This window comes from Amphiura filiformis, chromosome 4 (assembly GCF_039555335.1).
Source record: "Amphiura filiformis chromosome 4, Afil_fr2py, whole genome shotgun sequence".
Classification (NCBI taxonomy): domain Eukaryota; kingdom Metazoa; phylum Echinodermata; class Ophiuroidea; order Amphilepidida; family Amphiuridae; genus Amphiura; species Amphiura filiformis.
In genome coordinates this window covers 30,028,946-30,080,198 of record NC_092631.1, presented here as the reverse complement: position 1 = coordinate 30,080,198, position 51,253 = coordinate 30,028,946, and the positions used below count along the sequence as shown (strand labels likewise).

At 36.5% G+C, this 51,253-nt stretch overlaps 1 protein-coding gene across 2 annotated transcripts; it reads right to left on the bottom strand.

Annotated features, from left to right (window-relative positions):
- Positions 1-27,895: 27,895 nt before the first annotated feature.
- Positions 27,896-50,844, bottom strand: LOC140150787 (filamin-A-like). 2 transcript variants are annotated; one of them, XM_072172905.1, is made up of 6 exons: positions 50,406-50,844; positions 42,773-43,053; positions 38,222-38,446; positions 34,432-34,529; positions 31,685-31,777; positions 27,896-28,950 (listed from the first exon to the last, which is right to left on the bottom strand). In XM_072172905.1, exons 1-6 carry the CDS (start codon positions 50,420-50,422, stop codon positions 28,891-28,893), a joined length of 774 nt encoding a protein of 257 aa, XP_072029006.1. In that variant the 5' UTR covers positions 50,423-50,844; the 3' UTR covers positions 27,896-28,890. The 2 variants fall into 2 exon arrangements, with proteins under 2 accessions (XP_072029006.1, XP_072029007.1); XM_072172906.1 differs by lacking the exon at positions 50,406-50,844 and adding an exon at positions 44,331-44,491.
- Positions 50,845-51,253: the final 409 nt, after the last annotated feature.

Here is a 51,253-nt window from a genome sequence, read left to right as displayed (position 1 = left end):
TGACTCTGGTTCATTGGGCTCTACTACTGCTATGGGTGTTGTTGCTTGTTGTGGCCAATCATCATCTAAAACAACAATACATTTTGTTTAATGACAAGTGTTAAATAAGATGAAAAATGATGAATACACATGGTGTATATGTGCAGCATTTTCTGCGGAGGAGAAAGTATGGCCAAAAGAGTCCCTAATGTACAGAGGTCAAAGGTCATGTTGAGGTCCACTAGTAAAACAGGCTGAATATTGAAAATACTGTCATATATATATGAACAATTCAAATTAAATTGCAACCAAACTTGGGTCATATTTGTACTGTGTACTTTGATACACCTACGAGCACACAAAGTTCTGAACAGAAACAATAAATCCAATCTTACCATTGACCACACAGTGTTCAAACCTATAATGTCCCCTATCCTACAATTCATTATAAGTATAATAAAGCACATCCATTTACACAATGCCTTCACTCCTATCAAGGCTTATAATATTTACAACCTGCACAGTGCGAGAACCCTTTTAAGAACACTTCAAAAACAGAGTTGTTGTTGATAGGTGTCTACATATTCTATCATCACTTAAATCCACCCTGGGCTCAGACTAGCTATATAGTGCATCTCTGTGAAGTGGTCCTGAAACACATGGAAAATGGATGATATCAAATGTATTTGAGTTGAGAGTTCATAAGCTATAAGCGTTATAAACAAGGTGCCAGTTGTAAATAATTGTGGAATGTAAAGGACCTAAATAATCTATTGTGTTTGAACATGATGCTCACCTTTAAGACGCCATTTATCCTCTAAAATTTCTTTAGCCTCATTCAAATCACATGTCTGTAAAGCATTAAGGATGGCTTTCCTATTTGCCTTATGCCCATTAGTTTTCCGCCAATGCTGCAATACTCTGATTGCCTGCAGTTTAAAATCTTGTGTATTATCAACTCTCTTAGCATTGTCGATATCAGGAATCTTTATTTCGAGTTCTATGTAGAGTTTTTCTAGATCTTTATATGCAAGGTCAGCTTCATAAGCTACATCAGTGATGTCTTTGTCGGTTACCATATCCATTGCTGCAAAAATAATGATAATAATAATAATTGAATGGGAACAAGTTAGGGCATTTCTCTAACCACAATGCTGGAACCTGGGGCTTGAACATGGTTCGTAAAAAAATAGCTACTTAATCAGCATATTTTGTGCTGAAAATCAAATCAGGTTAAGAACCTCTGGCCCTGCTAATCCCTAAAAAGTTATGTCACTGTACCCCATACAGATCTCTAGAGGGAAAAAGAGAAACCTCAGCCACATAAATTATGCAAATCAGCTACATAATTAGCATATTTTGTTTGAAAATCTAATCAGGTTGATAATTTATTTCCCGTTCCTGCTACATGTACCCCCTACCAAGTTACATTATTGTACCCCCATGCAGATCTTCAAATATTGGGAAAAAAGAAAAGAAAGCAAAACCAAATCAAAATGAAACACCCCTACCCCTACATACAACCATATACCCCCCACACACTCCTACTTGTAAAACGTGTACATCGGGGACATGCGTGTGTGTACGCCCGTCTTGGACTATCCAACCGTGACTTTGACATGTCGCTATGCATGTGTGGAAATGTCCCCACTTTGCCGGGAAAAATCACATGTGTGTATCCCCAGTTAGATAGCATGGGGTCAGATTGGGTGTATTCGTCCGATTCCGTACTATCCAAGCTCACCCCCTTATGTCTAACTAATGCATTTAATGCCCTCTAGGGGGGTTATATAGCCCCACTTACATAGTAAGAAAATCGGGGATATCCCCGTTTGCAGGCGTATCCCCAGTTTATCGGAATTGTACGTGAATGTATCCCCGTTTCACACCTTTTACAAATGCACACACACACCCCCACACAGAAGGAAAACACAATCGCAAAGCCAGGGGATAACAAGATAAAATATATAGCAAGGAAAAAACTTGGCAAATCCCCCTGGTAAAACAAAATAAAATACTACATCCCCAGGTACTATAATGTGATTTTAGAACATGTTGCTTAAAAGCCTATTCAGTGATTTGCTCAGCTCATCCTCCGGATTATAAAAATCATTGAGATTTTGGCACCTTTGTTAGTGTCATAGATATGCTAACGTGGGCAAGTTGAAACTATTAAAGACAAAATAAAACATTCTACATGAATCTGTAATAGAGAAATTAGCTACATGTATTTGAATGGGGCTTCAACTTTGTAAATACTGTTAATGTTTTTCTTGTTTTTCTTTTCTTTTGGTCAAATTTTTCATTTCAAATATACAAAATGACAAATTTACTGACTTATCCTATAGTTAATTTGTACACAATTTTAATTTTTTACAATCTCACTGGGATCACTGAATAACCCTTTAAGTGAAGACCATTTATTTGTTTTTCAATTGATTTCATTAATAGAACTGTTATATTATCACCTCATACCAAAATAAAAAAATGACAAATTATGTTGTAAAGGAGAAATCCAGAAAAATTGTCATTTTCAAGCAAAATATGTTGACAATTTTTTCTAAAAATTTTTTGCATACATTTTGTTAACAAGCAATATGAGATCACTAAATATCCTAAAAATCAACCAATATTTTTCCTAAAACTATCAATTTTCAAAACCTACTCTGTACTTATTTGACAATAAATATATTGCAATTTGAGGAACATATGTTACAATATATTCTACATACTTATTTGACAATAAATATATTGCAATTTGAGGAACATGTTACCATATATTCCACATACTTATTTGACAATAAATGTATTGCAATTTGATGAACATGTTACCATATATTCCACATACTTATTTGACAATAAATGTATCAGGGCAACAGCGGGAATGTGAAAAGCGGGGGTAGGAGCAACAAATTATTCATGACGATCATGCGTGAGATTTTACTCATTTTCCACCTTTTTTGCGTGAGATTTACTACCTAGGCGTGAGATTATACTACCTTGGCGTGAGACCGTGAGAAAGTGACCCAATGCGTGAGACTCACGGCCAATGCGTGAGAGTTGACAGCCCTGAATGTATTGCAATTTGAGAAACATGTTACCATACATTACACATGCATGTCCTGTTTCTAAAAATTAAAACATAATTAAAATAAAAAACACATTTAAAAAACAGAACGGATACGCGTTCTCATACTAGCCTACTCCAAGAATAGATGTTTGACGTAACCCCTTTTAAAGCCATAATATACGATCTTTTAAAATGAGATTGGTCATACCTTTTAAAACTTCGCCTTTATTTGGTACATGTTTACTCTCGTCTCTACCTGTAAATTGAATGTACAAAGTAACATTTTTATTTTCATTTCATCTGTATGTAGGGGAAACAGGAGTTCAGTATGAGTATTTTGTATGATGCAGAAAGGAATATAATGACTGTGTTATCTTTGAACTCTTTGCAAAAATAAACTGTGTTGTAAATATTATACAGGTGTGGACACTCTGGACACTGCGTGACACAGGACAGCTCAAATATATACATCTCATTGTAAATTACCATGACGGACAGAATTCAAATTGTTATAATCAACAATATTCCAGCATATGGGTGCAACATGTAACTTACCAAACTTTGGTAGTATCTTCCTGCCTTTTGATAGCGCTTGGGAGCTTGGCTGTAAAACAACAAGCAAACAAAATTGTAATACCATACACATCTTTTTTTATAATTATTAGAACTCATAGACCCTAGAAAAGTTTTTAAGAAATTAATAGATTAGCTTGAATGCAATTTATATTATTAATTTTAACCTATGATGGGAAATGCAGCTAAAAATAATATTCATCTTAAGAATTTTTACATTTGATGGCATGAGACAAGTTTTGTTTGTATATTTATAAAGACTTCTTTTTTGTCCCTAGTTCAACAGAGAGCTACAAAATAAACATATGGTGAAAATGCCAGTTGATTCTGACTATCAGTTTTCATTTTATGACCATTTCTGTATATTTGAGCTCTCATAGGCCACTGTTCTCAGTCCGAATTGAAAACAAAAATACAAAACTCTCTTTTGTAATTTTAGAAGTCACTATTTTGGTAAACTTAGCAGACACTGCAAAAACGAGTGAGAAAAGAGTGGGAAAAGTTTAATTACATGCCATTCCAAATTGACTGATCTCGATCTGGAAATCCCTTTAAATAATGAGCAACAAAATGTGTACCTATTACATCTTGAAACATGTGGCTGTCAAAGTAGCGATCCTTGATTTCACATTTTGTGTTTTGTTGTTGCACATCATATTGGCCACGAAGCTCCGTGAGATCCATGCCCGTAGGCTTCTCAAACCGAAACTGACATGCTGACCCTGAATCTCCTGCCCGAAGTTGATCATGTGGAATGTTCTGTGTCAAAAGATGTACAATATCATTAAATTAAGTGTGATGATGAAAGTTATTATCTTCCAACTGACTTCTATTAATAGTCTGATGTTACCGGGCTTCACTTTAACTTCTGATTTTAAAGAAAACACAGGTCGATAGGTTTGTTAGATTGATAATATGTAATATTTATTTATATGAAAATGTAAGCGGAAGTAGTTAATATTTTTGGTTGAAAATTGCATTTTTGGATCCTTTTTCAAAAATGTGGAATGTTTCAAAATTTCAAAAATAAAGTTGAATTCCTTTCATCATTTCCTTCTAAAAATGTTTCATTTCCTTTTTTTTTTTTTAATGTACACCTTCATACTTGTCTTTGTTATTTAAAAAAAAACCATCCTGTGTTGCACCTTATAATCATGTTGCCCTCATCAATAGCAGTTTAATTAATATTGTGAGGAGCAGCTGATATTTCAATCAATACAACACTGATAAAATTGCATTTGATCCATAAAGATAACTAACCTGTACTTTTTGTGTGACTTTCCAACTTTCTGGCTCTATTTTATGCAATGTTATTGTAAGACCTTTCCGTGTTCCTCTGACTCCAATTGTTTGCTCTTTGGAACATTCCACCTGTTTGTTTCCAAGTTCTTTCACCCTTATCTCCTGTGGGCAGAAAACAACAATTTGATGAAATCATTGTCATTTATATTAAACAAACAAACAAACAACATCTTTTCTAAGGCAGTTAACCACAATAGATATAGAAGTCATCTATTTATGAATATTTTAAATTATACATAAAAGGACAAACATGCTATTTTAAGGTAAATAAGAGTAAAAGTAGGTACTTTTGAATACTTTTTTAAACAATATACAGAATCGAAATTGAATTCAAATATATACATGGTTCGAATACCACTTCAGCCATTTTCTTTGCTCCCCTTTTTCATTCAATATCATCAGCTGGTCAGTTTCCCTGTTTATACTGTTTACTATAAGTATATATATAAACCTCTACTGTCGCTTCCTGGGTTGTATTGAAATTTGGGTGTGATCCTCGGCCACAAAGCACCACAGTTTCATGAATAATGACCAGCGCCCAAGCAAAGATATTGGTAATTTTGGGCTGGATAGCTTAGATGGTGGAGCACTGGTCTTGCCAGTTTGAATCCTGCTTCAGCCAAATTGTCTTTGCTGCCCTTTTCAAGAATATCTTTTTAATACACATGTTTCTTTTTAGGTGTCCAGGAGAGCCAAAGGAGTAGTTTGCATCACCTGAATACTTGCCAAAGGATGAAAATTGGAAAAAATAAATATCCTTATAGCACTATAGTTTTCTTACCTCAGCACGACTGTTGTGTACAGAATACACTGTCAAATACACAAACTGTTTCGCTGCAATGGCAATTGCCTGTGGTACAAACATTAGGAGCTTCATTTTGACAGGCCAGAATGATGAGAAAAACCACCGAGTGAAGTGATAGGTTTCAAATATCACTTTGCTTTCTGTAATGCTCTTCAGCCGAACTCCCTGAGTTGTACCTCCGGCAAGTTTACCTGGAAGTTTTTGCCAAGCTCCTGTAAAAACACAAAAAGAGTACTTTTCAATTTGATAACAATGCAGGTCTCTAAATGCAACAAGGTGGATCTGAATGCAAGGAAACACATAGTGCTGTATTGCCATAAGATTTTTCTACTACAATAAAGTGAAGGTAATAAAAAAGTGAAGAAAAAAAAGTGCAGTGATTTTATAGTGTGCTATGCACAGGCACAATACCTAGACGTTGATACACAAGCCATGAACCTCAGCACCATAGTTGAATGATTGAGCTAACTTGACTGCTGGGATAACCAAGGCCAAACAAGACAGATCTATCATGATTGAGTTCTTGAATATTCTGCCTGGTATCATTATATCAAAATCATGACAATCCCAAAGATTTGGATAATAAGCCAAACATTTGCTGACAATTCAGATCCTAAAGTATTAACAACCACTTTGTGTCAATTGGCAAGGATTTGACTACTTTTTTGCCTGAGAATCTTTCAGCCTTCAGACCAGGCCCGTAGCCGGAATTTTTTTTTGGGGGGGGGGTGCTGATTTTAAAAAGTGGACTTTTTTTCCAAAAGGCAATTTTGTGAAAAGTGGACTTTCTTCCCCAAATTTGGACCTTTTTTGACCAAAAAAGCTTTAAAAATCCAATTTTTTGGCTCACTATGCTCCCGAATTCTTAAATTTGGGGATTTTTTTGTATACTTATGCAATTTTCTTTGGGGGGGGGGTGTCGCACCCCCACACCCTCTGGCTACGGCTCTGCTTCAGACCCACACCTCTCTTGCACAAAATCAATGAATGGGATGTTTAACATGTTGTGCAAGATTGGTTCAAAGAAATTGAGCAGTGCAGATGGTATACCAGCAATTATATGTAATTAGCTAATGAGTTGAGCTCTCCCTTGATCATCATTTTGAAGTCATTTAAGGGCCATACAATTGTGACCCACCTATGAAAAAAGCTATTGTGGTACACTTTAACTGGTTAAATACCTGCTGGGATTCGTATGTTGTGTTTACATTGAATACAGCAAACAAGCCAACGTACCTTGCTTTGACTTGAACCAAAGATGGATATCATCGTCACCAAGTTTACTTATGTCAATATCCTTGAAGCTTTCAACGGAGTGAGGAAGAGTGATGGTAACTGGTTTGTCAAAAGATTCAATTTCACCAGCAGTACAACTGACAATGGGAGTTATCATTAGATGATCAGGACGAATTGGTGGGATATCATCAATATTCTCTTGTATAGATATTGACACATCTACCGCCTTCCTGAGAGCACCTTCTGGAATTTCACATTTGGCTCCAATTTCTGGAAGTGAAAGGTTTCCTCCTTGGAAGTCCATTTTACTGTGGTCACTTCTCATGCACTGTAATAGTGCCTCTGAAATTAGACAGAATGTACATAATTCATTGATTATACAATGCTTCTGCTGTTTCTTAATGCTTTGCATACTGGCTAAAGATTAAAATAACATAAAAAGTCCAAGTTTTGAGATATTCTCTCAAAATATCAAGAGCTATCTCAAGAACCAATCACCCAATACTGGGCTTGTTTGTACTCATTTAATGTATTTGCCATGCCGATGGCCAAGAGAATGTACAATTCTGAAATGTTTGAATTTTTGAAGAAAATGTGTAACATGTCGTCTGCAGTCGTTTAATCAGAGTATAGCTGAATTGATTTGCTCTCACTTTTAACTCAAATTTTCAGAACTAAAACTAGAACTAGAACATCTAACTCAGGGTTCATGCACCTTGAAGCCTTTAAAATTCAAGGACTTTTCAAGGACTTTCAAGGTCCAAAAGCATGATTTTCAAGGACTTACCACAACACAAAAAGTTGATACACTAAATCCATTAATTCAGTATTAACGAAAGTGACAGCTCCTCTCCACTCCCCAAATTTTGTCAAAATTACACTTTAGGTAAAATTCCAATTTTCAAGGACTTTCAAGGAACCTGTGCAAATTTCCAGGACTTTCAAGGCCTTGAAAAGATGTTTTCAAATTCAAGGACTTTCAAGGACTGTGGGAACTCTGCTAACTACTCCCTATTCCACAAAAATACAGAACTAATTTTTTTGGGAATAAAAAAATATTATCCTGTTTTGCCAAATGAAACATAGCTAAATCCTAATCCTTTAGTTAGTCCTAACTAGCAATAAAAGGCCAATCTTTGGAAATAAAACATGCCTTTTTAGGGTGTTTTTTGTATGCTGTGACAATCAAGCCCAATGACTTGTACTAAGACTAATTTTAGTTTATGCATTCTAATTTTTGGAAAAGACATGTTTCATTCTTATAATCAACCATTTAATTAAAGCAACACAAAAAAGTGAAAATTAGAGCAAAATTTCGGCAGATACTCAAGATTTTGAATGCTTAGACTTGTTCCAAGTCTGTGATTTTTGTGGCTTGATTGTCAGAAAACATGCCGAAAATGCATGTTTTTGATTCTTTTTTTTTCAAGAAATTAGTAAAATAGTGAATTTTTTCTTTTCTCCAGTTAGGACTAAATGAATGATTAGGATTGTGCTGAGTTTCATTTGGCAAAACAGGATAATATTTTATTAATCCAAAAAAATTAGTTCTGGATTTTTCTGGAATGGGGAGTAAATAACAAAATATATACAGGACATACTGTCCTGTATATATTTTGTTATGTCATTCATACAGAAATTCTAGACAGTTCATTGGTTTGCTTAAAAAGTTACCTTTTTCAGAGTCTTGGTTAGCAGCGACGTAGCTTGCGACACCCCATCACGGGCGTCTTCATTCAGCGTAGTGTTTACAATCCTCCGGTCAAGTGTCAGCAGATCATTGTAGATGGCGGGCAGGTCGTATCCGGCGTCCCTGTTGAGTGTAGGTTTTAGTGTCTTTATCTCTATGGCTTCCCTGATCTTTCTGTTCCAGAAACGATCCTCCCTGCCGATGACTTCCACGTCATCCATGCTCATGTCGTGTTGGTGATCAGCTTTGTGGTCACCGACTGCTGTTTGGGGGGTGGTGGTTCTAGTGTGTTCTTTGAACCTGGTGCCCAGAGTTCTACTTGTCTCGCCAACATAAGTGTTCTCACATTCGGGGCAGATGATTTTGTAAATTACACCACATTTGTTGGTGTTTGGGGTCTTGTCCTTCGGATGTACTAAAAACAGGGGTGTGATTGGTGCTTTTGAAAAAACCCCAAGGCAATGAAATTGCGGGAAGCGGAGCGAAGCGAAGCCGAAGCAGCTCTCGCCTATGCTTGACGGGGCGGCCAGAGGGTTTTACACACTTGAGCACGACTGGAGATGCAATTTCATGGGGTAAAATGCAAAATGAGAAAACATTTATTATCTGTGAATACATACTTCCAGTATCATATCATTCACATACACATGAGAAATTGCATCACCATTTTTGCACAGTACAGTGTGTCTATAAATCATCCAGTCAGGGTTCTAAGGAATTTTCATTTTAAAATTGGAGATTTTCTCATATCTGGAAACTGAAAATTCGAAATGTGACATCTCTGTTAAGCATTTAGCTCTTGGTCCAGGGCCACTCCAAAAGCGACAAAAAAAATTAAAAAAAAATTAAAAAAAAAAAATTTTTTTTTTTTTTTTAAAAATCCGGAATTTTTTTTTTAATCCTAAAAATCCGGAAATCCGGAAAAATCCGGAAAAATCACACCCATGTAAAAAGGATCTGATGGTATTGACCGGTTTGTGGTAAGCATTGACCCCGTGGTCACGGAAAATGTAGGATAATTTCTCAGAAAATCCTTTGATGTATGGCAAGGGGACATTGATTTTTCGCTCATACTGTCCAGTTGTTTCCTTGCGATCTTTCTTTTTCTTTGGTTTGAGGGTCTTGGAACATCCAGTTTGCCTTGAGTACAGTTTTAACGTGGCTCGTTTCCTGTTGTAAACACTACACTGAATGAAGACGCCGTGATGGTATCGCAAGCTACGTCGCTGCTAACCAAGACTCTGAAAAAGGTAACTTTTTAAGCAAATGTCAAGAATGACAGAGTCCAATATCAGTATCCATGCTGCTAGTTCATTGGTTGATTACCATTTATCATTTTTACCATCAGCCTCTACCTGTGATAGTTTTTACCATCATAGTGCTGCGCTGTAGTGCACCTGCGCCAAGCCATGCACTAACTCTTAGACTCGCTGATTTAGTGAACCCCAAAATGTGAAGTATATCATGGCAAACATGGTGTTATGTTGATGAAAAAATGTATTTCATATCTTAAATAGAATTTTAGTAATAGAATTTATGTATGCAGTGATATAAAACAAATATTAACTGTCTTAAATTTGTGTAATGGTCGAAATATAATCACTCGGTGAAAGATGGATTGTCCGGCTCGTGGAATGGAACAATCCATCTTTCACCTCGTGATTATATTTCGACCATCACACTCATAGACAGTTAATATTTGTATAATATCAAAAATATAATATGGTAAAAAACAAATTAGTTTAATTTTTGAGCATATTTGCTATTTTTATAGCTATATATCTAAATCTCAAATTAGTAGACTTGTTAAGGGGTGAAAATAGGGTGAACGCTGCATTTTTTAGAACAAAGGTCCCACTTGGTATGGATGTTCCTTGAGGTAAGAGGAAAAGATTCATCCAAAGAGACACTCTGTATCTATGCATAAAACCCCCTAATTAGCATAAATTATGCTAATTAGTACCCAAAACATGATATTCTCTACCTTTTGGACCATTTCACCTATAGACATGTGTAAACATTTGAAATTGGCTTAATTTAGGGTAAGAAATTCATTTTTGGGATTGTTTTGGGGATCCGTAGCCATTTTGATCCTCAAATCCAAGATGGCTGCTGTCCGCCATCTTTAAAATTGGTGTTTTTACAACTTTTGAACCATTTGAGCTACAAACTTGTGTGACATATCAATTTGTACTAATTTTGGCTGGGAAACTCACTTCTGGCACTGTTTATGTGATAGGAGGTAATTTGAAAAAAGGTACAAGGGTTTTTAAATGTGAATTCCATGGTACCTTTGTAGAAGGATGGTCATCAAACTTATGTTTTAATATACCTTAATTTTTCATTTAGCACCATTAGGGACACACTTTATAATCCATGTTTGGTTTTTTGAATTTTCAGTCCACTCTATTGATAGTAGCAAGCGTTATTTGATTTAAAATGACCAGTATGGATACATATGACTGGAATTTGTTTTAATTCTCAGTTGGTCAGAGATGAACCAATTAAGGATCCAGCATCATCTGTAAAATTATGTGGGCAACCTAAAAAAATAGAAGCTTGTTACACAGAACTGCTGAAATATATATCGGATATATGTGAGTATGATATTTGCCCAGCTTTGTAATAGTAGATGATATTCCTGGTTGTGGTGGTGGTGCGAGCCCGAGCAGTGCAGTAGTAGATAGAGCCAAGGAAAACTAAGCATACCGTATGACATAAAAAACTGCAGAAGCGCTGTCAACCAACAGAAGGTGAATCGGGCAAGCAAGGAGAAAGGCTGAGAGGACTACATACCAAATCAGCCCGGTGAAAACAAGCTGAATGAGCTTCCTTTATTATATAATGCCCTAATCCGGACATCAAAGGTCGAGAGCAGGACATTCAACTCCATCAGTTCATCATCCGATCCCTCCTGATGAAGATGTGTGTTGTACACATCGAAATATTGAAGTAAATATCTCAATATATTTGTGTTGAATGACAGTTTAATTAATTAAATCTACTTTGCTTGTTTATCTACCAACCAAATGAGCATACACAGTGATATCAGGCGAATGAGCTCTGGTATGGTTTGTGAATCCCAAGGGACAACAACTGCAAATAAGGACTCTTCTGAAACAAGGTGCTTGTATTGTTGGGAGTCTGGAGACAAGAAGAGGTTTCTTCATCTGCGTCAACGACAGGCTCCATTATCTCTTATAATGGTTATGAAGGTGCATATGAAAACGGTTATAAAGGAGAATCTTGTTGACGTGCTGGCAGAACGAAGACTTAAACCAGAAGTCTGATTCGGGATGGGAAAGGCTTGACCCCACTCTTTCAAGGGTTGGCAAGCGGCATCAAATGGCAAGTCAGGAGCAAGGCCTGTAGCAGTAGTTTGCCTCAACTCAACATATTGGGTTTGGGTATAGGTTTTCTTCATCAGAATGAACAGCTGTGCCTGATACTTGGTGCACATATCTAGTCCTGCAGATGTGAGATGCACTAAGGAAGGACTATGCTCTCCACTGTTTATTCATAGGTGTGGTTCCCCCACTGCCCTCCAACCTGTCACCTAAAACCTACCACAACATCTTTTAAAGTGTGCATGGCCTCAAACAAGACAAAGTACTTAACTACAGTAATGTCTGTATCTGAAAACTTCCACTGCAAACGCTTTTGCAAGTGTGTACAGTAGCTGATCAGCTACCACAACGAGTGTCTGTCGTGGATTGAGGTACTCATACAGTGAAGCATATTGTAATAGGAATGATTGCTGACTCTGTCAGCAGTGGGAGTATAGAGGGCTTTGAAATGAATAAGAGGGACCTGGATGAACGCTCTACGTGGTAGGGAGCCCAAGAACCACAGTCATCACTAGTCAGCTGCGTTTCCAAGTGATCATCTACATAATTCAACCACTGATAGCCATCTTGGAGGACCTGCTGCAGTGATCTGGATGCAGATATTGGATGGGTGTTAATGTCATGCAGTGATGGAACATGAAAAATGCCATCCTTAGGCAAAGATGCATCCACTGGGAGTGATTGCAGTCTTTTGCCACATGCTGATGCCACTGAAATGACGCAGTTGTTGATGAGGGATTATAATCAATGCTGTCACTTCCGCCAGTCGTGAAGACTCCTTTGGTGGCTTCAAGAACTACAACACCTTCCCATTTCCAATGAGTAATGAGTTGGCACTATCAATGCTCAGCCTCATTCTGCCGGCATGCCAACAAGACTCTCCTTTATAACCGTCATCATAATATACCTTTATTGCCATCATAAGGGATATTGTGGCCTCTATTTCACGCAGATAATGTGGCACACTCTGGGGATTTGCTGATCGTTTTTATACACCGTTGAACATCGGGTGGTTTGAGCCAGTAATAACACAAGCCTATCTGAAGAAGCAGGATGTATGGACATTGATGCAAGGGCCATCTAAAAGCATAACAGTAAAGATCTCAATGTTGGAACAAGAGAGTCTGCTTCTGAGGTATTTGAGAAAGAGCCTGAAAACATCTGCTTGACTGAGATCTTCATGAAACACCAGATCCCAACAACCAGATGACCTTTGTATTTCCTTGATGTCAGGGATTAAATTGACCATATCCTGTCGAAGAGGAATTTCCCCGTGATCAAAGCAGTGCCAGATGTTTCTTGAAACCTTAGGCTTTTATAATTTTGGCTGTGTGGGTTTCACGAACTATCTGTCTTTCTATAAAGACTGCTAACGGTATGCAATGTGGGATTCATAAACCATGACACAGCTCATTCACCTTGTTTTCACCGGGCTGTTTCGGTATGTACTCCTCTCAGCCTTTATCAGCTTTGTCTGACCCACCTTCTGTTGGTTGACACCGCCTCTGCAATAGCTCTACTACTACACTACTCGCACCACCGCCAGAACCAGAGATACCATCTACAAAGCTTGGCAAATCGCCATACTCACTGAGATTTGAAATATTGAGAGATATTTGAGATATTTTTTTTGTGTAATACGCTTCTATTTTTTCTTAGGTTGGCCAGATAAGTTTACCGATGCGGGATCTGTAATTGGCTCATCTCTGACAAACTGACAAATAAAACACACATTTCAGTCTCATGTATCCATACTGATCATTTTAAATCAAATAACGCTTGTTGCTATCAATAGAATGACTTGAAAATAATAGTAAAATTGTGTAAAAATATGCATTATACAGTGTGTCCTCAAAGGTGCTTAACATTAAGGTAGGCCTATACATATTCATAAGTAAGTTTGATGTTCATCCTTCTACCATATAGCCAATGACAGGTACCTCGGAATTTACATTTAAAATCCCTGGTACCCTTTTCAAAATACCTCGTATCACATAAACAGTGCCAGAAAGGAGTTTTCCAACCCCAAATTATTACAAATTGATATGCCACACAAGTTTGTAGCTCAAATGGTTCAAAAGTTGTAAAACGCCTATTTTAAAGATGGTGCCAGCAGCCATCTTGAATTTGAGGGTCAAAATGGGCACGGATTCCCAAAACACCCCCAAAAATGAATTCCTCACCCTAAAGTAAACCAAATTCAACTATTTATAGGTTTTTTTAGGTGAAATGGTCCAAAAGTTAGAAAATACCTTATTTTGGATACTAATTAGCATAATTTATGTTAATTAGGGGGTTTTATGCATAGAGACAGAGTGTCTTCTTTGGATGAATCTTTTTCTCTTGCCCCAAGGAACATCCATGCCAAGTGGGACCTTTGTTCTAAAAAATGCAGTGTTCAACCTCTTAGCAAGTCTACTAAATGGTCAATATTGCCATGTTCCTGGTTTTTGGGGTCATATAATATCTTGTATAGAAACTTACTTGATCTCTCCAAGCCTTTTTGTCCACTGAAGATCTGCCAAACAAATATACAAACACAAATCAATTTTACACACCATGTGACATTTAAACAAAACTATAGTCTGATATACCCAAAGAAAAAGCTCTGACAGGCAGTAAGTCAGGCAGATTTCATATATGTGGATAAATAATTATATGCCTCAATCAGCAGGTCTTCAGCAACTACACATGGTCACTGTGTAGTGCTGGTGATTGTTACAATCTAGAGAGGGGCTGAGGAACTAGATATGCAGTAGGCCAATTCCATGCCAAAAGTGCCTTTGTAACGTCCGTAACAAAATTTTGGAACATTATCGCTCAAAACATGATCATTTATTTCAAACTTGCTAATCATGCCTCCATAGATTGATGTCACACCTACTTCAAGATAGTAAAGAAAAAAATCTAAGGAAGCACCTTGACAGTTTTTTTTTCATCATGAAAAACGTTACGGACGTTACATTTGAGCTAAAATGTAACGTCCGTAACACTAAATCAACAGTGTAGGATGATACAGGAGTATTAATTTCAAACTTGCTTTTCATGTTTACATAGAATGGAGTCAGGGCTTGCTCAATATATATAGTTAACAGAAAAAAATAAAACACAGAACTGAATGGAGATTTAAGGATATGTACCATCTGTCAAAAGGCAGGCACTTTCGGCGTAACGTCCGTGGCGCTCGTTTCTAATTTCTGTAGCTAATTAACTAAGAAAGCCAATTAAAACAAAATTGCTTAAATATAATGAACATTAGAGTGTGTACTAGTAGCATACTAAATAAGAAATAAAGTGTTATCCTAACAGCAAACATGTGTGCTATTCACTTAAAAGCTGCAAGTTGCATGTATCTGTAATGTCCGTAACGGTGGAATTGGGCACTAAGAAATTGGAATGGACTGAGTCTCGAATTTGCTTTGTTGCATTTCTCTTAAACAACTTTAATGACAAGAAGGTTGAAAACAAATTTGGTATACCAGTACAAATGACCATATGGGATGTGCTGCAAAACTGGGTCCTATTTACAGCCTTTTAGTATATCAATAACCTCCTTTTCTAGGCCAATTTTGGTGTATAAACAGCTCTTTTTTTTCAACATTTTGTTTGGTTTGAAAAAAGCATAATTTCCCCTCACTGTAGCCAAAATATTTGAAATTTACTGCATTTTTTTATCAATGGGTCCAAATATCTTTAAAAAAATAATATACTGATGGGTCAAACTTTCAGATTCTCAGCAGCACCCACCCAAACCAAACTTGAGTATGATACCCCTACCCCACCCCAAGCCTGGTTGGGAGTCCATAATATGACACACTTGCGCCATGTCACATAACGTCATTGGGCAGGAAAAACCTCCTATGTGTCTTTGGCCCCTGAACATGTTTAAAGCCAACTGCAAACTGCCAACAGGTTACATACATGTAGGAGGTTTTGCTTTAAACATGTTCAGGGACCAAAGTTTGGCTATAGTAAATGAATTTAAACCTAGAGAACCTACCTCATCTGGTGTACAATGGCAGAACTGCTCAATATATGCGATCATTGCATTTTCATCTGTTTGAGGGTTGAGAATGTTTTCAGCAGTCACAAGCTATAAAATAAATAAGAAAAGAGAAAACATCCTTTTTAGCCATATTATAATAAATATTTAAGACAATGCTTTATCACTGAAATTGTTTCCGAGTACTGATTTCCACAGATTTAGATAATAATTAGATGAAGGGCTGCCATTTTTGAATTAACGAGCTTGCTGGCAGCAAGTTGTGTATATTAATCATCAGGAAAATAATTGATTATATTTTTAATTTGGTACTCGATTATTTAAAAACACTGCATCAAAGTATCAACATTTTGATTTTATTGAAAATAATCTATTGTTTTGCTAAGCAAATGGATTTTTAAGCAATGTTTTCAACTGATATGGTTGTCAAAATAGTTGCAACTCCTTTATAGGTGATTACATAGGAAAATTATTGATTAAAAACAAAAGATTAATCAAAATCAACTGTTTTAACAATCGCTCAAGCCTATCTGAGATGTATTATTATTTCAAAGAATGGAATTAAAGACATGGCATTACATATGTACTACATGTAGAATGGGACTACTTACTTTGGACACATTGAGCCAATTTTCAGCAAATTCCATTGCTTCATTTGTGTTTTTAAAAGCATCTTCTTTTTTCCAGACATTCCAGTCTGGAAACGCACCTAAAGTAAACGCAAGTAAACAGATCAAATTATGTCAGCTGAATCTCTGTTCTTTGCTGTCATGTTTAGTCACTTATATTAGGCTTGTTCAGACGATCGCTTGTAAAGTCGCTTGTAACTACATTCAAATGTAAACTTGTATGTAGTGCCCGTCTAAACGCACTCACATGTAGCTACATGCAAGTTACAAGTGACGATTTTACATGTAAGATATCTTACATGTAGCGAGTAACATTCAAATGTAAGGCCAGTGTGAACAATACTTGCATGTTAGCTGCTTGTAAGCATGACCTTGATGACCCAATCCTATTCTGATTGTGTATAATCATGGCATAACTTACCAGTGAAGGTCACTCTTACAAGTAAGTCCGGTGTGGACACACACTCGCTTGTAGCATAATTTAATTGCTGGCTCGCTTGTAAGTAACATTCAAATGTAGGCTACCGTCTAAACACACCTATATATAATGCAAAAACAGTCTGACCTTCAGATTTGCAGTACAGTTCAAAATTGTGTCATCCCTACCAATTATATATTTTAGTGTCTAATGACCTCCCATACATGCCATAGCTTTATGACTGAACATTTAGCATTTTACTTTTTTAATGCTCTGCATGCTAGCCATTGGCTTCAACATAAAAGTCCAAGTTTTGAGACATCTTCTCAAAATATCTAAACCACTGAACCAATACAAGGCGCTTGTTTGTACTCATTTTAATGCATTTATTATGCTGATTCCAAATATGGTCATGAAATTTAAAATTCTCATGTTTTAATTTTTTTTAAATTGAAACCTTCTGTTTGCAGTCGAGAGTTAACGTACAAATACATCAGAATTGTAAAATTTATGCCATGAAACACATAATAATGTTCCCATTTGATGTAAATAGGCCAAACATGGTTGGAAACATAGCCCAGGGGGGCCACTCATATATAAAAAGTTGTAAGCATGCGTGTGAACAAAAACGCAGAATATGGGTAGTTTTTCTACTGCAACACGCACGGGCCCGCACGGGCCCGTGTTAAGGGTCTCAAAATCATTGAATATAGCAAATAAGGGTGTCATTTTTGACACCATGTGTCCGTGCTAAGGGTAGTTAAAATATACTGCCCTAATAATGCAGGCGATAATGATAATGCAGGCGATAATGATAACTGAGTAGGCCTAAGCCTACCAAATCCAGTTAGGAATTATCTCATTAGAGTATAATAATAAAGGAAATAAGAAACCTTGAAAGTTGATGTCTTTTACTTTTTTCTTCAACATTGATCATGCATCCTTGCTAAGGGTTGGATTTAATCCACTTGTAACTTTGTCCTTGTTAAGGGTATGGTTAACAAACCATTAATCCTTGTTGAGGTTCATTTTGAAGACACAATGGTTGTCCATGTTTAAGGGTGCTTTTCTGAAGTGCATTCACACGCATGCTTACAACTTTTATATATGAGCTAGTGGCCCCCCTGGGAAACATAGAAGTCTGTCCCTCCTGCCCCCCTCCCCATCTGATTATGCTACTGACTAGATTGAACATCAATAACTATCCAGACATCACAGAGGACTGTCTGTCCCTCCTACCCCTGTGCTATTGACTACTTTACCTGGGACTAGAACATCAATAAGTGCTCCTAATGCCCTTCCGTCTCTCCAGTCTTCATTAAAATTGCTGATATTTTGTGTGGGGAGTTTTCCACTTAACCATTCCAGTAACTTTTCCTTCAGAGATGGTTGCTTGCTTGCTGTTGGTCCTTTTCCTCCTCCAAGTTTGGAATAATGCTGGATGAGTTGCCATACCAGACCCAACATGGCCTTCCGGTCACCATCTACAATGCTTCCTAACTTCCCTATTTTCAATAGCAGAGAAAATGAATGATATAAGAGAGTGTTAGGTTTCAACAGCTTCTGCAACAATGAACTTATATCATGCCCATATTTTTTTGGGGGCGCATCCCCCGGGTAAAAGCAGGAAGCGGCAAGAAAGAATGGGCGGCGGAAGAAGAAGGGGCGGAAAAAAAGAAAAAAGGACAGAAGAACTGTTAAAAATGTATTAAAATTTTGGAAACAAATGGGACTATACATCAAAATTATGTACTTTTATGTCGCTAGCGCCTATAAACCTTCTTTTTTTTTTTTTTTTTGCTCTTCAATTTTTCAAACCATCGAAAAAAAATGGGTCAACCTTTTACAACTGCGGCCACGGTATATATTTAACACTTAAGTGGCTGTGTGGAAGAGGTCCCTGTGGACTCAACATTAGATTTATCTGCATATGCGCATTTGTTTATTGCTGGATTTTTTTTTGTAATGAGGATTCACCAAGACAGTTATTTCAGCACAATTTGTTTAAAATCGCATACTGCATTAAAGAGATAATAAGGATGGGTCCATTTAGGGACCCAACTTGATTACCAATGAGGATATTAATTTGGATATTAAAATAATTTAAACATGAAAACATGCTGATTTTTCTGCTTTTGTGCTTTTACATAAATCTAAATAAATCTAAATAAATAAATTAATTAATTAATCCAGTTATCCCTATAATAGAGATTTTTATTTTGGCATATTGGTGGCAACTTGGCGCATAAACATGTGTAATCAATATCCATTTTTATACCATTAGAAAAGTACAAGTTGATGGAAACTGGGTTAGATTTGCTACCCATCAGCTAAGGCCTTAACATGAAAAAAATTAGGGTAGGTACTAGGTAGGTAGGGATTTTTAAAAACTTTTAGGGTCGGTCGGGTTACACCAATCAAACAATTATTTTAAGCCTAAATTGTTGCAGTACAATAGAAATAAACAAATACTTGTTTAACTACTATTGTACATCTTAACATGTTCCGTACTCCTAAAAATGTATTGGACTGGGCTACAGTATTGTAACCAGTGGTGTAGCATCATATGGGCAAATGCATGGGGGCACGTGAAACAAGAAAATATGTTGGAAAAAAAATCCTACTGAAAATGAAGGGTGTCACTGAGAAGTGAGAAACTTTTGTAAAATGAAGACTTAATTAATGCCATTTGGTGGACCATTTTGGCAATATTATTGTGTAAAATTTTAGTTTGAAAAAGCCGAAAATATCAAATTTACGAAATGGCAGGCCAATTTGAAGCCACTTTTTTCACTGTTATTGTATTTGGCTTAAACATCAAGTGCTGGGTGTTAAATACAGAAGCGAAAACGGGCAGTTGTTTATTATACGCAGGGGGTGTCTGAGGGGGATGTTCCCCATTTTGCAAAATGAAGGTCCAATTGAAGCCATTTGGTGAATCATTTTTACACTATATAATCATTGCTTTTTAAAACAAAAAAGGGCCCGAACTCAATTTGTAAAATTTTAAATGTTACATTTTAGGCCTAAGACTTGCTCGCAATTAAAGCATGCATGGATCGATGTTGAATTGAAGTCAGCATGGAGTCCGTCTTAGCCCTACTGACTTTGGTGACAAAATGTGACAGGCCCTATCGGCGGGCCCGACGTAATTTTCACATGCTTTTGGACAAAGGACTAAAATAATCACAGACCTATTATAGATTGACTGCAGTTTAGGCCTACTTATACGTGCAATTTAATAACCTTTTCCCTTCTCCTTTACTCCCTTTTCCTCTTTTTTTTTTTTTTTTTTTGGGAGGGGGGGACTGCCCCCCCGAATCCGCTAGTAACTACTCAAAACATCATACTTGCCTGCCCCCCGGCCCAAGCAATCTATGCCATAAGCCTTCAAGTGTGCTCTCAAATTGCCAGTGAGCTCGGAAAGTAGGGCCCATATCACAAAAATATAGGCTAGCATAGGGCTATTGACTTCTATTTTGAAGCCTGCAAATTAATGTCCCGTTCCCCTAGTTCGATCTCTCCTCTTTCTTTCTCTCCCCCTCCCTCCTTCCCTCTCTCTCTCTCTTTTTGGTACCCGGGGGGCTCCCCGTTCAAAAAGGGCTAAATACGCTACTGGGGATGTTCATAACATATCAAGCTGACCAACCGTGTCATGATCACTGGGTGACATGCATTCGACATAGAAGCTGGAATTTAAATCTATTTTCTATCATTTGTTCGGCTCAAAATTAAACTGGGACATATCTGACAGTGAAAGCAACCATTTTGTGGAAAAAAATTGTGAAAATGTTACAATGCTTTAATTATATTAATCAGTTTTCAGTTCGGACATTCGTCTACAATACAAATGCATACCTAGGCCTATCAGGTCTACACGCTCCGTTTCCTGTAGAAATTCCAAAGCCTTTGAAACCATTGATAACTTCCGAATTGCATTGGTTGGTTCCCATTTTTTGCCAGGTACATTTTTCTTGGACAATACTTCTACTAAAGTAATCAGTTTCACGCCATCAGATAAATCCGTTTCCAAGTTGTCAATGTGTTCATCAACAGTTTCTAGGTATTTGTTGCACCAGTTATGAAAAGCCTGCAGCTGAGTCTCTTCAGTGTAACTAGTACCTGTTGGTGAGGACCTGAAATAAACAACAAATTAAATAGTAATAACAATATTTACATCTTGTTTTGTTCCTGTTTTCTTTGCCTTATTAATATTATAACATAGGAATGCAATAGTTCACTTTAATAGGATGTTAGGTTCCCACAAACATTTTGTCAGGTTATATAAATGGTATAAAATGTTTTCATAACATTGAAAAGTAATTTTTGAAAACTTACTGCAAAATATTTTGATGTTATTTGAGTGCTGATAAAATATTTGGCAACAAATGTTTGCAAAAAATATCTTAAAATTACATTTTGACAACATTTAAAAAAATGCTGTTGTAGTATGTTTTTCATACAAAACCTTTCGAAAAGTTTTTATAACTTTTATAAAACCAAACATTTAATGTTATTAAACGTTTCTTTTTATCAAAATCAAAACCAAAATATAACCAGTTCAAAACGTTTTGAAAATGATTTGTTTGTAACTCTGTTTCCATGATTTATGTCAAGATTTGTTTTGTCTTGCATTTAAATTAATATCCCTTGCCAAAACTGATTCTACAATCAACACATTGACATTTAAAATAATTAGTTTTATTTAGTACTTACATGTTGATGTTGATTTAAGTTTGGTTTTTAACTTTGTAACTATTCAAGCTGGCCAAGGCTTCAATTATTTCCTGGTCATGTCCTTGTTAAGCCTATCTACAGATGAACAGTGAGAAGAAAAAAAATATAATAGAAAACAAGAAAAACAATGTGCAGAAATGAAAGAAACAAAGGCAAAGAAACATAAAAAAAGATTTAACAATCTGAAAGATGTCATAATTTCACAAACAACTGAACGATCCCCCAGTATCAATGGGCCTTATGCCATTTTGCTCTCTGTCACCCTGTTGCTCAATTTCCTGTGAAATCCAGGATTGCTTTAATAGATCATTTTATGCCTTAACATCAAGCACACTCAGGTCGGGCTGATCTCATCTAGGGTCTCATTCAATTAAATCAGGATAAGGTTTCTGGTGAATACAGGTACAGATCTCACTCCCCCTGAGAGAATCCAGCTCACCTTCCATGATCTAAAAAATAAATAATCAGAGCTTTTCCATATCCTGCCCGGAACGCGTACAGCAAATATTTCCTGAAATGGGTCAATTTTCTTCAAAATTTCCTGAAACCAGCAAATTTTCTGAAAAGCGGCATCTGACAGAAAGAGAGCAGGACACTCTTCTTTTGCTGTCGCTGTGCCACAGCTTACGGATGTGATTCCGATAGCTAATCAGAGAATTGACTTGCATGTCTGTATTAAAAAAACACCCAAAAACTCACATTTTCATAAGTGTATTTGCATTATTTCTTGTATATCGGTATTATATTGTATGCATTATCTAAGGTGCTACAGGGTGTATCAAAATGATTGGTACCGGGCTATGTGACATTTTTAAAAACATATCAAAAATATAAATTTGCTAATTAATATAGTTTTTGTACTATAAATAGAAAGGGGCATATATATGTTAACTTGTTAATCTATTAATCTGAAGTTGATAGGTTGATGCATCTGGGAGCTATTGTCATTTAAACGAAGATCGACGTAATCATGGTTTGACTTACACAACACAAGATGAATAGGTTTACTGCTTGAACCATTTATTGCATACATACTCTTCAATATCTCGCCTCAATATACATATCATAAAATTGCTTTACACATGCTTTTAGAAAGAAAGTTCCTGAAGTCCCTGCCTTACGACTCTGGCAGTGTGAGGTAAAGTATATCTTGAAAGAATTTAACACCTGGGATGGGTCCATTCTGTAACTGCCCATATCAAAATTTGAAGCATTGCAAGTTATAGCATGTTTGCATGGGATACGCCTTGCTCTTAGAAACTGTCTCCTAAATCTTCTCTGCACTTTCCTATAACTTCGTGTCGACCAGTAATTCTTAACTATGAATGTACACTGAAGTGTGGAATATGGAGCCATTCCAATAATTTTTACCAGGTCTAAACTAACCTACACTGTCTACAGTCTATAGCCATTCTGCCACACCATCTACTTAGTAATCTCAATAATACAATTTAAATTACCGCCCTGGATGGTGTTGATACACAAACATCTTTCACCCCACCTAAATTATTCAAGTCAATAATATTACTCTCAAGCAATAAATATTGATTACAACACTTATATATATTATGAATGAAGAAATAGGCAAGGAAAATATTAAACATTTCCATGATTTTCAACATATCATCCTCAAACGGTATTTGCAGTAAAATAGAGCTTTGAAAATGGTGCGCTACTGATCCAGCGTTACGATGAATAGTGTAAAAACACCTACTTTCCTTTAGAATCATGTAACTTCTGAATAGAATGTGCTATCTTTATGATCTAAAATTCTTAGAGAAGATAAAACTACTATATATAATTACAAATATTTAAACAATTAACCCCAAACTGGCACAAAAAATAAGTGAAAGGTTACAGAAAAGATTTGAATTATGTTTTGTTATAAACTGGCAACCTATCAGAACTTTTAGGCCTAAGATTTACAAATATTTAAACAATTAACTCCAAACTGGCACAAAAAAAAGTTTAAAAAATTGGCAAAAAATGAGAAGTCTTCGGTACCAATCATTTTGATACACCCTGTATGTGCTTTGTAGAGTGTCATATAAAATTATAGTTTATAAACATGTCATCCCACACACCTTTAAGCAACTCGTAATAAGATAAAATACTGACAAAAACAGTGCTTACCTAATATGCTGAAGTTGCTTTAAACTTTGGGCATCGCCAATCCAGCCTGAGACTTGCAAATCACATGTAGGCCCTGCCTTCATACACGCTATAGGATCTTTAAACCTTGGGCATGGACAATCAAGACTTACAAAAGCAACATGTAGGCCTTGCCTCCATACACGCTATCATCTCAAACATACTCATAGGACACAGTTCTTTAACCCCAATACACTTGTACATTCACAGAATGACCTTGGAGTATTTTAGTACAAAAACTCATACTCTGCAACTTGAGGTCAAATTTGGAGCTATGGTTATTGAATAAGGGTTACTGGATTCTGCCATTGGATGATGTGAGACTATTTTGGCTCTGTAATCAAATCTATTATTAGTTAATCAGTATAAAATGAACAATGTAATTTTAAAATTGAACTTTGATATTGGTCGCCTGATATCACAAATGTTTCACACAACCTACGTAACCAGCTATGATAATTTATTTGTTGCACATAATTATTATAATCATATATTTTGTACTCAGTGTACATCTTCAATACTAAACATTTTTCAAGTTACTGATCACCCCAGTGATATCTGAAGTGAAAGGTCACAGAAAAGTTTGAATCCTGTTTTGTTACTTATCAGCACACAAGTTACTGATCACCCCAGTGATATCTGAAGTGAAAGGTCACAGAAAAGTTTGAATCCTGTTTTGTTACTTATCAGCACACAAGTTACTGGTCGCCCCAATGACATCTTAAGTGAAAGGTCACAGAAAAGTTTGAATCCTGTTTTGTTACTTAATATCAGCACACAAGTTACTGGTCGCCCTAATGATATCTTAAGTGAAAGGTCACAGAAAAGTTTGAATCCTGTTTTGTTACTTAATATCAGCACACAAGTTACTGGTCGCCCTAATGATATCTTAAGTGAAAGGTCATAGAAAAGTTTGAATCATGTTTTGTTACTTATCAGCACACAAGTTACTGGTCGCCCTAATGATATCTTAAGTGAAAGGTCATAGAAAAATTTGAATCATGTTTTGTTACTGATCAGCACACAGGTTACTGGTCGCCCCAATGATATCTTATAAAAGGTTACAGAAAAGATTTGAATTATGTTTTGTTATAAACTGGCAACCTATCAGAACTTGCAGGCCTAAGATTTATTTGTGTTGCACATTAGTGTTTGATGTTTTGAAATGGTATGTTGAATTAAATTGTATGTGCAACACAGATTCTTCCGGGTGTAACCAAATTCAGAGCTCTGATTTTGCATCATTGTATTGTTACGAGTCGTAATGACTCAAGGCACTCAATACACATTTTCCTATTTCTCACATTGTTTAAGGTTGGCTATGCAAACTGACTAGCTTACAGGTACCTTTAATTGAGAGCACATTGCCTATAAACACATTAGAAAGCCTACAACTTTCTTGATAAAATCTGCCATGAGAAACTCTTGCTTCTCTCTTTTATACCAAAGTAGTAAAACTAGAAATTCCCATTAGAGAAGCTAATTCTGACACATTCACCTTATTATAGCCACAGGGATTATCTATAATCTGATGCAATACAATGCTGACATTTGTTTTTGTCTTAAACCTCAAAGAGGCGGCAAAATGCCTTTATTTCTTTGTTTTATATCATATCAATATGTGACCAGCTCCAACAAAACCCGGAACAAGTCGCCAGGCATGTTTTTGAGTTATAGGCCTTTAAAGGTGACATTCCCATTAAAAAAATCTAATTGTGGAATTCTTAATTTCATGGTATTTGACCTTGGGACTAAGTGGACTTTCAAATCCTTGAAAGTACCTATTAAAAACAAGTTTATATAATCAATAATTGACAGTTGAACTATGTTAATCCCTATTCAATCCTGTGTAAAGCAGGAAACTAATTAGCCCATTAATCAGAATGGCAATCTGTTAAAAATATCAAGGTATCATTTACAAAATTATTCATATCTTGAAAAGTATTGATGCATAGTGTCGTATGACGATTTTTGTGCAAAATGCGTTATATAAACTTTCAAAATCTATGAATGAAACTCTATATTCACAAAGTTTTGAGACCTAAATGTAATTAGTTAATGAGATATGGCACTAATTAGTATGATACGACATGTTTTTTATGTAATACCCCCCCCCCCTAAATCGTCATTCTGTGTTTTGGCATACAGTCGTATCATGATACATGTACGTCGCCATAGGCCACCGTGTATCTGCAGTTTCCTACTGTTTTGGCATACTGTCGTATCACATGGCGTATCATATATTTTTACATAGGTTGTCAAATTGTGCATATTTTGGCATACTGCCGTATGAGTTTGCAGATTAATTACTTCTAATTAGTGAATGAATAAATAGTTTGTATTATGTTGGGAACAAAGACAAATATATTATTGATTATATTCTTTGATAATAATAAAAAATATTTTACTTTGGTGCTCTCCAGTGGATCTTCAAAAATTGGAAAAACTTTAAATGCGATTTTCTCAAAACAGCATTTTTCGTCTTACGACCGTATGCCAAAACAACGACGATATGTATAAAATTTTTGTATCATTTTAAAGCTTCAAATGTCTCCTTTGGCCCCCATGGACCAGATTGTGTCACATATATAATCATATCATCATCAATTCATTATGTCATATCATACATGTCATATTATATTATATCATATTATTTTGATATCATTATATGTGAATTTCTTACCCAAAATGTGATCAAGTAAAATCAGTCGAAAGTTGGAAATATTGATTTTCAGGAAATCATTTCTTTTGCTGCCTTTTGTTTTGGAAACACTGTTCATATCTTTGGAACTGTCTGATTGTCTTTTGCAAAACATATAGCTTTAAAAAATGCCATATACAATCATGTAGAAAACTGAAAATTGAATACTAGTATTCCCGACTTCAGACTGATTTTACTTGATCACCCACACATATCATATTATATTACATATCATATATCATGTTACAACTTACATCATATATTTTGATTTACTATAGGCTCGGGGTTCGTGTACATGACTCTTACGACTTCCCATGCATTTTCATGTTATATATGCCAAGACCTTCAGAAAAAGTTTGGGTAAGAAATTCAGACCAAGCAACTTTTCAAGATGGCGTCCAAAATGGCCGCCAAACAGGGGTTTTCCATTCAATTACACTAAAGCTACATATAAATGACTTAATGATGCAAAAATATCAATGGAATGAATGTTACTAATTAGCAGGATTAAATATGTGCACATTTTCTTTCTCTTATATCTTTCCAATTCAAGAATAGGCTATTTCCATCGAAATGCACTAATATGCCTTAAATAAATTATTTATTTTGGTTCCTTTTATGTTTATTAGTATAACAAAACAATGTTTTAACACGATTTGTTGGCATACATTGTGCTTCGAGGTTCAAAATTAACACAATAATACTTCATTTTAGCCAAAAAGAGCTGCATTTTGAGAGCGGTTCCAAGCCTTGAGAATTACCCAAATTTGGACAAAAGTTATCTTACTAGGTTATCTTCGTAAGACAATATTCATATAGATACATGATGCGTATGTATTCTGCTCACGAGGCCCAATGAGAGCCCAAATGAACCATAACCCTCAGCAGTTGCTTTCAGGCCATTTTTGTCTGGTGGTCATATCTCCTAAAGTAAGAGGGCACGGTGGCTCAGTGGTTACGGCCTTGGACTCATAATCTGAGAGCTTGCTTTACGTGCGTGGGTTCGAGTCCCCGTCACGCCACCGTGTTGCGCCCTTGGGCAAGGTGCTTTGTCTCGCTTGCTTCACCCCACCCAGGTGCAATGGGAAGCTGTTAGGGATAGTCACAGTCGTTGTACTGATGAACCCTGCGCCATTTGTAGGCAGCAAACGTGGTTCCGACATATTCTAATAACGGCGGAATAAATGTAAAGCGCTTTGAGGCTGTTTACGGCATAAAGCGCTATATAAATATCTACATTTATTTATTTAAGTGTCATTGGAAATTTGCTTTTGTGGCTGTCTATATATTTTCGACACCAATACATTGATTAACACTGATTTTTGGAGTTGACATAATTAGCATGAAAGGGGTAAAACCTTACAATAGCAAAAATTGCATTATCTGGACATCTGTAAGGGGTATTGGTCTCAAACTCAGTGATAACAAACCGCATGTCCTGGGAACATTTTGCAGGGGTCGGGTCAAAGATCGTGTAAAGGTCATTGCAGGGGTCAGGTCAAAGGTCATCTGGGGCCATACCTTAGAATTGCCTTATCTGGACATCTGTAAGAGGTACGCGGCTCAAACTCATGACCAGGGGACAATTTCAGAACATTTTGCAGGGGTCAGGTCAAAGGTCATCTGTGGTCAAATCTTAGAATTTCATCTAAGGGGTACAGGGCTCGCACTTGGTGACAACAAACCTCATGACCAGGGAAACATTATGGAACATATTGCAGGGGTTGAGTCAAAGGTCATCTGGGGTCAAATCTTAGTATTGTATTATCTGGACATTTATAAATAGTATGTGGCTCAAACTCGGTGACAACAAACCTTGTGTCAAGAAGAACCTTTTTGAAACTTTTTGCAGGGGTCAGGTTGGAGGTCATCTGGGGTCAAACTTAGAATCACATTTTTTTGATATCTGACGGAGCTCAAAGTTGGTGGGAACAAACTTCATGATCAGGGGAACATTTTTGGAACATTTTGCAGGGGTCAGATACCTCCAAAACTCCAACACGCCCCAGCTAGGGTTCTGACCACGATTTGCAACTAGTTATTGTTTTCAATTTCCCAGTAATAATATGTCTATATTTCTTTTGAAAGTTATATAAGGATAAAATCTATTCATTTTACTACAGAAATTAAAGTACATAATACAATGAATTTACACAACTTGATTTTACATTTCTTTAAAACCAATTTTCTCGAAATGTTGTTTCTTCGTGGTGCCTCACCTTACGCCACAATGTAATGAAACCAATGAATTATACAATGTTGTTTTGAGATTTACTTGATCTCTCCAAGCCTATTTTTGCACTGATAATCTGCCAAAGAAATAAACAAACACAAACATCAATTACACACACAAACATTAACATATTTAAACACAACTTGTGATGACTACACAACACTGCTCATTGCAGTCTGATATTTTCAGAAATAACCCAATATAACAGCTGTGAGATCTAAATGATGACTCACACTTGTCATGACTACAGAGCACTGATTAGTGCAGTCTTTCTCAATTATTTTGGCACACAACCTACCCATAATTGAGATATCATCAACACATAGAGCTGAGACCAATTACAACCCTAACATCAAAGTCTGGAGCACTAACCCTAATCCTAATGCTCAGTGGCATAGATTTCTTTTTGACATGGGGGATGAGGTTGGAAAAAAATTCTTGAAGTATAGAGAATCTATCACCTTTTGGCGACAGAATAAGTTTATGTTACAAATGCACGCGAAGCGAGCAAACATTTTTGCCATATTGAAGCTAAACTTGTGATATATGATGCAGAAGTGGAATAAATTCGATCGAAGCTCGCAAAATCTGGCACTTTTAAGGCTAAAATGGCGAAGTACGAGGGGCAGTCAGTATGTTTTAAGAGTTGACTCGTGATGTCATTTGTAGATCGTTTTCATGGCATTTCTCAATGATTACATAAACACTGTACCTTTGTCTTTCAAACAACACATGTCAAAATTCTATCATACACATGATTACGTAACAGCATTAGCATAAAATCAATGGTCTAGAGTCACCTGGTGAAATTGAAGCGTTTTTGTTAAGGGAAATAAGAGGCTGAAATGAGGTATTGTTGCATTTACTATATTGTCTCGGGAATTAAAGAATGGAGAATGCTGCCTTTTGGAACAGTAATAGAACACAAACTACCAGTTCATTAAATTATGTTTGTTGGGCTGTAAAGGTTTTAGTTTATTTAAAATGCGTGGTCAAATATGTCTTATTTTTGATAAAAACAAGGCTTTTCTTTCTTTAAAAATCTTGATATTGCCAAAAATAGCAAACGTGGAAATTTAAATTTTTTTGCCAGTTCTGTTGACTAATCTCCAAACATTTAACCGGGATTCTCCCTAGAAAATATTTGAATCCGTGATTACAATATAACTGTTATTGTACCATTGTTACATTTATACAAAAAGTAGTGGTACAAAGAGAGAGGCCATCGTTTGAATGAGAAATTTATTTTAAAACTTTTCTGTTCATTTCAGGTTGAGATCATCCATAAAAATTCATATGAATATTTAAATTACAATTTTCATAGCATTTTGTAATATTTTAGGCCCTATTTACATGGAATTTAGCAATTTTCGTGCATTTCCACCATGTTGTATCGGTCATCCCACCTGCGCATGCGCAGATTGTTGTTTCATTTGCACCTGTTATCATCGCACTGAGTACCAGCTCTCACACGTGACCAGTCATTATATTTTAGTCTGTTTCATTTTGGAGATAATTAATGTCATTTGTAATAACTGCTTTTTCATTTTCGACATTTTTGCAGAATAATTTTGCTTCCATTCAAGCCCTAAAGTTGTTGAAGTTTCCAGACGTCCCAACTCACCAAAGTTTAATGGCAAGTCTCATATTTTACCAAATGCAAACGGAGGACCTAGTGTTTATTCCTGCCCAAAACTAGCCATATGCACCTTGTACTTTTGCTGTTTTCGGACATTGTAAACACACGTTTTTTCTGTAATTTAAAAGGCCCGCCTTTTTGTGTGATTTGACAGTGTCCCTAGTATATTGATTGTATGCTAATGCTATTACGTAATCATGTGTATGATATAATTTTTACATGTGTTGTTTGAAAGACAAAGGTACAGTGTTTATGTAATCATTGAGAAATGCCATGAAAACAATCCACATATGACGTCACGAGTCAACTCTTAAAACATACTGACTGCCCCTCGTATGAGGTTAATTCCCCCAGGATCTACGCCTATGCTAATGCTTCAGGAGTGCTCTGTGCTGACAATATCTTGATTCTGGAATGGTTGAAAAAAAAAATCATCTATTACTTTGTACTATGTCACATGCCACATCATTAATAATTTGTCGGCTGTATTACATACTGACGTATTTGCAACATATGCATTGCGAGAAAATTGAATTTGAAAGTTTAGTGATTTTCATTTACTGCATAATCTTGATTAAAAAATTATTGTTGATTAACCTGGTTAAAAGTAATGCAAATATACCATACTTTCAATGTAATTTACTATCACTATCAGAGCATATCTTTTTCTGCAAAAAATCAATATTAAATATGTCACTATGTGAAAAGGAGTATAATGACAATTTCGCTGTTCAAATGACAAATACGTCATGCAATTATGTCAATATGTGAAACAGTTGCGCAAATATGTCACTACACATGTATGTGAAAAGGACAAAACAGCAATTTTACCATGCAATGATAAAGTCGCGCAAATACGTCACTATGTGAAACAGCAAACTCTTCGAATTGCAGATACGGCATACTGGGCTTGCTCAGTATAGATGATCGGCAAATACGTCGTTATGTGATGCAGACATTTCAAGGTTTTGCAAATATAACATAATTAAATTAATTAATATCTTCCTAATTAAGCCATTTTGAGACATGGCTTTTGGTGAATATATAGAGTAGAACATAACAAACTAATGTTCTAATTTTCTCAAAAATGTTAGAAATGTCGAATACGTCAGTATGTGATACGGCCAACAAATTAATCTTATACTAAAATGGAAAATTAATTTAAACTTACCTCATCGGGTGTACAATGACAGAACTGCTCAATATATGTAATTATTGCCTTTTCATCTGTTTGAGGGTTAAGAATGTTCTCAGCAGTCACAAGCTTAGAAAATAAGACAAAGTGGTTTGTGAATCACTAGAGCCCCTAGCTGCCCGTCATGTCACTAAGGAGGGTTGTGATGGCAACAGAAGGCGGTTCCTTAACCACTAGGCCTCCTGCCATAACAGTTGCAATATTTAAGTATTTTTAGTCTAGCACTTTTACCCTATTTGACCTATGACCCAACTCCAAACTCAACTATTTGATATACATAATGCTCAGATGCCTGGACCCATTTGGTCGCATGTCATGAGGTGGTCCATTTTGTGTTACATGGTCAAAATGGTCAAAAAAAAAATTTTTTAATATGTTATAGATATTGTAAAACTGCAACATCTCATACCATTTGTACCTCAAAAATGTTTATCGTTTTGGCGTAATTGCCTAATTAATAACTAATTAGCCCATAGGCCGCAATGTAAATCAAAATTTTCAAATGCGTTTTTCTCAAATTGGACCTTATTCACATAAAATACCCCACAACAAATGTCTGAAGTTGGATTTTGTCCAATGTGCTAGGATATGTTCACAACATAGTGATGCATCAGTCTCACCCTTCAACAAAAAAAATGTAATCGCATTCACGATATACAGGGTGCGCCAAAAAAAGTATATATTTTTTAATTAAAATTTAATTAATCATTCAGATTTTCCCAACACTACTTCCTACCATTTTTATAATGCAAAAAAAATTAGTTTCCTTGTGCAATTTCCTTTCAGAAAATACATACATTTATCATGATACAGTGAATATTAAAAGAGATATGGACCTTCGCAGTTTTTGCACGTGATTGCATTGACTTCTGTGCATTTAGATGCAACCCGTGGTACAAAATGTAATGAGAAACTAATATGGAATATGAAATTGATCAATTTTGAAGTCAATCTTGTTTCTTTGAGTAATTGGCTCTAAATGAGACATTAAAAAGCTCAATATGATAAGGAGTTATGAAGATACAATAATTTATTCAAACCAACACTATGAAAATCTTACATTTTCCTATGCTAATACATTACTCCTGACCCACCTGCTCCTGACCCACCTGCTCCTCCACCCCATCAATTTTCAATTTCAGCTGATGCCATTTATTTAGTTTGACTCACTTTTCAGTACTAGTTTACACAGTTTTAGCCCTGTTCTTTAGCTTTAAAATGAGACCCAAAGTAGCTCAATAGGACAAGGGGTTGCATGGTTCACTATGACATTTTTCATTCGCCAACATTCGAAAAATTGTAACACCTCCACCTTTTTGGGGGTACCAACTTGTGACATGCGACCATTTGACATATGACACATGACCCACCTCCAAACTCAAATAGATTGAAAGATATTGTATTGACAAGGTAACAGACAAACGGACGGACAAACTGATGCCTAGCATTTCTATTATAGTCCCCCTTGGCAGGGGATGAAAAAGAGGAAACATCCTTTTCAAAGTTAGCCGTATATATTACAATAAAACTTGAAAAACAAGTATATATGACTAGCAAATCTTACTGAGTATTGATTTCCACAGATTTTAATATAAAAAGTAAAAATGTAGTAAAACGTGTCTCCGCCGAATACGAGATCACTGAAAAGGCAAGTTTGTGAGGTAGGAACCTTATTTATAATAGGACCCCTAAATGGCCTTTGACCTCACATCCATTGACATCACACACACCATTGTACCAAATGGTTGTTGAGTTCTTTTGAGCCCTAAATCTACAATGACCTCACTTGACCACCAAATGACCTTTGACCCCGATTCCATACCATCCTACATTGCCCCGGGATCATTTTATGCAAGTGTCATAAAAATTCATCAACTTCTATACAAGTCAAAGCATTCTGAACATATTTGTAAAATGACTTCAAATGACTTCACATTTTTGATATCACACATTTTGAATTGACCAGCTGGGGTAGCAGCAAATTATGTAAATTAACCACCAGGAAATAATATGTCAATATCCATCGATTTACACAATGCCAGTGGTGGCACCAGGTATTTTTTTTCATTGGGGGGGGGGCTAAGTGAAATTGTACGCAAAATTGCCGCAAAGAGTGGAAAATTACGTAATTTTGGGGTTTTTGCCTCAAAAGTGGGGGGTGAAACTGGGTGGGGGCAAGAAAAATATTGAGGGGGGGGAATGCCCTCCTTGCACCCCCCCCCCCGGAGCATCGCCACTGATAACAACTGCATGAAAGAAACACTCAAGTGTGTGGTTTGTCTTATGTAAGAGATTGTTGTTTTAAGGCAGATTTGTTAACTTTGTCACCAAAAACTTGCAGTGCACTCTGCAGAGGTTTCATATTGTGAGGTGTCAGTTCAATATCATGGGAAAATGTTTCACCACAGGTTCAAAATGGTGTTCATAAAGTTGTTATATCGAAATCGTATTGACCCCAAGATGACATTGGGTAAAAAAAATTTTTGCTCGTAAGGAGTAGAAATTCGATCATGACATTTCACGGGATGCCATTTTGTTTTTCTCCCATTGTTGTTCAAAAGTGAACTTCGACACGCAGGTCATAGATTTGGTGCTGCCAATCGTTACCTTCCACTTGACTGATACAAATGACATGGGAATCTTGTTGAATTCCATGTGGCACTATTCAAATATTATATTCCAAACAATGACATGGCATCACATGCTAGAATAAGACTACTTACTTTATACACGTTGAGCCAATTGGCAGCGAAATCCATGGCTTGCACTATATTTCCACTGGCATCTTCTTTTTTCCAGACTTGCCAGTCTGGAAATGCACCTGTTATGTCAGATGAAAAAAGTAAACTGAATAATTATCACAGCTGCATGCATCTTTGTTCTTTACTGTCATGTTAGTCACTTACTACTAATGCAAAAAACAGTCCTACTAGCCCTGGTAGTTATTTTAGCTGATACAGGTAGTTCCAGTCCTACTAGCCCTGGTAGTTATTTTAGCTGATACAGGTAGTTCCAGTCCCCTCCCCATGGTGTATAACAACCACATGTCATTAAGTGACCAAGGGGGCAAGCGTGGTGCCTCATGAATAGAGCAGCACCATTTTCGTGTTGACATGGCCATCGTTGAGAAGATGCTGAGAAGATGGAATATTCCAGCATCAGGTGGGATTGGTTGAACCATGGACGAAAGAGTAACAGACCGCCACAGACTACTACAGACCATGTATCAACAGTCAAAGTCCCTGTGTATTGTATATTTCTCGCATATTCATGAGGGCCGATTGTTCGATTGTGCGCGTGTCTAGCAATCACGCATAGCGTTGCGTGCTCGCGATATCGCTGATAGAGCATTGCGTGCCTTCAGGTTACGCGATAGACTATAAAAATATGCGGTAATTGCGTAGTAGTTTTGCCTGTCGTATTTCATGGAACAATCGGCCCTCATTATCGGGTGATGCGGAGACTTTGACTGCTTGTACTTCGTCTGTTATCTCTTTCGTCCATGCAGACTGCGTTCAAACAGTCAAAGTCCCCGTGCACTGTATCAGTGGCGTGTCCGGGGGGGGAGGGAGGCTTTGGGGGCTGAAGACCCCCGCACTTCGTTAAAAATCATGTAAAATCAGCCATTTTTTTGTGATTTTAGCCATTAAGCCCCCCGCATAACTCGGAAAGCCCATCTGAGCCCCCCGCAGGAACAGATCCTGGACACGCCGGTGTGTATGCTGTGAGTTCTCGCATATTCACGAGGGCCGATTGTTCGATCGTGCCGTGTCTAACAATCACGCCAGCGTGTATACGCGATACAGCTTTGCGATAGACCGTACGCGGTAAGTGCATAGTAGTTTTGCCCATCGCATTTCATGGAACAATATTATCAACCCTCATTATCGGGTGATGCTGAGACTTTGACTGGTTGAAAGCGGTCTGTAGTAGTCTGTAGGTTAACCCACCCACCCTTCCTAGTTTATATCGCAGTGGCATATGATATATCAAATAGTTTATTTGAAGTGCCAACTGGAAAATTTTAGTGATCATGAAGAGCTACATTTGTAACATGTTATTAAGGGAGGACTTTGCGAGGAAGTGTGTGCATGACTGAAGGCATAGAAGATGGGGTCTTAGGACCCCAGGTGGGGTCCAGGGGTGAAGCTACAGCTGGTGTCCAGAGGAAGTGACCCCTGAAGCTCCTGGAGTTTAGGATTTTTAGAGGCTCAGATTGAGTATTTTTCACCCTTTTTTTGATCAAGATTGATGTGTAAAATTACTGTGTGGCACACGCTGCCAGTTGAGATGGCCCCCCTTCCCTGTTTCCTTCTCTGGTTACACCACAAACTACTTTACTTGAGGCTAATCCAGACATTGCAGGCAGGGCCGCCGCTAGAGGGGGGGGTATGGGGGTGTGACACCCCCCCCCCCCCCCATACACAATTTTGTCAGCAAAATTGACCGTTGTCGTCAAAACCATTTGATTGTCGGCAAATGTAGTGAAAGCTATGTGATTGTCGGCAAATTGCAAGAGTCATTAACCCTAACAAGGAACATGCTTTTTTGCTATCGGAAGGCAGAGAAGGAACGAAAAAGGAGAGAAGATGAAGAAAGATCTCACTTGGCACCCCCGGGAATTGACCCTGGGACCCCTCGGGTGCCACGCACGATCACCGACCTCATGCCACGGGGAGTCGCTGTCTGCCAGCGATTTGGTGCCCATAAATGACTTAGGGTGATTGCGCAATGGCATCACGTGGAATGCATGCATGCGCAATGGTTTTCCTGTAAGATTTTGTACAATTTATACGTGTTAGGGTTATTATCAGCCTTTTAATGGAATATTTGTCTTAATTAATTAATGTGTTGCGAAATTGTGCTATTGTTACGTAATAGGCCTATTGTGATGTGCCCTGAGTAATTTAAATTAATTATTTAACTTTGTTTACAAGCTGAAAGTATGTCATGAGAAATATGAGACAAGGGGAAACACAGTTTGTTTGTTATGGCATGTTTTAGGGGGATTCCCTTTCATTCATCAAGTGATCAAAACAAATTGAATCATATCTAATTTTAGATTGTTTGGAGGAAACCCCTTTTCATTTCTAGAAGATTCTCTTTATTAATAATCTTGGGAAAATCCCTTGGATTGTGAAATGGATAAGATTTGGGAATCACCCACAGGAAGTGTTGTAATATGACAGAATGGGCTATTAATAGATGTGGGTTTTGTTGCTATAAAAGCAAATGTCAACAGGTTTATTACTCAGACATTTGATTATTATGAAGCAGTGAGCTGTGTGTATGGTGCAGCAAAATATTCACAAAGTTGAATATTGAATTAGCATTGGAATTATAGCGAAGGTACTATATTTAAGTATTTAGCCGCTGAACGGAGAAGATACTGTGGAGACATCCCAAAAAGGAGGGATTTATTGTGATCTTCATCGTCATGCTGATAACTGATTCAAAGCTTTGAAAGTCTGTCAAGTAGGAGAACTGCACAAGGAGTAAAGAGATTTGGGGAACTGCGCAAGAGTTTAGTATTGGAGAACGGCGCAAGGAGTTTAGTATTTGGAGAACTGCGCAAGGAGTTATAAACGTGTTTGGAGAACGACGCAAGGAGTTAAGTATTTGGGAGAAAGCAGCACCAAAATCGTGTGAGGATTCTATACGCAAGGATTTATAAATGCAAGTGTACAATGGACTTCGCTGATTTTCGCAGGACAAGTAAATAAGGATATATCAGCTGTCCAGAACATTGCAAGAACTCTGTGATCACCAACAAGAAGACTGCTGGTTAAGTACTGAGTAGTTAAAGTAATTATTGTGACTGTGTGGTTATTTTTGTATATGCATTTGTTGTCATCATATATTGTACCAATCATTCTTTACTTTCAATTCTATTACCCCCACGACCCATTATTCAAAATCGCACATTTTGATTTGTTGAAACGTGTCACGTGAAAGACCATTATTCTGCAATAATGGGTCCAGCGTCGTAACACATTCTACGCACAGCATTACGCTTGGTTACGCGTGCAATATTTCCGCGATACGGCGCTGTCACTTACGCGCACGCTAACAACTTAAAATATTTGTGCCAAAAATGAAATTTTCTCTTTAAATTGCACTATTTTCTGGTAATAGAATAGAAATAAAAGGGTGCAGCATTATCCTTTACACGCAAATAATGTGTCCTCGGCAGTAAAAACGTTTGAATAATGAGTTCGGCTGCGCCTCACCCATTATTTACATTTTTACTGCCTCGGACACATTATTTGGGTGTAAAGGATAAAGCATTACCCTTTATTTCTTAAATAAAGTGGCCAGGGCAACAAACTGTGGCTAGAACATTATTATAACTATCAACCATCGCAGGGGGCAGTCTGCCGCACCTACCCATCACACTCTGGTTACACCGCTGGCTACTTTAGCTGAGTCTAGAACATTAATAATCATCCAGAAATCACAGGGAATAGCCTGCCCCACCTCTTCCTCCTACTGTTATACCACTGTCTACTTTACCTGGGACTAGAACATCAATAAGTGCCCCCAATGCCCTTCCGTCTCTCCAGTCTTCTTTAAAATTGCTGATATTCAGTGACGGGAGTTTTTCCCTTAACCATTCCAGTAATGTTTTCTTCAGATTTTTTATTTCTCCTCCTTGTCCAAGTTTGGAATAATGTCGAATGAGTAGCCATACCAGAGCTAAGACGTATCTTCGGTCACCATCTACAAAGCTTTCCGCCCCTATACATTGTGAAAATGAATGATATTAGAGAATGTTAGTTTTCAAAATGGTCTCAATTATCTAAACACTGCTCAAGAACAGTTTCGCTCTAACAATGAAAATAAATAGTTAACACTTAGTGGACAAGAGTTATAGGACCCAACATTAAATTTTTAAGTGTTTGCATGTTAAGGCGCATAATTTTTTGTTGGATTCATTTTTGTTATTGACCGACTTTCCAAGACGGCTATTTGAACACTATCGTTGTCCTTTTCACATAGCAGTGTATGTGATATTTTTGACATGTTTGAGAATTTTGGCACAGTAATTAAGTAGGTAGACAACACTCTACAACATTAGCCAATCTTGGCTGTGGATGTTGCTTAATTAGTGAGATAATTAATTTATTGATATCAACGTATATATATATGTATGTGCTTTATTTCAAATTTTCAGTTTCACATAACGGTGTATGTGCAAAAGCAATTCATTTACATTTACATTCATTTGTCATAGTGTCATATCTTGCCGAGTGTAAAAATCACCATGTCACATACAACCTATCTGCCGTCACACAGCGTCATCATCCCTATATCTTCGTGTCAAAAATTGCCGTGATAGTACGGCGAATCCTCTCGTTTTTCAAAAGCTACGCATGGCGATTTTGTTAGAGATAGGCTGAGCGACTCAGGCTAAGCATACCATTTACACAATATGAGATACCACAGAGTTTCTATTCTACATGTTTTTACGATTTGCGCATGATCAGTACCCCATATGATGTTACAGCTCAACTTACCATACTTTGCCTAACCAGACAGTCCATGCCAAAATTGTTACTACACCTTTACATTTCATCGAATCTCTTTTTGATGTCTGTCATTTTGAACATCACACTTGAAAGATGTATACTATGTAGAAACTTTATTTTGCAATTTCATAATTTGCATATTATTAGCATATTTGCAAGAAAAAACATGAAAATCAATAAATACCTATATTTTTCACAATTTCAATATTTTATTAGAAATTAAGCATGTAGGCCGTTTGTTATGACTTGATGAATGAAGCTGTTAAAACAGATTTTGATATTTTTGCTTATTTTTCCTTTTTTGCCCCAAAATGTGTAAAAATCAACATTTTTTGGATGACCTATATTTTCTTTGAATATTTATCAAATTTCTTAATTTAGGTATAATACAGTGCAGAAAAAGATGTCAAAAAAATCTGTTAAAACAGATTTCCAATAAATTGTTCCATTTTCCATTTTGGGTTAAATACTCAATTTTCATCGCGGGATATTTGAAACATAAAATGAAAACATGTCCATTGCACTTTTTCCTCGAGATGTACTATAATATCAAGGTTACGGATATATTATAATCCCTTCTTATCTTCACTGATCCATCAGATACCTATTGTTATGAATGATCAATGAAAAGGTTCAGAACTGGGCTACTAATGGTCTGTCAAGTATCTATAGTTATTTTCATGACTGTGTCAACTCAAAAATCATGCAAGGTCGAATGTAGGAAAAGTATGATCAGTTGAGCTGTACTATTACAAGAAAATTCGATTTGTTTTCAGGTAAAACCCAGGTTTTGTTTTCAATACACTAACTGGAAATTCAATACACTAATAGCTAAGGCTGGTATTTTCGGGCGGGCTTGCGGGTACCCACCGAGATTACATTACCGGGCAGGAAATACCCTGCCGGGTGCTCGAAATTTAAAAAAAAATGTTACACAAAATTTTTTTTTTTTTTAGGTCAACCATGAATGATCCTAGCATTTAGGTCTAGGTCCAGGGACACTACAAAACCGAAAAAATAAATGACTTACCCGCCCGAAAAAAATGCGCCGGGTACCCGGGCACAAAATTACCTGAAAATGCCAGGCCTACTAAAAGACGAGTGCCACATGTTGTCGTTATACGCATATAGTTTACTTCCTTTTTTCTGTTAACATTTTGAAATCGTTCATTAAAATTGTGATATATTCAACTGTTTGAGAATTGAAATCAGATCCACGTGCTGTATAGAATATTAAATCACAAGTCTATAATACAATGCACACTATGCAACTTTCTTTATCTGCGTCAATAATAGAATCTCAATTTTATCGAATTGAATACATCTCTACATTTTGAGTTTGTACTTCAGCATTGAGCGATCTAGCGACCTAGCCAATCAGATAGGACTCCTTTTCTTGCGTTCGGTGAAATACCAATCGCCTGTCGCTCACCAACGGAGTATTAAAGGGCATTTTCGTGATCCACAGCCTCATCCCCCACTTTTCTCAAAAAAGTTGAGATTTTTATATCACTGGAATACTCTGGCTACATAATGTTTATGTACAAAATATTTCTTGCAGATTAATTAGTTTAGCAAAGATATCGCGAAATTTGAATTTCGTTCTGGTGCACCAGAACGAAATTACAACGTATTGTCTATGGAGCAGTGTAATACACATAATCATGCATAACTCGCAAACGCAAAATCGGAATCAACTGAAATTTTGGGAATATTCATTTTTCGTGGATATGTACTGAAAAATGTCATAAAAAGAGGATGCTAGGATCACGAAATACTCCTTTAAGTTGCAGGGAAAAAATCTTTATAATACAGGGTGTTGACACTGTGCGTCGTATGTGTGTTTTTAGTGAACATCGCAGTTTCACATAATGACCTATCATTTCGCATTGAAATACAACAGTGTTATTTGCATCGCATCTCACAATATGCAATTATTGCCGTTTCACATAATAACCTATAAGTTTCTTCAGTGAAAACTTGAACAATCTGAAGAGTTTTTGACTAAAATATCATTTATATCAATAATGTCCTGTTTAGACTGATGGATTTTCTTTCAACTAGATCATGAGTGTGATTTAATAAAGGTACAGAAACAATACATTTCGGCCAAATTAAATTTGTAATTTTGTTCTTAACACATATTTTATGAGATACACTGTTATGTGAAATGAAGGATGATAAATATATTTCATATTAATTCATTAATTCAGTTTAGTAGTACACCATGATACATGTAGTATTTCAATTTATAAACAAAGTGGAATATATAACACACCACAATTTGTGTTCATTGTTTTGAGGTTTATGTCTTGAAGTGGTTCAACATGACCTGCATACATAAAAATGACTTGACTGGACTCAACAGTCTCATTCAAATGACTCAACTAAACCTGTTTATTCTAATGACTTGACCTAAATGACTCAACTTAAACACTTAATGACATACTTCAACTCATATGACTCGACCTCTCAACTTAACTTGACTCAACTTTCATGACTCAATTGCAAGTCTGTGAATGACTCTCACTACACTTCTGATTATGAATGCAGGAGTCATTTCAGAACCTATAAATCCATGTTCTCATATTGTATGTGCACAATTAAAAAGAAATGATGTGTGATATTAAGGAAGGAAGGAAGGTTTTATTTCAAACTCTAATGGTGACCCGCAGGTCAAATTGCTAGAATTGTACATTAAACACACCTAAACAGACACAATGCAATTTGTAGGCAGCAGCTTAATCAGCACCAATATTGCAACATTGAAACAAACAACTATACAAACATCCAATCCAACCCAACCCCATCCCCTAGTAGGCAATGAGAATAAAGTGCCTTGCCCAAGGACACAACACGTTGGCACGAGCGGGGCTCGAACTCGCAACCTATGGATTATGAGTCGGGCGCCTTATCCACTCGGCCACACGTGCTCCCGCATTAAAAGTGATGAACCAATGCGATATATCCAAAAATACACTAAATTGAATGCTATCACAAATCGTAAGTTGCTAACTTGCACTCTGAGTCTAGTGATTATTATAAGTTGTAATCTTTGAAGAGAAACTTCACTCTCATAATATGATGGTGAAACATTGACACTCATGATCCACTCTTTCTATTTCACTTAATCATGTTAAGGGTACTACACCCCTGGCCAATTTTGTGCCTATTTTTGCATTTTTCTCGAAAATTATAGCGCATGGTGACAGGTAAGATATGTATATTATAGGGGAAAAGACTACAACTACTGCACTGAAAATTCAGCAATTCAAGGCAAGTAGTTATTGATTTATTGATCAAATATTGGTTTTCCTCATTTTTGACTGTAACTCCACAACTGTTGTCTGTGCTGAAATAAAATTTCCAGTGCAGTAGTTGTAGTCCTTGCCCCTATAATATACATATCTTACTTGTCACCAATGCGCTATAATTTTGAGAAAAATGCAAAAATAGGCACAAAATTGGGCAGGGTGTAGTACTCTTAATTGGAGTTATAAATTTGCGGATATTCTTTTACAATACAAATACCTACCTACACCTGTGAAAATTACATGTTCTGTCTCCTGGAGAAATGATAAAGCCATTGACACCAAATGAAGCCGTTGAACCCTATATTTTGGTGGTCTCCGCCGTGGGATGTCAGGTATTTTCTTCTTGGACAATGCTTCCACTAAAGCAATCAGCTTCAAGCCATTTGAGAAATCTGTTTCCAAGTTGTCAATGTGTTCATCAACGGTTTCTAGGTGTTTGTTGCACCAATTACAAAAAGCTTGCAGCTGAGTCTCTATAGTGTAACTACCTGCTGGAGAGGACCTGAAATAAACCAAAATAAAATAGCACACAAACTCACCTTTCTTATTATCATATATTTCTTTAGAGCTTCAACTCAATTGCGATATTTGCAAAGACCTTACAAAATTAAAACATGAAATTCCACTTAATTAGGTTACCTTGAAATAAATACAAAATAAGCAATTACTGATATGTTGCCACTGTTAGTTTCCACTCTGAAATCATTCTCTCGTTTTGAATTAATATGCAAACATAAAAGGTTATGTGAGGTTTTGCCTTAAGGGTAGACTCATTATTGTTGGTCGAAGCAGCCAAAAAATCAATATTTATAACTAAATCAATATATTATTGAAAAATAACATTTTGGTAATTTGCAAAAGTTCATTCTACAAATCATATACTTTGAAAACTTGCTTGATTTATTGTTGTTAATGAGTTATGTATGTTTCACAAGTTTTGTTGTTTCAGTCCCCTTTACAATCTAATTCAAGAACCATAGGACCTACAAAAGTATACCTGTGATATTTGAATTCTTCTACACACTGCCTATGAAATGATCAATGCCACTTTTGCCAAAGCTCACTACCATTCGCAAGATGCTGTGAACTACCAAATCCCAACAGTTTAAAATAGTTGCTATCCTAAAACCAATAGATATAATTTGCCTTATATTACAGTACCTCTTTATTAAAATGAGACAATCATGGCCTGTATTCAAATAAGTTTCATAACGTAAGACACGTATAGCAGATGCATATTTAACGTAGCATCATAACCAGTAAGAGTGCATAGTTGATTGTATTATCCAAAGTCAGTAGACCCTTTTTTATCCGGTGTCATGGTTTTAGGATAATTTTTATAAAATTGGATGGATTGAGCCCATATTGGTCAGGCTATGAGTTTAAAATATTAGACGAGACAAAGTCGAGTCTTATATCTTAAAACTCATAGCAAGACCAATAAATATTGGATGGAAAGCATCCAATTTTATCATTATTATGTTTTAGATCCAATATTTACACACACTTAGATTCATCAACACATAATGGTTGAAATAGGATTTGAACTGTTCACCTGAGAGCATTTAATCTAAACTTTAACCACAACTAGAACCAATTTGTCACATACACATTGTACATACACCCCACCCCCTACATACACACATTCACCCCTACATACATCCATCCACCCCTACAGACGGAAAAGTGATCACATAGTCTCTTTTACCTACAGCGAGACAAAAATTATCAAAATCACCCTACGCCACTATGTGTTGCGACCGACGATATAGTACTTACATGTTGCAAGATGTTGAGTGGTTGAAGTCTGTAACTATTCAAAATGGCTAAGGATTCAGGTTTGAATTCCTGGTTATGTTGTTGAGTTATACAAGCTTGGTTGAAGTCTGTAACTATTCAAGCTGGCTAAGGATTCAGGTTTGAATTCCTGGTTATGTTGTTGAGTTATACAAGCTTGGTTGAAGTCTGTAACTATTCAAGCTGGCTAAGGCTTCAGGTTTGAATTCCTGGTTATGTTGTTGAGTTATACAAGCTTGGTTGAAGTCTGTAACTATTCAAGCTGGCTAAGGATTCAGGTTTGAATTCCTGGTTATGTTGTTGAGTTATACAAGCTTGGTTGAAGTCTGTAACTATTCAAGCTGGCTAAGGATTCAGGTTTGAATTCCTGGTTATGTTGTTGAGTTATACAAGCTTGGTTGAAGTCTGTAACTATTCAAGCTGGCTAAGGATTCAGGTTTGAATTCCTGGTTATGTTGTTGAGTTATACAAGCTTGGTTGAAGTCTGTAACTATTCAAGCTGGCTAAGGATTCAGGTTTGAATTCCTGGTTATGTTGTTGAGTTATACAAGCTTGGTTGAAGTCTGTAACTATTCAAGCTGGCTAAGGATTCAGGTTTGAATTCCTGGTTATGTTGTTGAGTTATACAAGGTTGGTTGAAGTCTGTAACTATTCAAGCTGGCTAAGGATTCAGGTTTGAATTCCTGGTTATGTTGTTGAGTTATACAAGGTTGGTTGAAGTCTGTAACTATTCAAGCTGGCTAAGGATTCAGGTTTGAATTCCTGGTTATGTTGTTGAGTTATACAAGCTTGGTTGAAGTCTGTAACTATTCAAGCTGGCTAAGGATTCAGGTTTGAATTCCTGGTTATGTTGTTGAGTTATACAAGGTTGGTTGAAGTCTGTAACTATTCAAGCTGGCTAAGGATTCAGGTTTGAATTCCTGGTTATGTTGTTGAGTTATACAAGCTTGGTTGAAGTCTGTAACTATTCAAGCTGGCTAAGGATTCAGGTTTGAATTCCTGGTTATGTTGTTGAGTTATACAAGCTTGGTTGAAGTCTGTAACTATTCAAGCTGGCTAAGGATTCAGGTTTGAATTCCTGGTTATGTTGTTGAGTTATACAAGGTTGGTTGAAGTCTGTAACTATTCAAGCTGGCTAACGATTCAGGTTTGAATTCCTGGTTATGTTGTTGAGTTATACAAGGTGGGTTGAAGTCTGTAACTATTCAAGCTGGCTAACGATTCAGGTTTGAATTCCTGGTTATGTTGTTGAGTTATACAAGCTTGGTTGAAGTCTGTAACTATTCAAGCTGGCTAACGATTCAGGTTTGAATTCCTGGTTATGTTGTTGAGTTATACAAGCTTGGTTGAAGTCTGTAACTATTCAAGCTGGCTAAGGATTCAGGTTTGAATTCCTGGTTATGTTGTTGAGTTATACAAGCTTGGTTGAAGTCTGTAACTATTCAAGCTGGCTAACGATTCAGGTTTGTATTCCTGGTTATGTTGTTAAGCCTATCTAGCCTGTGAAAAGCAGAAGAAAACCAAAGTTATGCACAAACAATGCACAGAATTGAAAGAAACAAAGGGAAAGAAGAAGAAAGAAGAAAAGAGAGAAAGAAAGAACTCTAGCGGGCCTTATATTTGCACACAAATGCGGCTATACCAGCATGTTTATAGCAAGCTCTTAATACTATTCAACATACATATTGCTTGCCAGAAAGGACCAGATGTGCATAATACAGGTTTATGCCCCTATACCACTTACTACGGAGATGTAGAAGTAGAGGAGTTCTATGAAGACATTGATAAAGCCATGAAGCAGTGTACAAATTAAGTGGTCATCCGGTCTTCCTGAAGCCCAGATTTGTTGGCGGATGACCAGAAATTCACTGCAGGTTATCCGTCGGATGCCCATACTTTATAAAAAAATTTTTAAATATTTTCCCTTTTGGAGTGTTACTTGACGTGTTACTTGACCAAGAGCTAATTGCTAGGATCATTCATGGTTGATATTTAACAAAATGTGTTTTTAATATGCAAAGTTCTAATTTAACTTTAAAAAAATTAAAATTTTAAATTTTAAATAATATACGGATGACCAAATTTTTTTTCTTAATTTGCACACTGCATTGAAGACAACAAAGGGAAATACACCATTGTTATGGGTGATCTCAACACCAAGGTTGGAGAATGTAAAAATGGAGAAGAATCAATCTTGGGCAAATTCGGAGTTAAAGAAAGGAATACTCGAGGAGAAATGCTCCTTGAGTTTGCCGCAGAACAGAAACTCAGGCTTTTAAAAAAAAGTTAACTTGCCCTTATCGACCGACCCAAACAAAAATCTTTTCTTTTTTTTTAATTTGACTATGGGGAAATGTCATATTTTGGTTTATGATATTCAATATAATGTGTTTTATTTTTGTTAAACTGTGGTATAAAACGCATAAAATCATCAATTACTCACAAATTATCACAAATGTGCAGAGTTATAATTCTAATGATCTTGCCAAATAAAAAACAAACAAACAAACATATACCAAGACCTGTATACTTCAACAAAAACTCAAGAGAAAGGCAAACCAAAAGACATTAATACAAGCGTTGAAGCAACAGAGGTACCTCCAATTCTACAGAATGCGGTAGAAGAGGCCTTAAGACAAATTATGGAAAACAAGGCACCAGACATTGATGAAGTTACAAGTGACATAATCAATGCCGCCGGAGAAGAGTCAATACTACAGCTCACAAAACTTTACAATCAAATACTGGAAATAAAGAAGATACCAAAGAAATTGATAGAAACTAAAATTATTTTACTGCACAAAAAGGAGGACAAGGCAGACATCAAAAACTATCACCCAATTAGCCTTCTTTCAAATGTGTATAAGATATTCAGGAAAATCATCCAAAGCAGATTAAAAGCCATGTTAGACCAAAATCAGCCGAGAGAGCAAGCAGGTTTTAGGGGAAGATGCTCAACCACAGATCACTTACAGGCAATAAATCAACTGATTGAAAATCAAATGAATACCAGCTCGATTTATGTCTTGGTTTTATAGACTACCAAAAAGCATTTGACTCCATAGAGCATACGGATATTTTTGATGCACTGAGGAAGATCAGAATAAATGAAAGTTACATCTGCATCCTAGAAGATATATCACAGATGCCATCGTCAAAATACACATAGATAATGATGTTTCCAAGGAGGTGAGAATAGAGAGGAGTGAGACAGGGAGATACATTATCACCAAAGATTTTCACAGCAGCACTGAAAGAAGTTTTCAAAAAGTTCAACCTTCAGAGAAAAGGAATCAACATTGACGGGGAGATGTTAACAGATCTTAGACTTGCAGATGATGTTGCCATGACGGTGCCCTAACAACAACATCGGTGAAGGATATGGAAGATCAACTAAACAGCTTGTGCAAAGAATGTTGGACTTGAAATGCACAAAGGAAAAACACAGTTTATGACAAACTTTGAGACAAAGAAACAATCACAATAGCAAATCACCAGATCAAGAAAGTTGACAACTATAAGCAACTAGGACAGACCTTGAGAATGGATACCAACACAGCTGAAGAGATCCTTATCCATGTAAAGGCAGGATGGAGATGCTTTGGCATGCATGAAGAACTACATGTACTGACAGATAAAAACATACCACTGTCACTTTGGCGAAGAATTTATGACCAGTGTGTGCTAACAACTGTGTGACCTATGGTGCAAAAAAGAAATGGAACAGAAAATGGTAACAGCACAGAGAGCTACGGAAAGGAAAATGCTCTATCTCTCATTGCATGATAGAGCATACAGAAATCAGAAAAGTAACCAAAGTCAAAGATATCTTGAAAATGGAGATGGACAGGTCACTGAGGATAAAAGTGGACAAAAAGACTTCCAGAATGGCAGCCAAGGACTGGAAAGAAGAGAAGAGGAAGACAAAAAAGACGCTGGAGAGATGACATCACCACCTTTATGAATACATGAGCTTGGGCATCAGCGGTTAGGAACAGAAGTAGATGGTAAATGCTGGAGGAGGGTTTCACACAGCAGTGGGTGAAACAGCCTGATGAGTGAGTGAGTGAGTGAGATCATGCATTGCAAATTACCAAGTTCAATTAAAGCCATAATGTACGATCTTATAATAGGAAATTGGTTAATTTTTTTCAAACCTGATTTTTTTGGCGTAATGTTTACACAAGTCCCAACTTGTACCCAAATGGAATCAGCCAAATTTGTTGTGTTTGTCAGCTAAACAGAGTAACCAAATTCAACATAAAGTCATATTATGATTTTGAAATCTTCCATAGAACTCCATGTTAAACAGCCAAAATAGCCAGTGGGGTTTACTGTGTTATTTATGCTTAAAATGGACAGAAACTCTTCGGAACAATAGAGGTCGTCAGTGTGACGTCATTTGCCGCCATCTTGTGGGCACACGCTGTGATGGTTGTTCGATCTCCATGCGTGGACAGCAAAATCACCGCGTTGATGCGTGATAACAGCTGCGTGGCAAGCTGCGCCCTGCGCATAGTGTCCAACGCATGAACACACAGATCATTTGTACCCACAAGATGGCAAAGGCTGACGGCCTCTATTATTTCTAATATTATTTCAGCATTTTGGGTAAAGAATAACAACATTAAAATTTGATGGAAATCATACATTATACATTAGGCCCTTCACAATTGATTCTTAGTTTCCTGTTTCATGGTTGAAAACAAGGGATGAGGTGACTTTTAATTATTAATTATGTATTATTTTCTTTATTTTAAAACAAGTGGTCGCAACCTACATCAACCCGTTTTGACAAGGAACATGTATTTAATTATTTTACAACAATTGTTTGATTATATACATAAGTAATGTGATCAAAGTAAGGAAGTAGCAAATGGGAGTCATTAAAAGTTATTTTAAAAGAGAAAATCCAAAATATAAATAAAATAATTAAATATTTTGCAATTCTCTACTTTGGATGCGGGCATGAAACGGGAAACTAAGAATTAATTGTAAAGTGTCTGATGGCTTTAAGTGAATTAGTGACATTACACTGGCAAATTTGCCACTATGCCCGTATGCATACAATTGCCGTACTTAGGCCTACAATTTAATCTACAGTACTTATCGGTATCATGCTACAGGTGCTATGCAATAATGCATGCTCTAGTCACATTATATTTTACAGGGGTGTGATTGCACTTATCAAACAAATCTTGACAAACTGATAAAAATCCTGAAAATGACACTTAACTATGCTTTTGTACAGGAAAGGAGAGAAAAAAAATCATGAAATCAAGAAATATTCTGACAAATCACACAAATGATTTTAGTTTTTTATGCTAATCCCTAAACATCCAAAAAAAAAAAATTGCAAGAGGGACGTTCCCCCTAAAAATCATAACAGAAGAAAAAATAAAGCAATAACTGCCCTGTACAATTGCCTTCTTAGCAGGCTCCGGCGATATTTAGATTAATCGAAAATAATCGATTATTTTTTTTAATCGGGTACTCAATTATTTAAAAATACTGTAATAGAAATATCAAGATTTAGATTTTATCGAAAATAATCTACTGTTTTTCTAAGCAAATAGATTATTTAAGCAATTTTTTCAACTGATAACAAGTGAAACAACTGTTAAACACATCTTTCTCCACTTAAAATGTACAGCAATGTTTAATAGTGGGATTCTATGCAACAAATGATGCTCAACCTATTACAGTCACGTGCTGTTCAATACATCGAAAATAATTGATTAAAAAAAATAATTAATCGAAATCAATTATTTTTAACAATCGCCTGAGCCTACAACACCTTGTCTTGGGCCCAAATAGGGTAAAAATGCAGTACTGGGCTACAAAATAGCAACACATACCTCATTTGCAGCTAAAATGGTTTAAAATTGAAATCGTTCACACGCTCTGCACATGCAAAAAAGTCCCAGTAAAATCAGAACAAAGTTATGCTCCTCCTCCAACCCCTCTCAATTTTAATGCTTCCGCCGCCACTATATACAACAAGAGCAAAACTGAGCAAGCTGGCATTTACAACAAACAGCCACATAAAAAACTAACCTTGAAAAAATATGCATAAGTAAAGCAAACTTCCCGGCAAACTTAACTGCACCTGATACATGTAGTGTCACATCCTCCAAGTGGTATATTCCACACAGGCCTAGCTTTATTCAATTCCAAATAGGTGAGATATAAACACAAATACTCAACTTGGATAGAACTGATCAACAGAGCAGTATATTTCACACGGGTGTAGCGGTGCACTGTTTCAAAGCATGGTCATCCTCTGAGACAGGAAAACTTATCTCGAAAACAAAATTTCATCATTAAAATTGTAAATGTTTGCTGAAAATTTAAAGAAATTATTCTGAACAATTCCTCTGGTGAAAAAAATAATATTAAGTGGAGATAATTGGACATTTTCAGGGCCAGTTTGTCATGCACCTGAGTTTCTCCTAATGCTCAGTGCAGTGCACATTGCATTAATGTTTGTCCTCCAGCAAAATCGCCAGGTCGTGGATCAATATTTGACCTTGCAGGAAGTATGTTGCAGGAAGTTGCAGGCTGCGCAAGCACTCTATAGTCTCAGGTATGATCAACCGACTATCCATTCAATTACTAGTAACTTACACCAGGAGTTTTTTTAAGATATTTAAAAAAATTAAAATTTTGGTCAAAGTCATCAAAGGAAAGTATTAGCACACCCTTAGACCCAACATGATTTATACTTTTCAAATTCCAATTTGAGTTCAATTTGAAATCCCATTTCTTTTCAATTTTGCCTCATTTTAGGGAGTTACTTGGGTCCACCAAAAGGGTTTGCATCCTTTTCACAAATCGAGTGGGACGGTCCATTCCCAACTTCGGAGGGCATATAGAATACTACGTCACTCGTTCTCATTACACAC

Coding starts and splice junctions, on each gene's coding strand:
- LOC140150787 (XM_072172905.1), bottom strand. Junction 34,530..38,221: donor TATTGATGTTCTAGTCCCAG/GTAAAGTAGACA, acceptor CTGACATAACAG/GTGCATTTCCAGACTGGCAA. Junction 28,951..31,684: donor GTCATTGTACACCCGATGAG/GTAAGTTTAAAT, acceptor TTTCTTTGGCAG/ATTATCAGTGCAAAAATAGG.